General features: G+C 45.0%; 1 protein-coding gene across 1 annotated transcript; it reads left to right on the forward strand.

Annotated features, from left to right (window-relative positions):
* The first annotated feature begins 26,368 nt into the window (after nucleotides 1–26,368).
* On the forward strand, nucleotides 26,369–57,619 carry LOC120909759 (vomeronasal type-2 receptor 26-like). Its single transcript, XM_040321872.1, has 5 exons — nucleotides 26,369–26,397; nucleotides 39,875–40,018; nucleotides 40,070–40,151; nucleotides 53,149–53,272; nucleotides 56,452–57,619. The coding sequence occupies exons 1-5, from the start codon at nucleotides 26,369–26,371 to the stop codon at nucleotides 57,342–57,344; spliced, it is 1,272 nt and encodes a 423-aa protein (XP_040177806.1). The 3' UTR covers nucleotides 57,345–57,619.
* Nucleotides 57,620–72,089: the final 14,470 nt, after the last annotated feature.

Raw genomic sequence — 72,089 nt, forward strand, 5'->3', positions numbered from 1 at the left:
AATAGGGAGATGGGCCTGAAGTTTTGGGGGTGAGAAGGGTCTTTACCTGGTTTTGGGAGTGTATCTATCACTGCTTGTAGCATTTTTTTTGGGAAGAAGCCTTTGGAAGCTGCAGCATTAAAGATTTCTACTAGTTTGGGGGAGAGAATAGATGAGAATGCCTTGTAGTATTTGGCGGAGAATCCGTCTGCCTTAGGGGACTTGTGCATGGGGAGGGATTTTATGACGGTCTCAACCTCTACAATGGTGAATGGGGCATTCAGTTTGTGGAGTGTCGTGGAATCTATTGATGGAAGTCTGATCCCTTCTAAGAATTGATTGATCTCTGTTTCTGTCAGTTGGTGAGTGAGTGGATCTTTGTTCGGGTTGTAAAGGGACTCGTAGTAATCCCTGAAGGCATTAGCTATATCTTTAGGGTTGAGGATGGTGGTGTTGGTTCGGTTGTGTCTAATGTGCGTGAGTTGAAAGGCTAATAGTTTGCCTGCTCTGTTGTTTTGTGAGTAGGACAGTTTTATCCTTTTAAAGTAAGTATTCTAGTCCGCTCTAAGTTCCTGCCGCAATTCTTCTCGGCAGGAAATCAGACGGTCCAGTATTTGGGTGGAGGCCGTAGTGGGGGTTTTTGTGTTGAGCTTCTAAATCTGCAATGGATTTATGAAGATTCGATATACGTTGTATTTACTTTTTTCTTTCCCTAGCTGCTATTTGGATGAGGGTACCTCTAGCGAATGCCGTATGCGCACACCATGTTATCAGAGGGGAGCACTCTACATTGTCATTGAATTGGAAATATTCTTTAAGTTTCCCTGCTACCTCATCCCTAATTTTGGGGTGTGATAATAGGAAGGTGTTGTTGCACCACAACAGTTTGTGAGATGTTATGCACAACATCGGTGGGTGGTCTGACCATGTGATGTTGTGGATACCAGCCTTTATGATTGTCTGTAGGGTATACAAATCTGTCCAAAAAAAATCAATTCTGGAATAACTACTGTACACCGAGGAGTAAAACGTGTAGCCCCTCTTGGTGGTCCTTAGGCAGCACCAAGGATCAAAGAGTCTTTCCTCATGGCACAAGGGGCCTAGAGTTGGCCTCTGCCTCTGGTCCACTGAGGAGGAGTCAAGCTCCCCATTCAAGACCGTATTGAAATCCCCACAAATGATCAGATTACCCTTTTGCATTTTCTTAGCTAGTTGGATAACTTTATGTATAAATTTCAATGGTTTAACATTTGGAGCATATAAGTTCCAGCATGGAGGTGGTCCGATCCAGCTTCACTACCAAGATGATGAAGCGTAATTGCGGGTCAATGTTAATATGGTCCTGTAAAGAGAAAAAGATAGAGTGTCCCGAACAGCAATCAAGACTCCATTTTTTTTGTCATTAGCTGTGAAGATGTGCAGGAATTTAAAATGGGAACATTTTGGGGGTTTGATGCTGGAAAAATGCATCTCCTGTGCACATAAAACATTGCATCTCAGGTCCAGCGTAGTTTTCCATAATGCTCTACGCTTGTAGGGACTGTTCAGGCCTCTCACATTGTAAGACATTAGTTTAAGGTTAATTTACATGGTAGGTAGTGCTTTGTTGCCATCTAGTGATAGAAAAGTGTGATAGGAGGTTTACGAACCCCTTGTGGGACAGTTGTGTAACCAGAGAGAAGATGATTGGTAAGGCTTCCAGAAAGCCAACAGTAACTTGAAAGAGCAAAACAGTTCTTGCAAAAAGCAAAAGGTTTACGGGAAACATCACGTCAATGAAGTTGGGGAAAAAACAGTACTAAAATAGCCGAACAGCGGGTGATAGACATTCCATCACAGAGGCATTTTGAAAGTCTGGAAGGCACAGAGGATATTGTGGCACTTAAATCATCTGCAAAACGTATATCAGAGTGCTTCTTCTGACTTTATTGAATAAATAAATAGCTGTGATAATCATCTGACAAGCCACAGATCATAACAATTCATTCACAAAGTGACCCTTCCCTTCTCTACTGTTACCACCACCACCTGCCCAGACCCGTCGCTCTACTAGACAAGGAGCTAACAAAAGTTCAAAGAATGAACAGTAAAAAAAGCTCTAAAAGGAGCCAAGTACAGTTAATACTGTTGCAAAGACCTGGAAGGATAGAGAAAGGTAATACATCTACTCTAAGCCAGGAAAAAATGTATGGTAAGAGCCATCAGTGACCGCCTCGATTATGATTCTTGGAAGACCACTTGTGAGATACCAGTTGCCACTCAGGCGATATCATGGATGGAGGTGCATGCACAAGGGAGCCTGACAGCGACACTGGGAGGATATTCCATTGACTAAGAAGAATAAACCCTTCCTCAAGATTTGTGATGGGAGTAGTTGTCCTGTTGTAGGTAATAACCAGTGTGGCTGGATACTTTCATGTGTGTACAATCTTGTGATTCCTGAGTGCTTTCTTTATGGTCTCAAGGTTGCAACATCGTTGCACGGTGTGCTGTGAGAGATATGGAAGAATTAGTAAATCTGAAAATTGCTCAGGAAGGTGGTCATGTTTGTGGACAGAGTTTATTATTTTTTCTTTTACGTGGTAAAAGTGAACCTGTAGTGAGACATCACATGGAATGTCTCAAGGCAAGAATGCAGGTTGGGGTACTCAATGGACACTGTCTATGATGAGATCAGCAGGGGAGCGTAAAGAAAAAATCCTGCACATACTGTGGTAGTTGGGATGACAAAACAGATCCTGATACACTACAGATATTAAGGCTGTGTCGGCACGGTCCCCACGCCCTCCACCTGATGTTTTGATGTATAGTATTTAGCCTTCAGAGCCTAAGAATGATAACCTCTAACAATGAAATACAACCACACCCCAAATGATCCCAGCAAAGAGTCCACAACAGCCTGAGACAACACACAATATATACATATATACAACATTCCAGTGTGGCTGTACAGCGAGTCTGACTAGCACAGATCACAGTGGGGTTCTCAGTTACCCTGTGCCCCTAATGGACACATTTTTTCCAATGCTAAATACCTGCTCAAGCTCTTGGAAATTGTTGCCTGTTCACACTTGTTCAGATTTTTAAGTTGAAATGCAAACCTGTATGCTATTTCCATTGTCAATGTTCCAAACATATATTCTTTTTCTCTGAGGTTAAATGTCCCAGATAATACTGTAAAGAGCTGTCTAAATTAAGCAAAGTTGGCATGTTTAACCACTTGCTTACTGGGCACATATACCCCCTTCCTGCCAAAATTTCAGCTTCCGGCACTGCGTCGCTTTAACTGACAATTGCGCGGTTGTGCGACGTGGCTCCCAAACAAAATTGACGTCTTTTTTTCCCCACAAATAGAGCTTTCTTTTGGTGGTCCTCTCAGAACAACAGAGCTATTGTGCAGCCTTCAATTGACGGCAGCCGGTAGTAAGGTGGGTAATGAATACTATTCATATAACATTTTTATGTTTGTATTACATGTTGTCTTGAAATCCCCTTAAATCTCAATCATTATTGTTCTCTGTAAAACAAATTTGTATAAGTTCTGAGAGGACCAATGGGCTGCGCCCAAACTGTAATCTCAGAAGTAACCATTTTATGTAGTTTGAAAACCTCTCAATTTCCTGCAGAGCTGACCTTGAAGAGTACAGATGCATCTTGATGATGATGTTTGCTGTCAATGAGATTAACAGGGACTCCAATCTTCTGCCCAATATTACTCTGGGCTATCATATTTTTAGTACTTGTAATGATCCACGGAAAACTTTGGGATATGTCGTAAATATATTGTCTGGGGAAACGGAAGCTCCCAACTATTACTGTAAGGGACATGGAGAAGTGGCCGGTTTTATTGGTGACACTACTTTCCAATCAAGTCATGCGCTGGCTCAGGTACTTAGTCTGTATCAGTATACACAGGTAAGTGATCACTTCAATATATTAAGTATGTAATATGGTGTGTTCAATAGATGACTTAGTACAGACTAGGTAGAATTTTCATAGATTTTTTCTCTTGTTAAAAAAAAAAAAAATGTATAGCTTTATTAATCTTTAAGGGGCGCAGATCAAAATGAACAGAAATTTGTACATTTAGGGCACTCAGAACATAAGGGAAATATCTAATGATCATTATATACAGTCAGGTCCATAAATATTGGGACATCGACACAATTCTAATCTTTTTGGCTCTATACACCACCACAAGGGATTTGAAATTAAATTAATAAGATGTGCTTTAACGTACTGCAGACTTTCGGATTTAATTTGAGGGTATTTACATCCAAATCAGGTGAACGGTGTAGGAATTACAACAGTTTGTATATGTTCCTCCCACTTTTTAAGGTACCAAAAGTAATGGGACAGATTAACAATCATAAATCAAACTTTCACTTTTTAATACTTGGTTGCAAATCCTTTGCAGTCAATTACAGCCTGAAGTCTGGAACGCGATGACATCACCAGACGCTGGGTTTCATCCCTGGTGATGCTCTGCCAGGCCTCTACTGCAACTGTCTTCAGTTCCTGCTTGTTCTTGGGACATTTTCCCTTCAGTTTTGTCTTCAGCAAGTGAAATGCATGCTCAATCGGATTCAGGTCAGATGAATGACTTGGCCATTGCATAACATTCCACTTCTTTCCCATAAAAAAACTGTTTGGTTGCTTTCACAGTATGCTTCGGGTCATTGTCCATCTGCACTGTGAAGTGCCGTCCAATGAAGCATTTGGCTGAATATGAGCCGATAATAATATTGACCAAAACACTTCAGAATTCATCCTGCTGCTTTTGTCAGCAGTCACATCATCCATAAAAACAAGAGAACCAGTTCCATTGGCAGCCATACATGCCCACGCCATGACACTACCACCACCATGCTTCACCGATGAGGTGGTATGCTTTGGATCATGAGCAGTTCCTTTCCTTCTCCATACTCTTCTCTTCCCATCACTCTGGTACAAGTTGATCTTGGTCTCATCTGTCCATAGGATGTTGTTCCAGAACTGTGAAGGCTTTTTTAGATGTTGTTTGGCAAACTCTAATCTGGCCTTCCTGTTTTTGAGGCTTACCAATGGTTTCCATCTTGTGGTGAACCCTCTGTATTCACTCTGGTGAAGTCTTCTCTTGATTGTTGACGTTGACACACATACACCTACCTCCTGGAGAGTGTTCTTCATCTGGCCAACTGTTGTGAAGGGTGTTTCCTTCACCAGGGAAAGAATTCTTCGGTCATCCACCACAGTTGTTTTCCGTGGTCTTCCGGGTCTTTTGGTGTTTCTGAGCTCACCGGTGCTTTCTTTCTTTTTAAGGATGTTCCAAACAGTTGATTTGGCCACACCTAATGTTTTTGCCATCTCTCTGATGGGTTTGTTTTGTTTTTTTAGCCTAATGATGGCTTGCTTCACTAGTGACAGCTTTTTGGATCATATATTGAGAGTTGACAGCAACATATTCCAAATGCAAATAGTACACTTGAAATGAACTCTGGACCTTTTATCTGCTCCTTGTAAATGGGATAATGAGGGAATAACACACACCTGGCCATTGAACAGCTGAGCAGCCAATTATCCCATTACTTTTGGTCCCTTAAAAAGTGGGGGGCACATATACAAACTGTTGTAATTCCTACACCGTTCACCTGATTTGGATGTAAATACCCTCAAATGAAATCTGAAAGTCTGCAGTTAAAGCACATCTTGTTTGTTTCATTTCAAATCCATTTTGGTGGTGTATAGAGCCTAAAAGATTAGAATTGTGTTGATGCCCCAATATTTATGGACCTGGCTGTACACATCCCACTGGGTCCCACCATAATACTAACCACGTTCAATGCTTGAATAAGAGATCACCCCAGATGGCTCAATCCAACCATGTCCCCTTGGTAGGTTTTAGAGTTGTCTTCTGGCATTTTGCATCTAGTGTTCATATTATAAGCTCTGCAATCAGAAGGTGTAGGAAAACAAGTGTACATAGATTTGTTCTGAAGGAAGGCCTTGTTTGTGGTAAGCACTCATTTTCCCTTTTGTGAGCACATGGCTAGTTGCTCTTATTTGGCTGGATTAGTGATGTATGTATATGTATGTTTTTTTTTTATTGCACACAAGGAGCCCTTACCTATGGATCCATCTGATGTGACTCACACTGTGAAAGGATTGTAGAGCTATCAGTCAGATTTTGGGCATTTTACTATATCCAGGTCAGCCTATTTTTGGTTTACTCCCATATAAAATGTCTTTGATACAATTTGATGTAGCTGACAGCTGGTAGACGCTCTACCATCACTTCTACTGCTCCTGCACTAAGTATATTTTCTTTGCTTCCTTTTCCCTAAGATGTGAGTGGACACACATGCAGATTTTTTATTCTAGTGGGGTCTCTCTATATGTCTGATACCAGCAAGATGGTTTATCTTTGTTCTCCCCCTTAGCCTCAACACACTGGATAATACAGCTAGAGGTACGCATATATGTGTATGCTATATCATCAAGGATCCACCACGTAACTCCCAGTTTCCCCATTTGTACTTCTTTGACTATATAGGGCTGGTGCTCTTTGATATTCTAAGCCATGATAGCCTTGGGCCTTTACTATATACCTTTATACTCTAGATGTACAAAGAACCTGCAAGTATAAGAAGATAGGAAGAAAACATGACAAACAAAAAAGGAACACTATCCACACTACATACCAGAAAAAAACAAGACCACCAGCAATGTGACAAAAAATGAGCAATTGATAATTGATGAGTATCTGTCCTGGCCTCGCCCCCCATACTCCCGGAGTCTATGGGTGACTATACAGGCAGATGACCCTTTTTTGCACACAAAATAATAGACTGACATTTCTTGTCTGTGTCTTTATATTGGCACGTTACAGATTTTAATATATGTGTGAATGACACATGTGATATGTGGTAAAACTGAAAACAACAAGAATAATATAACATTACAATACAATAGTAAATATCACATAAAATAATAACTGAAATGTCTAATTCCTTTTCCTAATAGTCTGTGGAGGAGGAAAGGGAAGATTGCTTACCTCTGATGCCATGGATAGGGAGAGATAGCATCTAGGCTGCTGCCATGAGATTGAACATGCTGATCCCTTTGGCTGTTTCACTTCCTGACTCAAGAGGATGTGATGCTTTTTACATTGCATCCTTAAGTGGCTGGATGGCTTTGTTATAAACTATATTAATGTTTGGCCAGTAGGTGGCGCAAGCGTAACAGCTAACCTGGAACAAACATCATTTTTAGCTTAATAATGCAACAACACAATATACAAATTAAATGACAAGGTGAATTCTCTTTTCTGAACCTCAGGAGAGGGAAAGGTATCCTGGAGACATAACACTCCCCGTCTGGCGTTAACCAACGCCACTAACAGCGTCATTGGACACTAGTAAAATCAAGTCTGATATGGTTCTGAGAAATGACTTTACTTCACCCTGTTTGGAAGTCTTAACTTCGATCTTCCTGACATGTCCATCTTTGCTTGGTAATGTCTGCATTCAAGAACTTTGCTTACTCTGAAACAAAGTCTACAAAAACGTTGAATGGTGGAAATGGTACCTGGAATATTTTCTTATGTTTAGAACCATATGTGACCCACCTTTGTTGTAGGTCATAAGGAAGCTTCAGAATTATGACCTACAGAATTTAATCCCTCTGACTGCATCCAGGGAGGCAAGACCCGGCTGGTCTCCCTCTTCTTTAGCAAGAAGTAGTTCCTCTAGCAAGTCGGCTAATTCTCGTAGTTTGTGATAACCCTTGCTTGGTATTCTGGGAAAGTCCTTAATCATTTTAAACAGTGCATGCTCTATAGTCTCTGTTGAGCCATAGCACTCTACTAATCTGCTCCAAATCTGTGTAAGATCAGTCTCTGGTTGTTTTATGTTAATGTTCCTGATTCTACTGGCATGTTCGGCAGAGTCTTTCCCAAGCCATTGGACTAGGAGGTCTATTTCCTCTGCGTGAGCCAGGTATAGACCCTTTATGGTATTTTGAAAGGACGACTGCCAGGCTTTGTAATTTTCTGGCTGATCATTAAACTTTACAAGTCCTTTTGTGATTGGATCACGTCTGGCGAAAAACTTGGAAATGTCTGTTATAACTTGGTTGGTGTTAGAGCATGTTGGCGATTCACTATTGTAGTGGGAGTGTGGTGTGCGACCATACCTTTCAGAAGTTTCTGCTTTAGGCCCCCTTGTCTCGTACCATTGTGTAGTAGAAGGGTTATTCTGACGCTGGTTTGGAGGTTGAGGGTCATGGCGTGCATAGACATAGGCTTGATCTGTAATGTGCTGGCAAGAGTTCTGCTGCTTTCAGCTCTGAGGAGTTTGGTTGCTCTAATGCTCTGTTACCTGCAGTGTTTGGTTTGTTTCTCCTAGGACACCATCTATTCCCTGTAGAGGAGAAGTATTGTAGGATAATTTGAACTGTTGGTGCAAGTACTCTGAAGTGCATTGCGAGGGATTCGGCTCTCCTTGTTTGGAGCCAAGCACATTGTTGTGTTCAACACTGAGGCCTACGGCTGCTTCCAGGGCTTCAGCTTCAGCTATGGCAGTTGCAGCTTCACTTCTTGTAGTGAGCTTCTCCAGCGTGACATTTAGACATGTTTGTTCAAGCTTTATAGAGGCTTTCCAGGCTTCCAGTGAGGCCCTTTCTTGTGCTTTCTTGGCTTCTAGCGAGGCCTTTTCTAACTTCAACTGCATTTCTTGTCCAGCAAAGGTAACTTGAGCCTTTGAATAATGGGGGGAACTAATGCGCAAAAAAAACACACTAACTAGAGCAATAGGTATTAATGACTAATAAAAGCTAAATAAAATTACACTAAGCAGCAGCCACGACAATATAGTGCTCACACACTGATATAAATTGATAGATAAGAGGGGTAATGGCGCTTGCTAATGAGCAAAAAATATAATAAATAAATATAATCTAAAATACTGCTTCAATCCTAATCCAAGTCCAAATGAGACGAGCCAAGTAGGCCAAAAAAAGGGGGTGTATCACTCCTAATCAATCCAAACCCACCACCAATCAACGGGATGATGAGGGGGGTGCACTGAGTGATGTTTTAATAATTATGAACCAATTGGTGGTATGTAAGAGTACCACCACCTGGCTACTACGAATAACGATAATCCAAGTATGTGTAAAAATAAATAACAATTACAAAATTAATATAAATATATAAAGCATAAAGTGGCAAACAAGAGCCAATAATGATTCAGGTGCAAAAAATTGTAGGTGACAACACGTGCAAATAAATATACATATAAATATAAAAATATAAAAAAAAATTAAAGGAAGATGCACACTCCACACTCCAAGATATGTGCTTAGAATATGATAATAATCACGTGTGTCCAAAATAGATCACAGTAAGGTGCTTCAATCAACAGTATTTTTCCAAGTGCATAAGTGCTCCAATAAAGTGCTTGACTCCACACAAGGTTCCACGGTGCATAACGTGCAGAACAAGTGCTTCGTTTCCCCAAGCCTCTCACCTCAGAAAGGCTTAAAAAAAGCCTATAGATCTCCAATACTGCTGGCTTAATAGCACAGCAGATTTTGTTTGTGATAGTAGACTCCAATCCCACTGGTTAGTGATCCCCAGGTCCCAGCAACCAGCTCTCAGGGTAGATGGCTCTCAATAAACAAATAGAAGCTCCATAGCGTGAAACTGATTAAATAAATGTAATAAATAAAAGCAAATGCACTTACAGCAGGCTTGTAAACAAATAGCATGTAGTGTGTAGTTAAGATGTCTCCGCTCTCGGCCGCGAGCAGAGATGGCGTCACCACCGGCTCTCCTCCTTTTGCGTTACGTGGCTGCACACGCCTCTTACTCATAGGATCGTAACGCGTAAGGAGATGAGCCGGTGGTGACATCATCTCTGCTCGCGGCCGAGAGCGGAGACATCTTAACTAGACCCTTAAAAATATACCAACCTCATTGTGTGTGAACATTCAAGAAAGTGGATACAAGATTAGGACGCGGTGGTATAGGACACCAGATGTAGTGCACAAGTTTTCCCCCTCCGTACCGGATAGGTGCTGGAGGTGTGGAAAGGCCCTGGGCACCTTCCTTCACATTTGGTGGGAATGTCCTCTGATCCAGCCGTATTGGCAAACGGTGCATGATGTGACGACAACGGTCTCTACACTCCCCCTGGAGTTTTCATCAGCACAGTATCTTCTTCATCTTTCGAAAATTGCCAAACAACGGTATCGCAACTCTGTAGCGATTCATATGATTAATGCGGCCAGACTATGTGTTCCTGTTCACTGGAGAGCCACAGAGCCTCCCACTGTCAAAGAATGGATGGCACGCATCGACCGTATTGCAGCGATGGAGGAGCTGATAAGTACTGCATATGATAGAATCTCTAGCTTCACTTCTGTCTGGAACGAGTGGTTTGAATTTCGGAACTCAGCAGAGTACCAAGCCCTTATACAGCATACAGGCTAAATAAGATCCTGAAGGAAATAGCTGAATGAAGTCTGGTTTATGACACTATTACTATATGCCGCTTTTTACTGTGATGTGGACGGCGGGGGTAAGGGGCCTTCCCACTTACCTCTTCTACCCTCCCCCTTCTCCCCTGTGTTGAATACCCCCCCTTCTCCCCCCCCCCCCTCCCCCATCCCCTTTTTTTTTTTTTTTTTTTTTTTCTTCTTCTCTCTCTCTCTCTCCCTCTCTTTCTCTTTCTCTCCCTCTCTTTCTCTCTATCTTTCTTCTTTCTTTTCTTTTCCACTCTTCTCTCCTCATCTCTCTTTCTCTTCTCTATAACAGGTATATCAGGGCTGGGTGTCGGAGGTGGACGGGGTATCCCGGGTCGACCCCTCACCCATCCCACTTGTACAAAGAGGATCCAAAGGGTGAATTTGGGACTTTGTAAAAGTAGTCAGGGGATCTAGGTAGACGGTTAGCTCTAGAAGGACATAAGGGGCATCTTACGTAATAACCAGTGCATATACTGCTTCTGGAGCGTCTGACTACGCATCCCCCTTGTGAGACATGTAAGGTTAAGATGACTTACACGGTGTATGTATCTGCTTTATAATAACTGTCTTCCATGCTTAATTCATGCTTTTCTTCCCTCATGTATACATTTTGTTGTATATCCTCTTGTGAGGACTTGCATTATCTGTTGATATTACGGTTATATTTGTATAATTGTCCATACCGGTTTGCTTTCAATAAAATCTTTATGGATTAAAAAAAAAAAATATACCAACCTTCACTAGCTATAGCTCTGGTTTTGCCTTGCAGGGATCTAAACTCGCTGGGGTACTAAAGCTTGATGGATATTCAGAGTAGACCCAGCAATTGGTCCTGTTCGCTTTCTTAGCTAGTTGGAGAATACACAAAGCTAAAAATATAAATAAACTAAGATACTCCTCATCCTTTGGTATAGTTGAGCAGTTTCTTGCAGTGGCTGGCGTGGATCCAGTTGTCTCATCCATCAAGCTTTTTTACAATGACCCAGTCACCTGAGAGACATAAATTGCCGCTCCAGGCAGGTCCTGCTTGGTTGTAATCTTCCTCTCAGGAACCAAGGGTGCTGGGAATGCACATGACAATTAAGAACAAAAGATGAATAGGAAAGCCACACTCCAATGCAACATAGCTTTATTGTAAAAAACTGGAAACAGGCACTACAAGTCACAGCAACGAAACCTAGGACAGCTGACGCATTTCACACTAACTTAGTGTTTACTCATAGCTGGTTGGAAAGAATGTAAACCGGTTATTGTGTCAGGGTCCAGGAGGGACTCATGTACCCTGTGGTGGACCTTTTGAAGTTCATGTTACAGTGACTGCACCTACCCCATCAGCTGAGAATGTTGACAGCTTCTGAGGGAAGTACAACCCTGTTTTTGGTTGACCTCCAAACAAACCTCTTATGGTGAATGACTGTAGTCATTGCATAACCTGTGCGTGGCTTACCATCTGGAGTGTAATACCTGGAACCATTGGCAAAAAGGTTCTCAGCATCTGGGATGGGAGCCTCCTTCACCAGACTGCTAGTTGCTGATTCAAATTCCATCAAAGAAAGACAGTCGTGGAACCTGTCCATCCCTCCAACAGCAATACGTCAGCCTTCCTCCTCTAGCCCGACGTTTGTCCACTAATGTGTGTCATCACGCCCCGATGAGAAACGTCGGGCTAGAGGAGGAAGGCTGATGTATTGCTGTTGGAGGGACAGACGAGCGCCATCTGATGGGTAGGAAGCACTGTTCGCTTTCTTGTTACATGCTTGCAATCTTCTTTTAATATGCGAGTGCATCCTTATCTCGACAATAAATCTTTTTAATCTGATAAGATGTTTGCGCAATGAGTTTCTCTCTAATTTTTTACACGGAATATCATTTAGTTTGCTATTGGAGTTGCTCTGGTTAACCCCTTGCTGATATCCAACCCTATTCAAATTTGATTGGTCCGTGGAGTGAGTACTGGTGGAAGATCTTTCTGGGAGAGGGATCATTTGGTGAAATGAGTGTTTCCAGGTTCCTTGATTTGGGATATCTTATATGTGCATTACCCTTGTACTGACGGTAAGGGTCAGTGTGTTTGGGTGCTGGTGGCGGCTCTCCTATTCCCTTTACACTTGATCTTCTTCTTTTTCCCTGGATCTTGTGGTTTGGATCTATGCCTCAATTGCAATATATTGGAGTGATTCAGTGGAACTTTTTTGTATTATTTTAGCGCTACACCTCATTTTCCATTCCTGTACATTGGTAAATTGTCAATGACATTCCTCAAAACCAACAACAACGAAACAACAATGAAACCCTCTAACTCTTACTTTCACGTTCCTACAAAAATACATCAGCCGAGACGCATAGGAGGGTCCCCAAAGTAAGTTCTAACATATTAATATTACTACATGCAAACAATCAGAAGAAATAAACATGAGACAAACATTTAGATACAAATGTGAGGGAGATACAGACGGAATGCTGCCTTCACTCTTTTAACAATAGAAAAAAATACAATGGAAACAAAATCACGAGAGCAGCTTGAAAACCTTGCATGGACCAGCCATACAAAGTTCAAAAACAGGCATGAGATTGTTAAACCACAAAAGCGTGTACTACACATCCATCAACCCACTCATCATTACAGATTTCTGAAGCCACAGTCGAGCTACATCTAAGGTCTTTGCTGCTCAGAGCCTGGGATTGAACTCAGTTATGAATTTCTCCCACCTCCAGAGTGATACCCCAAATAATGTGATTTTTAAGGCCCTGACGAAGCAGGGCAACCCATGAAACGCGTAGGCCATACTTATGATACATCTGACCAGGTTCTACACACCCTGGACCAATGGGACCCTGACACCTTGCTCTGTTGACTCTGCTGAGCCCCCCCCCACCATCCTCCTTTACTACTTCCTACCTTTACCCCTTCTTCTTATTTACTTCCTAGAAACCTAGGGTGTCACTTTTATTTATTTTTTTTTCCTTATTTTTCTCAATTACACAGAAAACGTTTCTCGGTATGCACTGATCCTAGGTGAGTGGTGGTGAGTCAATAAGGGCACACAGGAGATGCCTCCTCTCTCCAGCCACCCCCTATATCACCAATAGATAGATTAATGCATTGCATGAATCTATTCATAGACATCAAGAGCATGGAGGAGCATGGAGGACACCGTTCGCAGCCTGCAGCCCGCAGAATTTTCTGAATTTTTCAGTTTGTTTGCGCCCCCCAAAAAAGTTTTGAGCATCAGCTGCCACTGGGTGCCCTTACTGTAAATATGGGACTAAGAGCCACATATACTGTAGCAATACGTTCACTTCTCGTTCCCCTCTTTATAGTGGCTTGGTACCTGCTAGTTATTTTTTTTCCTGTCTTTTTTGTTTTTCTTTAATGGTATGTTCATAATTGCTAAATTTGTAAGTTGGTCTTCCACCACACTACAGGCTATGTCACAGGTAGAGATGAGCTTCGAGTTTGAGTCAAACTCAAGTTTGACTTGAACATTGCCTGTTTGGCGAACAGCGAACAATTTGAGGTGTTCGCGGCAAATTCAAAAAGCCGCAGAACACCCTGTAAAAATCTATAGGAGAAATAAAAAATGCTAATTTTAAAGGCTAATATGCAAGTTATTGTCCTAAAAAGTGTTTGGCATCCTGCCCCAGGGGACATGTATCAATTAAGGTGAACTCCGCCATCAAATAAAAAAAAATGACATGGGGTTCCCCCCAAATATCCATTCCAGACCCTTCAGGTCTGGTGTGGATTTTAAGGGGCACTCCACCCCAACTTTTAAAAAAATGGTGTGGAGTTCCCCAAAAAATCCACACCAGACCCCTTATCCGAGCACGTAACCTGGCAGGCCGCAGGAAAAGAGGGGGTGACAAGAGAGCGCCCCCCTCCTGAACCGTACCAGGCCAGATGCCCTCAACATTGGGAGGATGCTTTGGAGGTCTGTGACCCCTCAAAGCACCATGTCCCCATGTTGATAGGGACAAGGGCCTCATCCCCACAACCCTTGCCCGGTGGTTGTGGGGGTCTGCAGGGGGGGGGCTTATCGGAATCTGGAAGACCCCTTTAACAAAGGGGACCCCCAGATCCCGCCCCCCATGTGAATTAGTAATGGGGTACATTGTACCTCTACCATTTCACCAAGGAAGTGTAAAGAATTGTAAAAAAAAACACACACACACACCGTGGAGAAAAGTCCTTTATTAAAAAAAAAAAAAAAAAAACAGCGGTGGTAATCCACTCTCGGTCTCTGCTCCAAGGTTGTCGGTATCCTGCGATGGGTGATCTCCTCTCCGCCGGGGTCCAGCGATGAGAATATCTCTTCATCCAGGTCCGGGATCCAGCGCACGCATCGCCGCCTGTCTCCACCGGAGACAGCCCGGCGAATGATGTAGCTTCAGCCAGTGACAGCTCTTATGTAGGTGAGGGCGGGGCCGCCCGTCACGTGACCCCGCCCCCCTCTTTTTTCCTTCAGAAATGACACTTTGTGCAGGGACAGTTCTAAGCACGGGAAACAAGAGCTACTTCCCAGGCATACTATACACCCCCCTAGGTACGAAATTTAAAGGAATATTTCACTTTAATTGTTTCACTTTAAGCATTATTAAATTCACTGCTCCCAAAAAAACTGTTGTTTTTAAAACTTTTTGTTGCATTGATACATGTCCCCTGGGGCAGGACCCGGGTCACCAAACACTCTTTATGACAGTAAAGACCCAGGAGTTTCTGGGTCTCACCGTGCTGCCGGCCTGGCTGAAAGATTCTTGGCACCATGAGTTGTGTACTTTATTGGAACTGTACAAAGTGTGCGAGTGGTTACACGATCTTGTGGCAGAAGATCATGGGACAGCCTGACAACACATATCAAGTCTGTGGCAGAGACTTTGACGAGCTTTGCTCCAGCTGCTAGGCCAGTGAGAGTAGGCCTATCTGGTGGTTGCTGACATCCAGTGTGGAACTGAATTAATCCTCTGGATCTAAGTTGTACCGGTGATCCGCAAAGCAAAGATACTTGAGTCTCTCCCCATCCCTCTATCCCTCTATTGGAGAATTTTGTTCAATAAAAACCTTGAAAGAGACTTTGTGTTTGGTGCAGACATTTCTGTGGACAACTCTTCAAGGAGAACCCCTGAAATGAGCGTATGGAACAGTAAGGTAATGGCAGGCCCAAATCTAAATATGCCCCTGTTTGTGTGCCATTTATATATTCCATTCTACAATTAATGTATTCAATAATAACATCCCACTTATGTATTTCCCAACATATTATCCAGATCAGTTATCGGTCCACTGACCCTCACCTGAGTGATGGAAAAATGTATCCAACCTTCTTCCGTATGACACCAGACGATCGGGTCCGTTTTGTAGCTATTATAAAATTTTTGCAGCATTTTGGGTGGAATTGGGTTGGAATAATAACAACAGAGGACGGCAGTGGTGATGAGGAGGCAAAAGAACTGAGTAAGATGATGAGAGAACACGGGATCTGCACAGAGTTTATCATTACACTCATTGCTAAAGAAGCAGAAATGATTCAGACAACGAGAATCATTAATGAATCATCAGCTAAAATAATCATAGTGTGTGGAACTTTCACAATGTTCCTAGTTAATATTCTTCGTGATATACTCTCTATTACAGAATCATTCACATTTATTTTGCCACCTACATGGAATAAGATATCTTGTATGAATTTCCATGAGGACGCATTATTCAACTACAGCTTCATTTTTATTTGGCCACAACAAAAAGAAATAAACACCAGTAATTATAAAAATGGTGTCAACTTCTCCAGCTGCTTAAATGACCCCATAATGCAAGATCTTGGGTTTTTCTTCTTTCGCTGCCTTTCCCCAAGCAAAATCAAAAATGACATTTTACAATTTCTCTATACATTTTCTGTAGAACTTTGTACAGAAGTAAATGATGTTTCACCATTTTTTGATGGTTATAGAGATATGACCGCCTATGCATACAAGGCTGTGTATGTTCTGGCCAACGCTCTACATGGGATGGACATGAAGAAAGATAAATTTGAACCAAAAGAATTACAGCACAGAGTAAGTTGTACAATAAGTGTTTATATTACTATGACTCTATTCTATATTATATAATAAATATGTGAAAGGGAAATTCAGGGAGTGAGATGGACGACTATCTTCACCCTCTCTCTCATTTTCTGGGCAATCAGGAAAACTGCAATCACCAACATGTTTCATTTCTCTACACACATTTCAAATATAAATAAACATGTAGCACCCCTTTACTTTCAGAAAGGACGCTATGTCAAATTTAGTGGGGAGTGAGAGAGTTATGTTGCTCTCACTCTGGAAATTGTCAAATTTGGCTGTCGCCAAATCTGGATTGTTCTGTGATTCAGTCTGTACCTCAGAGATGTGGTCTCATCTCTGGGCGGCAGGTGGCGCTAGAGAGATCAAGGCGGAGCCGCTTCTACCCAGCAGCCAATAGGAGGAGTGTTTCCCTCGCGGGGCATGCTGGGGGGGAGTATTTCTGTGGCGGAGGCCATGGTTCTGGGTTCTTCGCGGGTTCCAGGTGCGGCACCCACCTTTAGGGTGTGCGCACATCACGGGCCCCGGCGTTATGGCCTACCAGGCCGGGGTCGTGTGCCACGCGGAGTTCTATACTCTGGGCCCTCCTGGCCTGGAGCGACTGATGCTGCTAAGGGGCCCCAGTGACTTACTGGGTCCCCACTTCTACTAAGAAGATCCCAGGCTGTATTCTGTTCGGTGGGGGATCGGCTTGAGGAGAAACCCGGAGGCAGGTGATCCAAAAGGGCTTGAACGAACCACCGGGGGTCTGGTGACCGGACACTGACAGGTACGCTACGCTGTCAACCGGTGACCTTAACCTAATTTACTGGGAGGATTCGCTCTTCTGTTCACATTGTCAGCATTGGGCCTGTGGCAGAGGTTTCATCTGGCATCTTAATCTAATCAGAGCCAAGTCTGTGGCAGAGACTTGTTCCCCCCCAGAAACCTCAAGTGACACTCTGGCTGCCAGGTCTGTGGCAGAGGCCTGTCCAGGGGTACTTCACCCACTCTGGCTAGAGTGGTGACGTATTGATTCAACTACAGAGGGCAGAGTTGCTTTCTTCATCCAAAGCCTGATACTGCAAGGTTACTCTATTTTCATCAACCTATCCTGTCTACCTCAAGTTGATGTGTTGGTCGTGTTTAGATCAAGGAAATAAAGCATTCAGAAAACCTTATCTACAGATTGGACATTCGGTTACTGCTCTACACACTACCTTCACCCCTAGACATCACATAGAGGTAACTTAATACGCCGATCCCAAATCAATCAGCAGCTCCTTTGGGGGTAGCGCTACATGTGGGGGCTCGTCCGGGATTCGGCTGTTACCTCTGGCAACGGAAATCGCGAGTAAAGATTTATTAAGAGCAAAGAGTGTCATACTTTGAACTCTCCGGTAACGAGGGAGTTAATCCTCACACAGCTAAGCTTGGGCGTACGTGCAGAAGAACATGCGCCTGAAACGTGTCTGGACAAGTTCTTCAAGTGGGAGGAGTCACCCACCCTTGCGTGAGACGTATAACAGAGTCTTTGCGCCAATTCTACAGATCACCGCCCACCAGCGAGAGAGAAGGAGAGACCACGTGCGTGATGTCTGCTGCTGCACTGCCGTGTGCTCTTTCCTAGCGATTGAGACCCCTGCTACTTCACCGGGAGTCTCCAGCATGTTTTCCTTGCCTGGGGTGCCTGTGACGGACACGGGTATCCGAATGTCCACCGAAGGACAATTTGTGCTCTTGTCGAGCAAAGGATCGGAGATCTTGGGACTATTCTGCCCTCGCTGGCAGGAACTGTCCATACTGATCCAGCCGTTCGCCCGGTGCCAGAAGTGCCGGGCCTACCTATTTGTCGCCAAGTCACTCGCCAAAGCTCCTCTGGAGTACAGGGTGAATTATGTCACAGGAGTCATCACCACGGGGGAGGAAGCCACATGGCCAGAGCCATTCACGTCGGTGGCAATAGTGGAAGCGGAGGTTCGGGACATTGAGATTATTTTGGTTTCATCCACCTTGACCCTGCAATCGACTGCCTCGCCTTCTTGCTCACCGGAGGTAAGCCCTGTGGACAAACCGGACCAAGACGATGACCCGACAGGTGTGACAAGTACACAGGCCAAGACCACATCGGAGACCACCACTTCTACAGCAATCTCTGTGTGGTGTGCCTCTATATGAGCAGGGCCTGTTCCAGCCTCCCGCAGCCACGGTCGAGGCCTACCTACTCAGCGTTCCTTGCCGGACTGGCCAAGGGACCCTACAGCCAAACCCTGCGGTTACTTGCCAGCGGAGGAACTGAACTCGTTGGACTTTGATTCTCTTTCCGACGATGGTGACCTCCATGATGACATGTTTGAGCCGAGGTTTCCAGAGACCCAGGGGTTTGGAGGATTCCGTGCCCCCTACGCTACTCGGAGGAAGAAACTCTCCGGCCGGAGCGCATTGCGTGGGTCTCAAGTTCCGTCAGTGGACATCCCGCAAGTGACCTGGGGAGTTGGTGAGTCAAATCCTGTTCCTTCCCTCACTGCTCCCATGCCCCATTGCCGTGCCCGCTCTGAAAAGGGCACCGGACGCTATAGTGCTGCCGGGACGCGGAGACCCACGTACCTTGCCTAGATTGGCCAGGCTACAGTGCCTGGTAGTTCAAAAGGTTGCTGCCAGCCATGGGTATGAGTACCCCTACGTGCCACCTTCCCTTTTGAAGAAAGTAGACGAAAAACGGGAAGCATGGTGTCAGGAAGCCATCTGGACACATTTAAAAGTGCCCCGCATTCTTGAGGGTACGAATTTGGGCCTGTCCTATTTAAACCCCAGGTTTGAGCGTTGCCACCGAGAGTGGAGCTGGGGTCATCAAATTTACAGCGACCGGGTCGTGCTTAAGTGCCCTGGGAGAGAAGACCAGGTATTTTCGTTCACCACGACCACTGCAGAAGGTGACATTATCATTCTTCCTGACCTGCGGTTTTAAAAATAGGTCATATGCCTGTTCCTCTTGACCTATTTGCTTTCAAGAAGTTCTGGACAAGGGTTCTTACCCCCACTCAAGTTGTTTTTTCCCCTTTTCGCCCTGGCCTCTCCGGATCCACATCACGGCTTATGTGAAGAACTTCAGGGGGGTTGGGTTCCGTCAGTTAGTGGGGGTCCTTGCAAACTTCTCCACAGCATTGAAGGAAGATTCAGCGAATAGAGTTGAGCGGACACCTGGATGTCTGGGTTCGGACCCGAACCCGGACTTTGAAAAGAAAGTTCGGGTTCGGGACCGAACCCGGACTTTGACCCGAACCCCATTGAAGTCAATGGGGACCCGGACTTTTGACTACAAAAATGTCTCTAAAAAACTAAGGGAAAGGGCTGGAGGGCTGCAAATGGCAGCAAACTGTCGGGAAGAGCATGGCAAGTACTCTGAAAATAAATGTGGATAGGGAAATAACTCAAAATGGCATAAAAAAATTGCAAAATGTCGGGAAGAGCATGGCAAGTACTCCTAAAATAAATGTGGATAGGGAAATAACTCAAAATAATGTATTAGGAGGTTGAGGTGGATGTGGCGGTGTAGATGGAAGCGGCGGTGGAGGAGGAGGAGGTAGCCAACACAGCAGGTTTTGGTTTTTAATATATGTATTTTTTGAGAGTGAGAAAGATCTAGGGTTGCTACCTCATCCCTTTACTTCCAATAATTTTTATTGTTATTAATAACTGCATAATACAGCCGATCGTACATACATTCGTGAGAAAACACTTCTCATCATTAAACCATAAGTTGTAAGTCATACAAGTGCACAACAAGGTATAGCATTTTTCAGACATATCAATTTCCTTCTTAAATATAGCTGTCTTGTTAACAATATGAAAAGGGTAAATTCTAAAATTAAACGGTGTCTAACATATGGGTCACACATAATCTGTTGACATGTAGGTGAAACTTACACCATTTGTGTACTTATGAGCCTGGTCTCAACCGAACCGAAGCCCGTCAAAACGAGACGGGTCCAAGCTCAAGTTGTGCCCCCCTCACCGTCAGCGCCCCCATCGGGAACCAAACTGCGCCGACAGCTGGGGGACATCGCCTATCCATTCTTGTCTAGTGGCCGCCAGTAGTGTGTCCCAATAATCAGTAGATATCTATATCTGCGGAATCAGTTTTGTATCTAACTGTTGTGTATGTATGTGGAGTATGCAGAAGATGTTATTTTAAGTAGTATAAGAAAGAGGAAAAGGAAAAAAGTAGAGGATATGAGGAGTGAGGAGGGGGAAGTGGGGAAGGGGAAGAAAAAAAAAAAGGAAAAGAAAGCAAAGGAAAAAAGGGGAGAGGAGCCTATAAAGCTTAGAAAATTTAGAGACACTGGATATGTTTCTTGATGTATATTTGAGAGATGGTAAGGTATTAGATATAAAAGGGAGAAAATTCCATTAGATCTAAAATCTATTTTTGTTGGCATCGTACCAATCAACCCAGGGTTTCCAGATCTGGTCCCCCACCCTAGAGCTTCGTTGAGACTTCTCAAACAGTATTTCGTGACTAATGTGAAGGTTGGTGGATCTAACTACTCCCCTCAAAGTAGGGGTCTTGGTACTCTTCCACTTTCTGGTTATTTCAAGTCTGGCGCTCAGGAGGATATGTGTAACTATTAGCCTGTGGGGCATAGGGAATTAATCTATTCCTAGGGACAGGATAGCCAAGTCTCTTTTGAAGGGACATGCGTGATTCGTGATTGAACTGATAAGGGCGAACACTTCATTCCAATATTTCCTCAACCTAGGGCACTCTCCTAATATATGTAGTAGTGATCCTCTGTGGCCACATAATCTCCAGCACGCAGGGGAAGACTGAGTATAGAAGCTTGCCAATCGTGAAGGGGTTAAATACCATCGTAGTAAGATCTTCTGGTATAATTCCCAGAGGTTGGCGCATTTAGTGGCTTTGTACACCGAGGTAATTGCACTTTTCCATTGGGATATGTCATATTTGTCTCTGAGGTCCCATTCCCAAGATCTCATAGAAGGTGTTTTAGTTAACAGGGTCTTTTGTCCTAATATGTTGTAAAATAGGGATATTCCTTTTATAGAGGTAGTTAAGTTAGTGAGGTAGAGGAATACTCTCCATGGGACTACAGCTGATAGTTCTGGAGTGTTTTCTAGAAGGTGTGTTATTCTCATAGTCGTGTATTGGTCCTTAGTAGGTAGGCCATATTCTATTTGTAGTGCCCTGAAAGTCTTGGTTGCAGGTCCAATTCGGATATCTGCAACAGTTTGGATACCTCTGTCCCCCCAGTGTTTGATGTTGAGATCAGGGATTAACAATTGCAGGCCTGTTATAGGGAATGGAATGGTTCAGGGGTTAGGGTCGGTTACAGGTTCCCCCATAAATCTCCCCCATGCTTTAAGAGCTGCTTTTATAGTTGGAGAGACGAGTGGGGGAATCCTTGCCATATGTGGGCTAGCTAGCAGTAGATTAGATATGTTAAGGTTTGGGCTCTGTGAGATTTCTAGTGGCAGCCACCTCGATCGGCTTCCGCTCCGAAACCAAGATCTCAGCTGTGCCAATATTGCAGCCCAGTAGTAGTCCTTGAGGTGTACGTGTCCCACCCCTCCTGCCGATTTAGCTTTGACCAACTTGTAGAAGGCGCATCTGGCCTTCTTTCCCTGCCACAGAAACCTATTTATCTGAGATTGAGCAGAAGAGAAAAAACTATCGGGGACTAATATGGGTAAGTTTCTAAACAGGTAAAGAAATTGCGGTAGGAGTATCATCTTAAATGCCGCTAGGCGCCCTGTCCAAGAGGATTCAGTCCAAGAAAGCTCCTTGAGTTTAGAGGGTAGAGACAGTAAGAAAGAGTGGTAGTTGGCTTCCGCTAGGTGATCTGTGTCATCTGTCAATGTAATACCTAGGTATTTGATACCCTTGGTGTTCCAAGTGTACGGGTAATGTTGCTTAATCTTGGTGGACAAACCCTCACTTAGACCCAAACCTAAAATATACGATTTGTTTTCGTTAATTTTATAGTATGAAACCTTGTTAAAGAGGCCCAGTAAATCTTGCGTTGCTGCTAACGATGTTTCTACATTTGTCATAATCATTATTACATCATCTGCAAAAAGACTGATTGAATGTTGCTCCTTGTTGACTTCAAACCCAGTTATTTCTGGATGAGATCTTACCGATTTGGCCAATGGTTCCATTAATAAATTAAAAATCAATGGAGACAGGGGGCACCCCTGTCTCGTACCATTGGTTATAATGAATGGAGCCGATAATATACCTGACATGTACACCTTGGCCGATGGTTTAGAATATAAGGCCTGTATTGCTGTAAGAATGTTACCACTGAACCCGAATGACTCCAGAGTCCTAGATAGGTACAACCAATGAATCCTATCAAAGGCCTTCTCCGCGTCCAAAGATAGGAGCAGAGAAGGCCTTTGCTGCACCTTTGCCATGTGGATTATATTGACCATTCGTCTCGTGGCGTCAGACGTTTGCCTATTTTTTGTAAAGCCCGATTGATCGGGGTGGATCAATTTGGGCATAATGTCCACTAATCGAGTGGCAAGTAGTTTGGCGTAAATTTTGAGATCTATATTGAGAAGCGAAATTGGCCTAAAGTTTGCTGGCGAAGTGGGATCCTTACCTGGTTTTGGCAAGGCTACTATGAGGGCTTCTAACATTTCGGGAGGAAAAGAGGCAGAGGCAGCCGCCGACTGGAACATCTGTACTAAACATGGTGTCAATAGAGATTTGAATTCTTTGTAGTAGTCGCTACTAAAGCCGTCCGGGCCAGGTGATTTGTTAATGGGAAGTGAGTCGATAGTTTTAGAAATTTCGCTGTCGGTGAAGGGGAGATTAAGAAAATCAAGCTGGTCTTTGGATAGCTGGGGGATGTTTATGTTCCCTAAAAATTTGTCTATAATCTCAGGTGTTGGCTGAAAAGTGGATGAATCATCTTTAAGGTTGTACAATTTCCCATAATAGCAGCTAAAGGCGTCGGCAATTTTTTGGGGGTGGGTCACCTTTTGATTTGAATCTGGATGAATAATAAATGGGACCTTTGTTTTGTACCTGTGTCCTTTAAGGGCTCTAGATAACAACTTGCCAGCCTTATTACCCGAAGCGTAGTAGGTCATCCTCAAGCGTTTTGAAGTTCGTTCAAAATTTTCCAGTAGGTGAAGTCTAAGGTTATACCTAAGTTTGGCAAGTTGGTCAGATATTATGCTAGTTGGGTTCTGTTTATTCTTGGCGTCTAATTCTGAAATTTGATTTGTCAGTTCCGTAAAACGTTTCTGCCTCTGTCTCTTATGTCTAGCCCCTATTTGGATGAATATGCCTCTCATGAATGCCTTGTGGGCATTCCAAACTGTGAAAGGGCTTTGCACAGTACCTAAATTGGTCTCAAGAAATTCTTTTAAGTGGGTCCGTAGGCGGTCTCTAGTCTCCCCGTCTTGCAGCAGGAAGGTGTTGAGTCGCCAAACCGGAGCACGGCTACAGGGAGCAGAGTCAGCAAGCGATAGTACTACAGATGCATGGTCACTCCAGGATATATCATTAATTTTAACTGACTGAACCTGAAATAAAACCCTCTGCTCGACTAAAAATAAATCAATTCTCGTATAGACACAGTGTGGGGTAGAAAAAAACGTAAAGTCCCTTTCATTGTCGTGCAGACAGCGCCAAGCGTCGTAGAGATTGTTTTTGGTGATTGATAGCGATAGTGCTGGAAGGTGGCGTGTGGAAGAAGTAGTAGAGTCCATATTCGGATCTGGAACCATGTTAAAGTCCCCGCATAGGATGAGCAGCCCTCGATGGACTTTTTGGATTGTCCTCATCAATTTGTTGAAGAAATGCACCTGGCGTTTGTTGGGTGAGTAAACGTTGACTAGGGTGTAAGTTGTAGAGTCTATTTCACATATCAAAATCAAAAATCTTCCCATGGGATCTCTGATGATGTCATGTAGCTTGAAAGCAATAGTATCTCTGATGGCCGTCATCACCCCCTTGGTTTTTGAGTCTGCATTGGCCATAAACACATGTGGGAAGCTCCGGTGGGAGCATTTTGGAGGAGATTTTGCACAAAAGTGCGTTTCTTGGGCACAAATAATGTCGCAGTGGTGTGTAAGGCCTTCATTCCAAAGGGACTTCCGTTTAACTGGGTGATTAAGCCCTTTAGTGTTCATGGATAGTATATTAAGTGGCATGGTGGTCAGGGGGGGTAGGTGCTATGAGACTGCATAGAGTAATAGTATTCGGTCTTGTGGAGGTCAGCATTATCGCACCTGGGCGGGTGATGTGGTTGTAGTTCAATGGATGGAATGGTAACAAGGGGGTACTCACATGGCCAGCTGTGTTGAGTAGGATTGGTTGGCAGTAGATCCTGGGATCACGTTCTGTAGCGACCCTTGCCAAAATTCCATGAAGCTCCGTTCGGCATCCAGTGTAGAAGAGAGAAGGAGATCTAGGCAGTGATTCAAAAGGTTTTTAAAAAAAAGAGAGAAAACAGAAAAAACAAAACTTTGTTAACCATAACATTGGTGCTGCAATCCTGGTTGCAGCCACACAAAAGGATAGTTCCTTTCCGCAGCAGATTGCTGCAACTTGCAATTCGCAACGGGGGGGAAAAGTTCAGGACAAACTGAGTCGGTTCCGGGTGTAGGGAACCTAGGTGTAGTTAGGGCCCATAGACCATATCAAATGTGCGACTTGGCATTCCTGGCTGTAACCTGCCTCCATTCAGGTTCCACTCGGCGGGGGCTACGGTCTGGGGGAGAGCCTTCAGCAGTGTCAGGTAGAATGCCCCAGTCTCTGAGCAGATCCAGGCCTTTTTCTAAGGATGTAATTACAAAGGTGCGGTTGTCTTTGGTAACAGAGAGCTTAGTTGGGTATCCCCAGCGGTATATGATCTTATGGTTGCGGAGCACTTTGGTTACTGTATTCAGGTTCCGCCGTTTCATAAGTGTGTATTGGGATAAGTCTGCATAAAATTGCAAATCCTGGTACTGCTGGGGGATAGAATCATGTCGTCTCATCACTTGCATAAGTTGTTCCTTAATATGGAAAAAATGCAGTCTTAGAAGTACATCTCTGGGGACTAGCTCAGGGAGATGGGAAGGTTTTGGCAGACGATGGATTCTGTCAATAGTTACATCCAAATCTACCAGTTCCGGCATAAGAGCCTTGAACATGGTGGAGGTGTATTTACATAGATCAGTCTGTAGCACCGATTCTGGTATACCCCTAATCTTCAGGTTGTTCCTCCTGGATCTGTCCTCTAAATCCGCTAATTTCGCTTTAATCCAGTCAGAATCTGCATCCTTGCCTTCATTCGCATCCACTAAATCATTTATTGTTGTGGCATACTCCTCCATCTTTGTCTCTATGTGATCCACCCTCCTGCCCATTTCTTGTATGTCTTTACCCATGCGGTGCATGCAAGACGCCATATCTGACTGTAAAGTGCTCCTCAACGATATTAACATGTCCTTCAGGACAGTATCGATGACAGGCTGGTTCTGTGTGGGGAAGGAGACTATGGAATCGGGTAGATCCCTCGTGTCCTCCCCAGAGTCTGAGGCCTGGCTCCCATCCAGGCTTGCGGCCTTTCCGTATCCCCCATCATCTAGCCTGGGTTTAGATTTAGCTGGGCTGCGGGTGGTCGGGGTTGAGGGAGTAGAGAGTGCTACATCTGGGGATAGCAGTATTTGATTTCGGGTACCTGCTTTAGATGTCTTCCTCTGTGAGGATGTGTGTGCAGGCGAGCAGGCCCCGGCGCCATCTTGGATTCCGGCTCTTCCATGCGGAACGAAGAAGTCCGTTAGCCGTTGCGGTCTCCGGACCGTGTGTCGCTTCCCCGTCATGGCTGCTAGTCACTCCAGGCTCTCCAGGTAGGTGGGAGAGGAATTGGGGTCTCTCTTGGGCTGCTATGTGCCGCTTAGGGTCCCGATGTTCCGGAGCTCCGGTCTCACGCGTCCATCCGGCTTGCGAGTCAAGCCACGCCCTACCTCATCCCTTTAAACCAGAACACAGAGTAATTACACAGGTTCTGGGGCTAATTTACTGTCGATAAGGCACCAAGTGAGTTTAATTAGCAGCAACTTAATCAGCCAGAGAACCTGTGTAATTAATATGTTTTTGCTTTTAAAGGGATGAGATGGCAACCCTAGAAAGATCAGAAAAAAAACAATGGCTGGGTAAGGCCGGCCCAGTGTCTATTCTGCACAAGGTACGGACAAGTCCTCTGGGATCCATGCCTGGTTCATTTTAATGAACGTGAGCTTGTCCACATTGGCTCTGGACAGGCGGCTGTGCTTGTCTGTGATAACGCCCCCTGTCGTGCTAAATACACGTTCACACAATACTCTGGCCGCAGGGCAGGCCAGCACCTCCAAGGCGTAAAGGGCAAGCTCAGGCCATGTGCCCAATTTGGAGACCCAGAAGTTTAAGGGAGCATAGCCGTCATTGAGTACGTGTAGGCGTGTGCACACATACTGCTCCACCATGTTGCTGAAATGCTGCCTCCTGCTAAAACGTTCCATATCAGCTGGTGGTGCTGTTTGTTGTGGCGTGCTGACAAAGCTTTTCCACATTTTGGCCATGCTAACCCTGCCTTCTGAGGTGCTGGCGGTGCCCCTGCTGCGTTGGCGACCTCTTCCTCCTCCTCTGCCTTTGCCTTCTGCTTCCACTGTGCCCCCGCTGCCAGGTGGGAATTGCACCAGCAGCGCATCTACCAGCGTGCGCTTGTACTCGCGCATCTTGCGTTTGCGCTCCAGTGAGGGGATTAAGGACAGTACATTGTCCTTGTAACGGGGATCCAGCAGCGTGGCCACCCAGTAATCAGCACCTGTTATAATGTGCGAAACACGCCGGTCGTTGCGGAGACACTGCAGCATGTAATTGCTCATGTGTGCCAGGCTGCCCAGAGGCAACGAACAGCTGTCCTCTGTGGGAAGTGTATCATCTGTGTCCTCTGTATCCCCCCAGCCACGCACCAGTAATGGCCATGAGCTGGTCTGTATGCCATCCTGCTGTGAACATGGTTCCTCCTCCTCCTCCATGTCTTCCTCCTCCTCATCCTCCACCGCGTCATCCTCCAGAACTGTGCCCTTGCTGGACAATTGTGTACCTGGCCTTTGTTGGTGCACGAACCCACCCTCGGAGCCACTTGTGAATGACTGCCCTGAAAGCCTTGGAAATTATTCCTCCTCCTCCTCCTCCTGTGCCACATCCTCTTCCATCATAGCCCGTAGCATTTTTTCAAGGAGGCATAGAACTGGGATAGTCACGCTGAGAGCGGCGTCATCGGCACTGGCCATGTTGGTGGAGTACTCAAAACAGCGCAACAAGGCACACAGGTCTCGCATGGAGGCCCAGTTATTGGTGGTAAAGTGGTTCTGTTCCGCAGAGCGACTCACGCGTGCGTGCTGCAGCTGGAACTCCACTATCGCCTGCTGCTTCTCGCACAGTCTGGCCAGCATTTGCAAGGTAGAGTTCCACCTTGTGGGCACATCACATATGAGGCGGTGAGCGGGAAGTCCGAAGTTACGCTGCAGCGCTGCCAGGCGAGCAGCAGCAGGGTGAGAACGCCGAAAGTGCGCACAGACGGCCCGCACTTTCTGCAGCAGCTGTGGCATATAGGGGTAAGTTTTCAGGAAACTCTGCACCACCAAATTCAGCACATGAGCCAGGCAAGGGATGTGTGTCAAACCAGCTAGGCCCAGAGCTGCTACGAGATTTCGCCCGTTATCGCACAACACCAGGCTGGCTTGAGGCTCACTGACGCCAACCACTCATCGGTCTGTTGTTCCATGTCCCTCCACAACTCCTGCGCGGTGTGTGGTTTTTCCCCCAAACAGGAAAGTTTTAAAACTGCCTGCTGGCGTTTACCCATGGCTGTGCTGAAGTTGGTGGTGAATTTGTTACAATGACTGGATGAGGAGGCGGTAGAGGATGAGGAAGCGGAGTAGAAGGAGTTAGGAACAGGAGGCAAACTGAAGCGCCCTGCTATCCTCGGTGGTGGAAGGACATGCGCCAAACTGCTATCCGCCTCAGGCCCAGCCGCCACTACATTTACCCAGTGCGCTGTTAGGGAGATATAACGTCCCTGACCGTGCTTACTGGTCCACGTATCCATAGTTAGATGGACCTTGGCACAGATGGCGTTGCGCAGTGCACACCTGATTTTGTCCCCCACTTGGTTGTGCAGGGAAGGGATGGCATGCCTGGAAAAGTAGTGGCGGCTGGGCACGACGTACTGTGGGACAGCCAATGCCATCAGGCTTTTAAAACTCTGCGTTTCCACCAGACGAAATTACAGCATTTCAAAGGCCAGTAATTTTGAAATGCTGGCATTCAGGGCCAGGGATCGCGTGTGGGTAGAGGGGTACTTCCTATTACGCTCCAGTGTTTGGGAGATGGAGAGCTGAATGCTTCCATGGAACATTGTGGAGATGTTTGGTGACCCAGGTGGTAGTGTTGCTTGCCGGTCCTCTAATTGAGGGGTGGCAGGTGGCACTGTCACTACGGAGGTGGATGAAGAGGCAGAGAGGCCCGAGACTGATGCAGAAGAGGAAGCAGGAGGAGCCAGAGACCTTTCTTGGTTTTTGAGGTGTCTACTCCACTGCAGCTTGTGCTTTGCACTTAGATGCCTGGTCATGCAGGTTGTGCTCAGGTTGAGAACCTTTATGCCTCGCCTCAGGCTCTGATTGCACAACGTGCAAACCACGCATGTCTTGTCATCAGCACATTGTGTGAAGAACTGCCACGCTAGGGAACTCCTTGGACCTGGCTTTGGTGTGCTCGGTCCCTTGCTGCATTGGGCAGTAACAGGCGTACTGTCTAGGGGACGGACGCTCTGCTTTGGCACCCTGCTCCCTCTTCTGCTGTGTTGGTGGCTCTGTGCGACCACCGCCTCTTCCTCCGAACTACATTGGTCACCTGCATGAGGTGGATTCCATGTCGGGTCGAGGACCTCATCGTCCTCCACATCATCTTCCACCCACCACTGCCCTCCTTGTCGGTCTGCACAATTGCAAAAGCAATCCAAGATGTGCTGTGATGGTCCCCCCATGTACTCATCTTGAAATATAAGTGGTTGGGCATCGGTGCACTCAATCTCTTCCCCTTCTAGGGCTGGGCTAGGTGGATGGCCCTGGGAACACATGCTAACAGACTCATCAAAAAGAAGAAGAGACTGCTGCATGCTTTGGGGCTCAGACTGATTGGCTGATTTGCAAGGGGGTGAGGTGAAAGACTGATGGTGGACATCGGCTGCAGGCGCCAATTCTGAACTTTCAGCACAAGACTGGTTGGAAAACAATGTGAAGGAACTGGAGGCACTGTCAGCAACCCAATCTACTACCACCTGTTCTGCTCCTGGCCTCAACATTCGTAGAGCTGGATTAGGCCCGACCAAATACCGCTGCAGGCTCTGTCGGCTACTCGCACCTGAGAAAGGTGTTTCACTTGTGCGTGTAGCTGGCACAGATCGACCACGTCCTCTCCCTGTAACAGGAGCTCCACCAGCAGCACCACGACCGTGGCCACGTCCCTTATTTGACGTTTTCCTCATATTTCTCAAATTTAGGGTCTTGCCCTAATTTTGAGAAATTTTTAATACAAAAATAGTGTAAGCTGGTGAAATAGGCAGAAATTCACCTATATATTTCTCTACCTGTAGCAAGAAGCAGGAACCTACCCCTAAAAAAATGTACTGCACAGACAGTATATCACAGGGGACAGGTAGAGTGCTGGTGAACTAGGCAGAGATTCACCTATATATTTCTCTACCTATAGCAAGAAGCAGGAACCTACCTCTAAACAATGTAATGCACAGACAGTATATCATAGGGGACAGGTGCAGTGCTGTTGAAATATACAGAGTCACCTATAGATTGCTGACCCTATAGGAAATATCTGGAACCTGTCCCTGAACTATGTACTGGACACACACACACAGTATATCACAGGTGCAGTGCTGTTGAAATATACAGAGTCACCTATAGATTGCTGACCCTATAGGAAATATCTGGAACCTGTCCCTGAACTACGTACTGGACACACACACAGTATATCACAGGTGCACAGGTGGTGGCAGGTGCAGTTGAAATAAACAGAGTCACCTATAGATTGCTGTCCCTATAGGAAAATTTCTGGAACCTGTCCCTGAACTATGTACTGGACACAAACACATTATATCACAGGTGGTGGCAGGTGCAGTGCTGTTGAAATATACAGAGTCACCTATACATTGCTGACTGTCCCTATAGGAAAATTTCTGGAACCTGTCCCTGAACTATGTACTGGACACGACACAGTATATCACAGGTGCACAGGTGGTGGCAGGTGCAGTGCTGTTGAAATATACAGTCTTCTATAGATTGCTGACTGTCCCTATAGGAACATTTCTGGTACCTGTCCCTGAACTATGTACTGGACACAAACACAGTATATCACAGGTGCACAGGTGGTGGCAGGTGCAGTGCTGTTGAAATATACAGAGTCACCTATAAATTGCTGACTGTCCCTATAGGAACATTTCTGGAACCTGTCCCTGAACTATGTACTGGACAAAAACACAGTATATCATAGGTGCACATGTGGTGGCAGGTGCAGTGCTGTTGAAATATACAGAGTCACCTATAGATTGCTGACTGTGCCTATAGGAAAATGTCTGGAACCTGTCCCTGAACTATGTACTGGACACAAACACAGTATATCACAGGTGCACAGGTGGTGGCAGGTGCAGTGCTTTTGAAATATACAGAGTCACCTATAGATTGCTGACTGTCCCTATGGCTGAACAAAATTCCTAAACTATATGAAGCACAGCAGATGTCACAGGAATAAAGTGTGCTTGTTTAGATTTCTGAAGCAGGAAGGATACAACTCTCTGACACTGTCCCTAAGCAGCAGCAGAAGCCTCTCCCTATCATAACTAAAGCACAGTGACAACGAGCCAGAAACCATAAGATCATGCAGATATCAAAGAAATAAAGTGAGCTTGTTGAGATTTCTGGTGCAGGATACAACTCTCTGACACTGTCCCTAAGCAGCAGCAGCCTCTCCCTATCATAACTAAAGCAGAGTGACGATCTGTGCTGTTAGCCTCTATCTAATATAGAGGCTGGTCACATGCTGGGTCACATGCTGCACTGGCCAATCACAGCCATGCCATAAGTAGGCATGGCTGTGATCAGTTCCCAGTCACAGTTGAATGAATGAATGAATGAATGACTTGTATAGCGCAACGCATGCGAACTGAATCGCCTCTGGGCACTTTTTCCAGCCAGTATCTGCTTGGTTGGTGCGGTCATTTTTACCCCGTAGGATCATGACACGCTAGGGACACACAGTCATACACACATATATACATATATACTGGGCCAATTTGGATGAGATCCAATTTACCTACCCGCATGTCTTTGGAGTGTGGGAGGAAACCGGAGTACCCGGAGGAAACCCACGCAGACACAGGGAGAACATGCAAACTCCAGGCAGATGGTGTCGTGGTCGGGATTCGAACCAGCGAACCTTTTGCTGCTAGGCGAAAGTGCTACTCACTGCACCACTGTGCTGCCCCTTTTGTAAAACAAATGGCGATTGGCTGCCGTGCAGTGCGCCAAAACATACCCGAACTCCGAACCCGAACCCAAACTTTTTCCAATTATTCGGGTTCGGGAGCAAAAAAAAAACAAAGTCCGTACCGAACCAGAACTTTACAGTTCGGGTTCGCTCAACCCTATCAGCGAAATAAATGTTTTATCGTTTTACTTCCCTTTTGCTGCTATTTCTTTGCTACTGAACTTGAACTGTCGTAGTACCAGCGCACTGACCGCTAGGGGCAGTGTTCTGCAACGTTCTTGCAGAACTGAAATGTATAAATTTTTTTTTTTTCTCTATTTTATTTATTGCAACAAGGTAAAGAGATTATGCTCAGCACTTAGATAGCTCCCTAGGAGGAAGGGAAATTTCGCTCTCTGAGGAGAGGGTGCAGTTTCAATTTCAACTTTGGAGATTTGTACATAGGAAAAATGTTATAATATATCAGGATGTATATTTTTGTGTATGTTCTCTTTTATATTTTTTATGCAGGTTATTGGACCCACCTACTATCAATACTGCGGAGAATGGGCAGCATAGATAGATAGGGTTGTGTATGTTGTGTAATGTCATATTGTTATTATAATGTTCCAAAAGCACTACGATTTGTAATCCAATGTTTACAATTATGTTTCTCTCTTTTCCTACTTTCCTTTACTGTTTAGCAGGTATCAGGCTGGCATTCAGGCTTGAATGCCTTAGGACACTGGGGACAGTGTCATTTCAAGTGGGGGGAGTGTGTAGCGCCCCTTTACTTTCAGAAAGGACGCTATGTCAAATTTAATGGGGAGTGAGAGAGTTATGTTGCTCTCACTCTGGAATTTGTCAAATTTGGCTCTCGCCAAATCTGGATTGTTCTGCTAGGAGGAGTGTTTCCTCGCGGGGCATGCTGGTGGGAAGTATTTCTGTGGCGGAAGCCGTGGTTCTGGGTTCTTTGCGGGTTCCAGGTTCCAGGTGCGGCACCCTCTTTAGGATGTGCGCACATCACAGGCCCCGGCGATATGGCCTACCAGGCCGGGGTCGTGTGCCACGCGGAGTTCCAGACTCTGGGCCCTCCTGGCCTGGAGTGACTGATGCTGCCAAGGGGCCCCAGTGCCTTACTGTGTCCCCACTTCTACTAAGAAGATCCCAGGCTGTATTCTGTTCGGTGGGGGATCGGCTTGAACAAACCACCGGGGATCTGGTGACCGGACACTGACAGGTACGCTACGCTGTCAACCGGTGACCTTAACCTAATTTACTGGGAGGATTCGCTCTTCTGTTCACATTGTCAGCATTGGGCCTGTGGCAGACGTTTCATCTGACATCTTAATCTAATCAGAGCCAGGTCTGTGGCAGAGACTTGTTCCCCCCCCCCAGAAACCTCAAGTGACGCTCTGGCTGCCAGGTTTGTGGCAGAAGCCTGTCCAGGGGCACTTCACCCACTCTGGCTAGAGTGGTGACGTATTGATTCAACTACAGAGGGCAGAGTTGCTTTCTTCATCCAAAGCCTGATACTGCACGGTTACTCTATTTTCATCAACCTATACTGTCTACCTCAAGTTGATGTGTTGGTTAGACATGTGCACAGAATTTTTTTTCGGTTTTTTTTGTTCCGTTTCGTATCGTTCCGTAGGTTCGTTCCCGTTCGTTTTTCGTAAGACGCCCGTTTTCCTGTTCGTTCCCGTTCGTTTTTCGTACGACGCGATTTTTTCGTATTCCGATCGTTTCGTATTTTGGTTACCGTTTTATTTTCGTACATGCGAGATGGTTCGTTATTCTGTTTAATTCATGTTCGTTACTTGTTAGACAATAATTTTTGTGAATTGTCGTCATTTTGTACTTTCGTAAATATATCGCGGGATTCGCGGCACTTTCAACACGCGGCTCATCCATATTAACTATTGTTAAGCCCCATACACTTGGTCAGACTTTTTTAACAACAAACATAAAAACGATCGTTTTACCGAACGTTCGTTCGTTTTTAAACTCCATCAGAAAACCATTTTTGAGTTCCAGGTTCAAAAGTCTGGCCAACTGATCTCTCCCTTCAGACGAAAATCCACAGAAAAGTTTATTTGGCTTTACTGTACTACTGTACTCAGCACAAGAGAGAAGCTGCTTCACTAACTAACTACACTCACTGACCATTTAAAAAAAACGAAAATGACATCTTATAACAAAAGATTAGCATTCTGTATTTTGAAACCAAATTACGAACAGAAAAAAGGAATTCAGAATACAGAATACAAATCTTTTGTTATAAGATGTCATATGAACATACAAACAGAAAAAGGATTCAAACAAAATACAGAATGCAAGTCTTTTGTTATAGATGTCATATTCGTTCTTTTGCCGTTTTCGTTTTGTCGTATTTTCGTTGGATCGTTCGTTCGTATTTGCGGTTGTTCGTTATGCGACTCATTCGTAATCCCATCGTTTTCGTATTTTGGTGCTTAATTTTTTTCGTATGTACACATTATTTTGCGGGTACGAAAATTTACATTTTCGTTTGAAAATAACATTCGTACAACGGGAATGCACATATCTAGTGTTGGTAGTGTTTGGACCAAGGAAATAAAGCATTCATAAAACCTTATCTACAGATTGGACATTCGGTTACTGCTCTACTCACTACCTTCACCCCTAGACATCACATAGAGGTAACTTAATTTGCCAATCCCAAATCAATCAGCGGCTCCTTTGGGGGTAGCGCTACAAACACATATTTAACAAATTTTAAATGTACCACTCAAACCTAAGACACGATAATTTTTCGGCATTAAATAAACAAAGTTCCATGCGGATGACGCCACCCTTGGGGCTGCTTTAGCTGATTTCCTGTTAGTAAAAGACGATTTGCGCTTTTCTGTCTGTTACAGCGTGATGAATGTGCTTACTCCATTATGAACGGTAGTTTTACCAGAACGAGCGCTCCCGTCTCATAACTTGCTTCTGAGCATGCGCAGGTTTTTAATGTCGTTTTTGCCCACACACGATCATTTTTTACAACCCGAAAAACGACATTGTTTAAAACGTCGTTAAAAAATGCAGCATGTTCGAAAAAAAAATATTTGGCGTTTTTCATAACCTGAAAAATGATGTGAAGCCCACACACGATCGTTTTAAATGACATTTTTTAAAAACGTGTTTTTTTTCATGACGAAAAGTTATCGTGTGTACGCAGCATCAGGATCAAAGACACCAACATTCCAGGAAAGAACATTTTTTGAAACAGCGAGGGAAGGTACTTTAATAGGTGCCATAAACACATATATCATAAAACTATCCATTTGTATTACATTTCAACATTAAAAATTTGTAAATACAGACAAATATTAAAATCAAGCAAAGAATATTGTATTCAGATTTATTTGTTGTTGACATATGCTCTTCAGTGGCGTCTCCAGCTTTCATATTTAGGGGGGCACATGGGGGGACAGGGACAAAAGTAGGGGGGCCAACTATAAAATGCAATTATATATATATATACAGGTGGTTCTCAAAAAATTAGCATATTGTGATAAAGTTAATTATTTTCTGTAATGTACTGATAAACATTAGACTTTCGTATATTTTAGATTCATTACACACAACTGAAGTAGTTCAAAACTTTTTATTATTTTAATATTGATGATTTTGGCATACAGCTCATGAAAATCCAAAATTCCTATCTCAAAAAATTAGCATATTTCATCCGACCAATAAAAGAAAAGTGTCAAATAATTATGTTCAGTTATGCACTCAATACTTGGTCGGGAATCCTTTTGCAGAAATGACTGCTTCAATGCGGCGTGGCATGGAGGCAATCAGCCTGTGGCACTGCTGAGGTGTTATGGAGGCCCAGGATGCTTCGGTAGCGGCCTTAAGCTCATCCAGAGTGTTGGGTCTTGCGTCTCTCAACTTTCTCTTCCCAATATCCCACAGATTCTCTATGGGGTTCAGGTCAGGAGAGTTGGCAGGCTAATTGAGCACAGTAATACCATGGTCAGTAAACAATTTACCAGTGGTTTTGGCACTGTGAGCAGGTGCCAGGTCGTGCTGAAAAATGAAATCTTCATCTCCATAAAGCTTTTCAGCAGATGGAAGCATGAAATGCTCCAAAATCTCCTGATAGCTAGCTGCATTCACCCTGCCCTTGATAAAACACAGTGGACCAACACCAGCAGCTGACATGGCACCCCAGACCATCACTGACTGTGGGTACTTGACACTGGACTTCAGGCATTTTGGCATTTCCCTCTCCCCAGTCTTCCTCCAGACTCTGGCACCTTGATTACCGAATGACATGCACAATTTGCTTTCATCCGAAAAAAGTACTTTGGACCACTGAGCAACAGTCCAGTGTTGCTTCTCTGTAGCCCAGGTCAGGCACTTCTGCCTCTGTTTCTGGTTCAAAAGTGGCTTGACCTGGGGAATGCGGCACCTGTAGCCCATTTCCTGCACACGCCTGTACACGGTGGCTCTGGATGTTTCTACTCCAGACTCAGTCCACTGCTTCCGCAGGTCCCCCAAGGTCTGGAATCGGTCCTTCTCCACAATCTTCCTCAGGGTCCGGTCACCTCTTCTCGTTGTGCAGCGTTTTCTGCCACACTTTTTCCTTCCCACAGACTTCCCACTGAGGTGCCTTGATACAGCACTCTGGGAACAGCCTATTCGTTCAGAAATTTCTTTCTGTGTCTTACCCTCTTGCTTGATGGTGTCAATGATGGCCTTCTGGACAGCAGTCAGGTCGGCAGTCTTACCCATTATTGCGGTTTGGAGTAATGAACCAGGCTGGGAGTTTTTAAAAGCCTCAGGAATCTTTTGCAGGTGTTTAGAGTTAATTAGTTGATTCAGATGATTAGGTTAAGAGCTCGTTTAGAGAACCTTTTCATGATATGCTAATTTTTTGAGATAGGAATTTTGGGTTTTCATGAGTTGTATGCCTAAATCATCAATATTAAAACAATAAAAAGGCTTGAACTACTTCAGTTGTGTGTAATGAATCTAAAATATATGAAAGTCTAATGTTTATCAGTACATTACAGAAAATAATGAACTTTATCACAATATGCTAATTTTTTGAGAACCACCTGTATATATATATATATATATATATATATATATATATATATATATATATATATATATATATATATATATATATATATATATATATATCCTGGGGCCCTTTACTACGATCCCACTATGGGCCCTTTCACATGTTCGCAGTGAGCTCCCTTCCTACTATACTGGGGCCCCCCAGGGTGGCAGAAAACAAGAGATATATGTCACCAGAACACCAAGAAAATATAAGGGTCCAAAGCAGTGGGAGAACTATCATTGTTGCAAAGGTTGTCTTGCCACCGGGCCCTGGTGTTCTGCCACAGTGGGGATCCCCAGCTGTCCTGTCCCTGCTATTGACAGTGCTGGTCTGGCATCTGTCTCCTTGGCAGCGGCGGCAGTCTATTAGGACCTAGTGCTGGTGACATTATGGGTGCATGCAGGGGAAGGCTGGCACTATTGGTTATAGAGAGCCGAGCCCCCAGCTGGTCACCTAGCAGCAGTAATGCTATATAACCTTCTCTGTTGACATGCTGATGGCATGTGATCCAGGTGATGCTCCCAGTCAGATCTAATAAACACAGTAATTATTAGCATCAAGAGTAAAACCACATAAATATAATCAACCGTATGATCAGCAGCCATGTGGGCTCTATGCCTGTAAAGTGTGGGCTTTGATCAATAAAATCATTGATATTTATGACTAGGATTTGACTAAGAGCATCACCTGGATTGCATCCCGATCAGCTCGTCAGAGAAGGGTCCACTGCTGCTAAGCAACCTGCAGGGAGCTCAACTGTCTACAACCAATAGAGATGGGCTCCGGTGTGTTTGAAATCCCACATCCCCGATTACGCCAGGAAGCCGACACTCCACAGTGCTAATCAATGTATGGGCTGCCTAAGAGCTAAGACCAGCCATAGACAGTTTAAATCTCAGCTGGTTCAGCAGAAACTGGCTGAGATTTGAACCATTAATGAGCAGATTCTCTTATAATTATCACTAGTGGTTGCTATATAGCCACTAGTGATAATCACTGTTTGTCGGGAGAATACAATTGCTGGGCAGGATGGATATTCCCCTGTCAGCACTGTCTGTTGATGGGGGAATCATGCAAGTTTCTTTCCTGCAATCTGTGAATGCAGGAAAGAAATTTGCACCGTATATTATCTGCCTAACTGAAAGTGAAAGTAAATTGTGAATGTTTTGAAAGAACAGGAGAGGGGGAGGGAGACAGATGGGGGGGAGAAGGGATGGAGATAATGTAGTTCAGTGATTACAGTGTACTGCAGTCTGCAGTGCACACACTTAAACACGTTCCAGGCTAGAATATCTGGTTGTGTGAGCGCTCGCATTATGCAGTGTCGGCGAGCAGAGGGAGGGGAGGAATCCCCCGCAGAGCTGAATGGGGACGCTCTCCCTCTCGGGGAGCAAAATACAAAAATTGCAAAAAAAAAAAATTTTTTTTTTGGGGGGGGGCACATGGTGGGGCACAGCATGATGTTGGGGGGGTCAGGGCCCCCTCTGCCCCCCCTAGGGACGCCTCTGCCTGTCATGGCTCTATACATGTATATAGAGGACCTGTCGAGACTCTTTACATGTAAAGGAATATAAAGAGGACCTGCCATGGCTCTATAAATGTATATAGGAGTATAAGGAGGACCTGTCATGGCTCTATATGTGTATAAAGGAGTATAACGAGGGCCTGTCATGGCTCTATAGATGTATAAAGAGGGCCTGTCATGGCTCTATACATGCATATAGGTGTATAAAAGGACCTGCCATGGCTCTATACATGTATCCAGGAGTATAAAGGGACCTGTGAATTGCCGGCGGCCACAATGCCTTTTGCGCAAACTAATCAATGTACGCTAATTGTTTATTTATTTTTTTGGTACCAAAAATATGTAGAAGAATACATATTGGCCTAAACTGAAGAAAATTGTTTATTTTTCTAAATTTTGGGGATATTTATTATAGCAAAAAGTAAAAAAATATATATATTTATAGCACAAATAATAAAAACCGCAGAGGTGATCAAATATCACCAAAAGAAAGCTCTATTTGTGGGAAAAAAAGGACATCAATTTTATTTGGGTAGCGGAGCTGGCGGAACAGGCTGGCGGGCATCAGTATGCTGCCCCCCTAAAAGTGCTGCCTGGTACCCATGGTACCACCCGGTCCCATCATAGGGCTGGCCCTGGCAGGAAGCAGTAATCGGGACTGCAGTGTACTCGTCTCTTCCTGCTCCGCCCACCTGTAGTGGAGCTCTTACTGTGACTCAGCCAGTCACACTAACAGGAGCTCAAAAAGGGGCGTGACTGCTGCCTTAAAGAGGAGTTCAGCAATCAGGAAGGGCACTTCCTCCACTCTCTTTTGATGCAGGCTGGAGTGGCAACATGAAGCATAGGGATACTCTTCTGCCTGCTAACAACCCGCCCCTCCCACACTCCGCCCTGGACACCCGCCCTTTCCGCCCACCCATAGTACCGGCCCTGGGTCCCCCGGACAACAAACTTTGCACACTTGTACCGGCCGGCCGGTACCGGGTCCCCAAAGTCCGGGAGATCAGGCGCAAAAAGGTAACTCAAGTATAAGCCGAGGGGGGCATTTTCATCACAAAAAAATGTGCTTATACTCGAGTATATACGGTAAGTAATTGTCCTGATTTATTCATTCCTATTCTAGTGTCTTGAATGTAACCTGTCCCTTTTTTTAATATTTTTTATTTAATTCCAGAACTCTTATTACTGTACATGGTAATGTGTCTATTTCTGTCTTCTTTGAAAAGCTGCACAAATATGTGAGAAATCTTAATTACACCGACCCAACCGGAGGCAAGATCTACTTTAATGAGAGAAGAGAAGTTCCAACTGATCTCAGGTTACATATGTGGCTTTTTTTAAAAGATTATTTTTGTGCCCATCGTTTCAGAATTTGCAAGATTCTAAGCCCAGACTTTGTGCCTCAAACATTTCCCAATATGAGTGATCCCTTCTACTGGAAAAAAGGCAAAGTAAGAGATCACTTGATTGTTTTTCTTTTTATACCATTTTTCTCAGGAAATTCATAACTATGATTTATAGAACATTTTTAGCCTTATTTTAAAGTAGCACTACCCACACAGGAGCTGCAGGTGACCGGCTCCCCTATTCCTGCACAGCTAGGCAACATGCATTCTCTGCTTGCAACCGGAGAAAAGAAGTCAGTCCTTTGGCTTTGTTTTTATGTTTTATTAGGGGTAACAACTTGGTTGGGTGAAGGGATATGTGGGATACCCAACTTGAATTAAAGAACAAAAAACAGGGACAACTTCCTCCGTATGTACAAGGTCTTGAACTGTCCTCCTTTCTGGGCACAGACATCTTAAATTTCATGTTTATCTAAATCTAACCACTAGACATCGTTTAAGCACAATCCGTTTTTTTTTTATCCGATTCCTTACCTTTGTAATGCCGCATTTAGTGTTGTGTCAGTCATCCATTCCCCGCGGGAGTGGGTGTGTATTATCTTTTCCCCGACAAGCGCTATGTCTCCTGGGAGTGAGTGATAAGAATCCCAGGAGACGTGCTGTACTGTAATCCCGCGATATCTCGCGGGTCACATGATTCGGCAACTGTGCAGTCAAAACTGCACATTCGCAGGATAGAGCGGTGAATGCTGGGACGTCAGCATTCACCGTATCCTGGAAGGACATCCTGGTGGGCTTCAGAGTGCCCACAATCAAGTTGGAAACGTCCATCTATGAAATTTATAAAGTATCGTTTGCGGGACAAAAACAATGCTGGCGGCTACACGATTGGGACACACGAGTTGCCGATTGCCAAAGGTAAGAGTGCCAGAAAGATCCAAAAAAAAAAAAGAAAACCCGCGGAACCCCCGCTTTAAGATGAAAAATGCAAAAGCCTCTTAAGGACTAGGAACGCTCAGTCCCTTACAAAATAGTACTTTGAGTAGTAATAAACATCCAGGAGTATCTCCAACTCCTCTATAGACACGGATCCAAGTTCTACTGCCTGTAGGAACTACCAGTCCACCTGGCTGCTTCTTTACCAGCCCACCTGGCTTCACAGAAGATCTCCCAGGGCAAGGGAAAGAAACGATTTAAGCACAAGGCTGTCCTCCATAAAGGCTTGCTACATGTGGCAATCTTTCCCCTTGTGAGTCCTTGAACATGCTGGCGTACTCACACTGTCATCCTTGCTTCCGCTGCTTTTTAAGTAAGATTCCTTTCAAACTGCACTGCTGTCAGGATTCTCCCAAGCCAGCCCAAGCTCCAGCCCGAGGCAGAGCCCCCCCCTTCTAGGGCCACCATAGGCGTGCGCAGCCTATTGCATTAGGGTGTGCACACCAAAGCTCAAACACACATGCATGTGTAATATACCGTATATGGCAGTGGGCAAGTCAGTAGGGCTTTGTCAGCAGGGCAGAGATTGTTGTCAGTGTCTTTATTTGTATTACTATTATTATTTTTTTACAATTTTATTTTTATTATTTTTTTTTATTTTTTTAAATATATATATATATATATATATATATATATATATATATATATATATATATATATATATATATATATATATTAGGAGCCCTGTTGGGGGGCTTTGGTGAAATATCAGTGGTCCAAACAGACCCCTGATGTCTAACTTTTGAGACAGAGAAAGGGACTGAGGACAGAGATTCCCCAGTCCCTTTCTCTGCAGCCAGGCAGCAGGGGGAATCTGCACAGTACAGGGTGATTAGGGTGTGCCCAGGCACACCTTACACCCTATGTGCGCACGCCTATGAGGGCCACCGACAGTTTCCTTAGCACTCCATCTCCATCTTCCACCCAACTCTCCAGACAGCATGCTTTATCTATACCTAAGGGATGGCATAGCCCCATGCCAGGACAACTTCCTGGAGATTGGCTAAGCTCCCCTAAGTTAGAAGATCAATTCTTCTGACCTCAACCCTCCAGCTTCTAGAAACTTATCCAAACTCCCAGAACCAGGGGGAGGCACCAGACACCTCCCTGTATGAGGAATCCAACCATTTTTGTGACGAAACGTTGGGTAAGCAACGTTCTGACGTCACCGTGCTCAGCTGTACCTGAAGACACGGGCAGGTGGATTGAGGAGCCGGCCGGCTCGATCATTTACATGCACACAGCATTTGACTCATTGTAAGTGCACATTTTATATTTTTAAATACATTTACCTTGGATTTTATGCTATGCAAGCTCCTTTTTTTTTCTTTTTATGGCGCATCTTGCAACATACATTGAATGAGGCTGTAACACATTGACGCTTTCCATGGTGGTCATTTAACCAGTTTAGATGTGATTTTTGATCTCCTGTGATAAGAGATCAATTCCAGCTGGTAAGTGTGTCATTAAGGTGGAGGTGTCTCTCTATCGTCACATTTCGGGTTGCAGTAATTTCCTTCACTAATTGGAGACTGAAGTTTGAAATATTTCTTTGGATTTTATGGGACTTCATTCACCTATGATATTTTATTTCTATGGACTTTAATTGGTTCATCACATCTTTACGGATTTTTCATTCTCTAAACAATTATTGAGAGTGTCTGAACATTATGTTTACATTCACGATTTTCATTCACATGTTTCTGGCACAGTTTATATATGTCACAGATTTATTTATTTAACCTTAATAGCGCAGCTTGTTTTTCTTGTGACCTGAAATAAACTCTTTACCCAGATTAAAGACTAATTTGCTTGCACCATTCTACTAGCACATTAGAAGGTGCTACACTAAGATATACTAGCAAATGCTCATGAATGGGATCATTTTTGAGTTGGCGAAGGTTGTTGATTGCGGTAATTTTGTGCACGTGAAAAGTTTCTTATAAGCAGAGCTCCTAGAAGTGTCTCCTGGATAAATGGTGTCTGATCTAATGTGACCAAACAGGAACACATCAGCCAGTTGGTGACAGATTATGTATATTGACATTTGTGACAGTTGTGAGATTTTATTAGGTGCTACAGTTGTGGGATATTATTAGGTGTGACAGTTGTGAGATATTATTAGGTGTGACGGTTGTGGGATATTATAAGGTGTGACAGTTGTGGGATATTATTAGGTGTGACTGTTGTGAGATATTATTAGGTGTGACAGTTGTGGGATATTATAAGGTGTGATGGTTGTGGGATATTATAAGGTGTTAGGAGAATACCTGTAATGAGTGGAGACCAATGGCCGACAACGTCAGGCAAGCTAGTTCTCAGGTCTGCCAAAGATAGGAAAGTCTGAATTGCTAGACCAATGATCAGTGTTGGGGTCACAAGCTGAGATCTGTTCAGGACAGAGTTTCGTAGTTGAGGTCACAAGCCAAGGTTGAAGCAGGAGGAAAGTTTTGTAGTCGGGGCACAAGCCAAAGCCGTTTCCATACAGCAATAGACATAGCTCAAGTAGTATGCAAGAACAGACCACAATAATCTGGCAACAGGAAGTGCAAAGGCAAGGCTTTTATAGAAAGTTCATGGGAGGAGCAAGGAGATCAAGGTTCAACAGCAATCAAGACACAAGACAGGGTTATCCAACAGAGCAGGCAGTATTGTCCAATAGATCAGGCTGGGCGCTGTCCAGTTTTCCAGATAGCTCAGTGAGAAGAATCAATGCCAGACACAGAAGAGTTCCCAGGTTTGAGCCCAAGTCCTGACCACCCCCCCCTTCTCCTCCCAGGACAGCTTCTGGAAGTCTTAGGGACAGGTTTTTGAGGAAATCTCTTGTGAAATGCTCTTAATCTTAAATATGCTCCTCAGGCTCCCAAGAATCCTCTTGTGGGTCATAGCCTTTGCATCTTAATAGGTATTGTAGTTTATCCCAATGAATACGAGAGTCAAGAATTGTAATCAATAATAATTTTTCCTCCCATTGCACTTTGAGAGGGTCTAGTGGGGAATGTGTATGACCAGAAAAAGGATTACTCACTTCTTTCACAGGGGTACGTTTCTGAAGATACAAGATCCTGCGGCACGGTCTAACACTAAATCCTTCCTTGGCCCTACAGGCAAATAAAACACTTTCTGGACATCCCAGCGAAAGTAGTCGAATACACAAGAAACCCAACGGTGTTCGAATCCCTATGTTCCAGCTCATCACCCCAGTCTCACATGATTTTGGCTCTGTATGCCTCCAGGTTCAGGGAACCGTACTCTTCTATGAGTGCGGATCATGCATTCTGGGAATCGGCCTTGGACAGGGAGATAGGGGATGCCAGTTGAGATCATGTTGTTTGGATAGTCTCTGAGAGTGTTAGTAAGTTAATTTGAGCCGAGACACATGATCAAAGAGAGAAACCACTACACGCTCGGACCTTACATACAACTTGTAATGTTGTAGAGCTCCATATAGTTCTAACCTAACCTCTAGACAATTTTGATGTTAGCAACCTGTTAGCTACTGTTGAGTAAGGATGAGCCGAACACCCCCCTGTTCGGTTCGCATCAGAACTTGCGAACACACCAAATGTTCGTGTAAACTTTAGAACCCCGTTAAAGTCTATGGGACTCGAACATTTGAAATCTAAAGTGTTCATTTTAAAGGCTAATATGCAAGTTATTGTCCTAAAAAGTGTTTGGGGACCTGGGTCCTGTCCCAGGGGACATGTATCAATGCAATTTTTTTTTTTAAATGGCCGTTTTTTCAGGAGCAGTGAATTTAATAATGCTAAAAGTGAAACAATAAAAGTGTAATATTACTTTAAATTTCGTACCTGGGGGGGGGGGGTGTAAAGTCAGCATGTGAAATAGCGCATGTTTCCCGTACATAGAACTGTCCCTGCACAAAGTGTCATTTCTGAAAGAAAAAAAGGCATTTAAAACCGGCTTTGCGGCTCTAATGAATTGTCGGCTCTGGCAATTACAGAGATGATTCATTCATAAAATAAATAAAAATGAAAAAGCTGGGGGTCCCCCGAAATTCCATTAACAGGCCCTTCAGGTCTGATATGGATATTAAGGGGAACCCCGCTGTCAATTAAAAAAAAAAATGATGTGGGGTTCCCCGCAAATATCCATACCAGACCCTTCAGGTCTGGTGTGGATTTTAAGGGGAACTCCACCCCAAATTTAAAAAAAAATGGCGTGGAGTTCCCCTAAAAATCCACACCAGACCCTTATCCGAGCATGTTAACCTGGCCGGCCGCAGAAAAGAGGGGGGGACAGAGTGCGCCCCCCCCTCTCCTGAACCGCACCAGGCCATATGCCCTCAACATGGGGAGGATGTCCTCATGTTGATGGGGACAAGGGCCTCATCCCCACAACCCTTGCCCGGTGGTTGTGGGGGTCTGTGGGCGGGAGTTTATCAGAATCTGGAAGACCCCTTTAACAAAGGGGACCCCCAGATCCTGCCCCCCCTATGTGAATTGGTAATGGGGTACACTGTACCTCTACCATTTCACGAAGGAAGTGTAAATAGTTAAAAAAAAAACACACAGACACCGTAGAAAAAAATCCTTTATTAATAAAAAATAAATAAAAATCCAGCGATGTGAATCCACTCTCGGCCCGGCCCCCCGCTCCAACGTGGTCTTCTATCCTGCGACGGATGATCTCTCCAGCGATGGATGGGTGATCAGCGGTCCGGTCCAGCGATGAGAAGATCCATCTGTCTAGAGCGCAGCAGGCTAGCTCCACTCTCCGCTGGACACAGCCCAGCGGAATGACGCACTGGAGCTGTGACATTTCTTATATAGGGGAAACGGCCACCAGTCACGTGACCCCGCCCCCTCTGACGCACCCTCGTACGTCACTGGGAAAGACCACGTATTAGCCTTTAAAATTAACACTTTAGATTTCTCCCATAGACTTTAACAGGGTGTTCCGCGGCTTTTCGAATTTGCCGCGAACACCCCTAATTGTTCGTTGTTCGCCGAACAGGCGAACTGGCAATGTTCGAGTCGAACATGAGTTCGACTCGAACTCGAAGCTCATCCCTACTGTTGAGCTTACTGTGTATGGAACCTGTACCCCAGTGTGATGTATTTCTCTGTATATTTCATGGAAAACTCTAATAAAATATTTTTGGAAGAAAAAGGATTACTTCTGAAAGGCTTTAAAATAGCTGTATGGAAAACAGGATGGATCTCCATAGAAGGTGGTAGTTTAAGGTTGTAGGCCACAGGAATAAGTTGTGCAATTGCATAAAAGGGTCCAATAAACGTAGGACCAAGTTTCTGAGAAGGAAGTTTAAAGTCTCGTACACACAATCAGTCCATCCGTTGAGAATGGTCTGATAGACCGTTGTCGTCGGTTAACCGATGAAACTGACTGATGGTCCATCGCGCCCACACACCATCGGTTAAATAACCGATCGTGTCAGAACGCGGTGACGTAAAACACAACGATGTGCTGAAAAAATGTCAATGCTTCCAAGTATGCGTCGACTTGATTCTGAGCATACATGGATTTTTAATCGATGGTCATGCCTACTAACGATCGTTTTTTTTCCTATCGGTTAGGTATCCATTGGTTAAATTTAAAACAAGATTGCTTTTTTCAACCTATGGATAAATAACCGATGGGGCCCACACACGATCAGTTTGGTCTGATTAAAACGGTCCATCTGACCATTTTCCTCTGGTTAACCTATTGTGTGTACGAGGCCTAAGTTGTAAGTGTTTAGTGGATAGCCAGACCTTATCACTAGTGTTGCTCACGAATATTCGCATTGCGAATATTCGACTCGAATATAGCATATTCGAGAAATCGCGCTATATTTCGAATTTCGCGGTGAATATTCGCAATTCCGAATATTCGCATTTTTTCAATTTGATTTTTAAAACAGATCACATCCTATTGACGTCTAAAAGCATTGCTGGTATGATTAGAGACCCTGGGCCGAGTAGCTAAGCTGAGGCGATCCTTTTATGTTGCCAAATTGAAAAAAAAAAAATTGCGATTTTTCGCTATTGCGAATGCGAAAATGATTGCGAATTTTCGATAACTGTGGTAGGAGAACTCTGATTGTCTCTGATGCAAAAGGGGGGGGCTTTGTGTATGTTTCTGTTATGAATATTTGTATGTTTGATATTATTATTTTTTGTAAGAAGGAAAAAATTGCGCATACCTTAAAAAAGGGGAGAATACAGCAGCAACTCAAAAATGTTATACAACATAAATTAATACAAGACAGAAAATGGAGTCGCTCTACAAGAATAAAAAATATGTCTAGTGACAAGACATGTGGGCAAATTATAAAATAAGCAAGCGCAAATAACTTGTGAAATACACAGTGAAACAAATATATAAAGAAATATAGTCCCAATAATAGAAAAATAATCTTTCATAAAAATGTCTTTGATATGTGAAGTGAAAAAAAGTCCAAAGCATGCAGCATGAACGTGTTCAATCTTCAAGGTGTTTGATTGACAAACGCCTGTGACAGATGGATAGAGTAAAGAATCACCACCAATGCAAAACACTTTTTATTTTGTATTGTAAAATATCACGAATATTCTGAGCCAATCAGAGTGCTCCTTCCGCATTTGCCGAATATTCGCAATTATTTTGTATTGTAAAATATCACGAATATTCTGAGCCAATCAGAGTGCTCCTTCTGCATTTGCCGAATATTCGCAATTATTTTGTATTGTAAAATATCAAGAATATTCTGAGCCAATCAGAGTGCTCCTTCCGCATTTGCCGAATATTCGCAATTATTTTGTATTGTAAAATATCACGAATATTCTGAGCCAATCAGAGTGCTCCTACAGCATTTGTCGAAATTGCGCAATAAATATCGCATTCGCATGTTGCGATATTTCGATAAAATATCACGAATATTCTGAGCCAATCAGAGCGCTCCTCCAGCATTTCTCGAAATTGCGCAATAAATATCGCATTCGCATGTTGCGATATTTCGATAAAATATCACGAATATTCTGAGCCAATCAGAGTGCTCCTACCGCAGTTATCAAAAAATCACAATTATTTTCGCATTCGCAATAGCGAAAAATCGCAATCATTTAATTTCGATAAAATATCACGAATATTCGAATTTAGCGAATATATCTCGAATATTCGAATATATATTCGAGATATATCGCGAAATCGAATATGGCATATTCTGCTCAACACTACTTATCACCTAATGCATAGGGAGGAATGGTTCGTCTCTGTCTATTTTCAATCTCCTTATAGGATTCTTGAACTTCACGTAAGGTCTTCTTTAGTAATTTCTGATTATTTTGTAAAGCATACACCCTTGGATTTACAGTTGGGGGAGATGTGTGGACATTACTAGGGAAGATGTGTGGACATTACTGGGGGAGATGTGTGGACATTACAGGGAAGATGTGTGGGCATTACGGGGGAGATGTGTGGACATTACAGGGGAGATGTGTGGACATTATGGGGGAGATGTGTGGACATTACGGGGGAGATGTGTGGACATTATTGGGTGAGATGTGTGGACATTACGGGGGAGATGTGTGAACATTACGGGCGAGATGTGTGGACATTACGGGGGAGATGTGTGGGCATTATGGGGAGGATGTGTGGACATTACGGGGGAGATGTGTGGACATTACGGGGGAGATGTGTGGACATTACGGGGGAGATGTGTGGACATTACGGGGGAGATGTGTGGGCATTACTGGGGGAGATGTGTGGACATTATTGGGGGATATGTGGACATTATATCGGAGATGTGTGGACATTACTGGGGGAGATGTGGACATTACGGGGGAAATGTGTGGACATTACGGGGGAAATGTGTGGACATTACCGGGGAAATGTGTGGACATTACTGGGGGAGATGTGTGGGCATTACGGGGGAGATGTGTGGACATTACGGGGGAGATGTGTGGACATTACTGGGGAGATGTGTGGACATTAATGGGTGAGATGTGTGGACATTACTGGGGGAGATGTGTGGACATTACAGGGGAGATGTGTGGGCATTACTGGGGGAGATGTGTGGACATTACTGGGGAGATGTGTGGGCATTACAGGGGAGATGTGTGGGCATTACTGGGGGAGATGTGTGGACATTACTGGGGGAGATGTGTGGGCATTACGGGGGAGATGTGTGGACATTACGGGGGAGATGTGTGGACATTACAGGGGAAATGTGTGGACATTACAGGGGAGACGTACAGTAGGTGTTTGTGATATTGTGTTTTTAGCATGACAGCATCGCGCTGATTCTCGGCGACATGGAGCCGAGATCTCGCCGACATCTCGCACTCACTGGAATAGTGACAGCACATTCCAACGTGCGCGTCATAGAAGCGACAGGAGATCCGACTTGGATTCCCGCCAATTCTACACGTGTGCGGCGTTTGTTATGAATCCTGAGGGGGAAGTCCCCGCCGGATTTTAAATAAAAATTCGGCATGGGTTCCCCCCTCAGGAGCATACCGGGCCCTTAGGTCTGTTATGGGTTGTAAGGAGAGCCCCCCTACGCCGAAAAAACGGTGTAGGGGGTCCCCCTACAATCCATACCAGACCCGTATCCAAAGCACGCTACCCGGCCGGTCAGGAAAGGAGTGGGGACGAGCGAGCGCCCCCCCCCCTCCTGAGCCGTACCAGGCTGCATGCCCTCAACATGGGGGGGTTGGGTGCTCTGGGGCAGGGGGGCGCACTGCAGCCCCCCCACCCCAGAGCACCCTGTCCCCATGTTGATGAGGACAGGGCCCCTTCCCGACAACCCTGGCCGTTGGTTGTCGGGGTATGCGGGCGGGAGGCTTATCGGAATCTGGGAGCCCCCTTTAATAAGGGGGCCCCCAGATACCGGCCCCCCACCCTAAGTGAATGGATATGGGGTACATCGTACCCCTACCCATTCACCTGGAGGAAAAGTGGTAAAAACACAAATAAAAAACACAGGGTATTAAAATATTTTATTAGTCTGCTCCGGAGGCTCCCCCTGTCTTCTTTAGCTCTTTTACCAGGGGAAGCTTCTTCTTCCGATTTCCGGGGGTCTTCTCCTGCTCTCCGGGGTCTTCACCGCTCTTCTGTGACGTCTTCTCCGCTCCGGGGGGTCTTCTTCTATGTTCGCCGCTCTCCGCTCTTGACTCGGCGCACCCCGGTTCTTCCTCCCGCTGTCCGGTGCCTTCTCCTTCTTCCGCTGTTCTGTGACGTCTTCTCCTCTTCTTACGCTGTTCTGTGACAACTTCTACTTCTCCCTTCAGGCCGCTGTGCTGTGGCGTCTTCTCTTCTTCTCTTCTCCCGATGTTGACACGCCGGCTCTTCTCGCTGAAATGGCAGGTGCGCTGCTTTCATCGGACCTATATAGGCCTCACAGTCCCATCATGATCTGTACCTACCCATGTGATACCTACCCACGTGGGTAGGTATCACATGGGTAGGTACAGAGCATGATGGGACTGTGAGGCCTATATAGGTCCGATGAAAGCAGCGCACCTGCCATTTCAGCAAGAAGAGCCGGCCTGTCAACATCTGGAGAAGTGAAGAAGATGACGTCACAGCCCGGAAGAAGAAGAATACGTCACAGCACGGAAGAAGAAGATAGATGTTCAGCGCTGAAGGAGAAGGCACCGGACAGCTGGAGGAAGAACCGGGGTGCGCCGAGTCAACAGCGGAGAGCGGCGAACATAGAAGGAGACCCCCGGAGAGTTGAGAAGACCCCCCGGATAGCGGAGAAGACCCGTCGGGATAGCGGAAGAAGAAGCCCCCCCGCCGAAGACGCCGGAGGAAACCCGCCGGGGGTGGGGGCTTTTTTAAAAGCGACCCCCCCCCCGGCGGTGGAAGAGAACCAGACGGCGGCCCCCACCCACCCGAAGATGTCAAAGAAGAAGCTCCCCCTGGTAGACGAGCTAATAAAGAAGACAGGGGGAGCCTCCAGAGCAGAAAAATAAATTATTTTAAAAACCCTTGTGTGGTGTGTTTATTAACTTTGACATTTTTCCTACAGGTGAATGGTTAGGGGTACGATGTACCCCATATCCATTCACTTAGGGTGGGGGGCCGGTATCTGGGGGCCCCCTTATTAAAGGGGGCTCCCAGATTCCGATAAGCCTCCCGCCCGCATACCCCGACAACCAACGTCCAGGGTTGTCGGGAAGGGGCCCTGTCCTCATCAACATGGGGACAGGGTGCTCTGAGGTGGGGGGGGCCGCAGTGCGCCCCCCTGCCCCAGACCACCCAACCCCTGCATGTTGAGGGCATGCAGCCTGGTACGGCTCAGGAGGGGGGGGGGCGCTCGCTCGTCCCCACTCCTTTCCTGGCCGGCCGGGTAGCGTGCTTTGGATACGGGTCTGGTATGGATTGTAGGGGGACCCCCTACGCCGTTTTTTCGGCGTAGGGGGGGCTCTCCTTACAACCCATAACAGACCTAAGGGCCCGGTATGCTCCTGAGGGGGGAACCCATGCCGGATTTTTATTTAAAATCCGGCAGGGACTTCCCCCTCAGGATTCATAACAAACGCCGCACACGTGTAGAATTGGCGGGAATCCAAGTCGGATCTCCCGTCGCTTCTATGACGGCTTTGTCTCTATCGCGGCAAGCCAGCTCGGTGCTGGCTCCCGCGATGGGGCTCGTAGGTGCTCAATCTCGCCGAGAAAGGGAGCGAGATTGACACAATATCGCGTGCACCTACTGTATGGACATTACTGGGGGAGATGTGTGGACAATCATTACTGGGGGAGATGTGTGGGCATTACGGGGGAGATGTGTGGACATTACGGGGGAGATGTGTGGGCATTACTGGGGGAGATGTGTGGACATTACTGGGGGAGATGTGGACATTATAGGGGAGATGTGTGGACATTACTGGGGGAGATGTGTGGACATTACAGGGGAGATGTGTGGACATTACGGGGGAGATGTGTGGACATTACTGGGGGAGATGTGTGGACATTACTGGGGGAGATGTGTGGACATTACGGGGGAGATGTGTGGACATTACTGGGGGAGATGTGTGGACATTACTGGGGGAGATGTGTGGACATTACTGGGGGAGATGTGTGGACATTACAGGGGAGATGTGTGGGCATTACGGGGGAGATGGGTGGACATTACGGGGGAGATGTGTGGACATTACGGGGGAGATGGGTGGACATTACTGGGGGAGATGTGTGGACATTACTGGGGGAGATGTGTGGGCATTACGGGGGAGATGTGTGGGCATTACGGGGGAGATGTGTGGGCATTACGGGGGAGATGTGTGGACATTACGGGGGAGATGTGTGGGCATTACTGGGGGAGATGTGTGGACATTACTGAGGGAGATGTGGACATTATAGGGGAGATGTGTGGACATTACTGGGGGAGATGTGTGGACATTACTGGGGGAGATGTGGACATTACAGGGGGAGATGTGTGGACATTACTAGGGGAGATGTGTGGACATTACTGGGGGAGATGTGTGGGCATTACAGGGGAGGTGTGTGGGCATTACGGGGGAGATGTGAGGACATTACGGGGGAGATGTGTGGGCATTACGGGGGAGATGTGTGGGCATTACTGGGAGAGATGTGTGGGCATTACTGGGGGAGATGTGGACATTATAGGGGAGATGTGTGGACATTACTGGGGGAGATGTGTGGACATTACTGGGGGAGATGTGTGGACATTACTGGGGGAGATGTGTGGACATTATAGGGGAGATGTGTGGACATTACTGGGGGAGATGTGTGGACATTACTGGGGGAGATGTGTGGACATTACTGGGGGAGATGTGGACATTACAGGGCAGATGTGTGGACATTACAGGGGAGATGTGTGGACATTACGGGGGAGATGTGTGGACATTACTGGGGGAGATGTGGACATTACAGGGCAGATGTGTGGACATTACAGGGGAGATGTGTGGACATTACGGGGGAGATGTGTGGACATTACGGGGGAAATGTGTGGACATTACGGGGGAGATGTGGACATTACAGGGGAGATGTGTGGACATTACGGTTATAATTAATCAAAATTAGTCTTTTAATCGATAAAAAAAAAACGATTAATAGAACACAAAAATTGTAATCAGTAACAGCCCAAAATAATAATAATAATAATAATAATAATAATAATAATAATATGTGATTTCAGCCTCCGGTATCTCGATGCTCAGATCCCTGTATACCCGGCAGCAGAAAAAAGTTTGGATCTTCAATTCACAAATGCTGCTATGATTGTGTCTCATGTCCAGAAGGAGAGATCTCCAACATTTCCGGTAGAGTTTGTATTTGTTAGTAAATTATTGTTGGACTGGATAGAAGGTATCTCTGTGTGTCATATGAAGTACATCTCTGTGATGTGTGCGCATTTCTCCAAGTTTTATCACTTTAACCAGTCGAGCTCCAGAAGATTTAAACCCCTTCATGACCAGGCTGTTTTTTGCTATTCAGCACTGCGCTACTTTAACTGCAAATTGCACACTGTACTCAAACAGAATGTCTTTCTTTTGGTGGTATTTTATCACCACAGTTTTTTATTTTTTTATGTATTGCGCTGCTATAAGCAAAAATAGAGAATATATTTTGAAAAATATATATATTTTTTACTTTCTCCTAAAAAACATATCCAATAAAACATTTTAAAAAACAAATTCATTCATACATTTAGGCCAAAATGTGATCTGCTACATGTCCTTGGTAAAAAAAATCCCAATAAGCGTATATTGTTTGGTTTGCATAAAAGTTATAGACTACAATCTGTTTGTACTGGAATTTATTTATTATTATTTTTATTTTTTTATACTAGTAATGGCGGCCAACATTGGGGCTGTCAATACACAAAGATCCTGCGCTCATGGAAAACACATAGCAGACTGTCTCTGGATGGTTTAGAGAAGAAATAAGTAAGTTATTCAATCATAAAATACTCGTGTATAAGCCGACCTGAATATAAGCCGAGGCACCTAATTTTACCACAAAAAAATGGGAAAATGTATTGGCTCGAGTATAAGCCTAGGGTGTCCATCTGCATTCCTTACTGTGCCTCATTTTCCCTCACTGTGCCGATGCCTCACTGTGCTGATGCCTCACTGTGTCCACACCTCACTGTGCCCACACCTCACTGTGCCCACACCTCACTGTGCCCACGCCTCACTGTGTCCACGCCTCACTGTGTCCATGCCTCACTGTGCCCATGCCTCACTGTGTCCATGCCTCACTGTGCCCATGCCTCAATGTGCCCATGCCTCACTGTGCCCATGCCTTACTGTGCCCATGCCTCACTGTGTCCATGCCTCACTGTGCCCATGTCTCACTGTGTCCATGCCTCACTGTGTCCATGCCTCACTGTGTCCATGACTAGACTTACGTTTAAAATGGGAGTATATAGAAGTGGTGCCCGGCTTTGAAAATTTGGTGCTTCCTGACCGTAGGTTCCCCAGACAGCAAACTTTGCACACTTGTAGAGGAGAACTGGGACCTACGGACGGCCGGTACCGGGTCCCCAAAGTTACCAGAGAAATTACCGTTTAACATGGGAGTCTATGGAAGGGGTGCCCGAATTTTAAAAAATCGGTGCTCCCCGGTCGTAAGTCTCCCGAACAACAAACTTTGCACACTTGTAGAGGAAGATGTGTGCCACGTTTGGACCGATACCGGGTCGCCAAAGTCTAGAAGATCAGGCTCAAAAAGGTGACTCGAGTATAAGCCGAGGGGGGCATTTTCAGCACCAAAAAATGTGCTGAAAAACTCGGCTTATACTCGAGTATATACGGTAAGTAAAAATTAATAATGAATAAAAATAATGAAGCACTTGAAAAACCACCTATGATCCCTTGAGCAGAGGGAGGGGGCTAACAGGTCTCAAAATAAGATGATGAAAATTATGTGACCTGAATAGGAAAACGGGCTGGCCGCCGGTACCTTTAGCTAGGTGTCACTCAAAAGGCATGAGATCCAGCATGTGGGGGGCCCTCCAACATGCGGGGTGCAGATTCAAGAGCCGTGTCTATGGGAGAGGGGAAACAGGAAGCTCCGTGCCGTCCTCTGGGATGACGTTAGTCCCGCTGAGAGGCCAACCCAGGTCCTGGGGAAGCCGCAGGGAGATGAGATGAAAGCTCCGTGGAGAGCTCCTTCTCTCCAGGAAATGTTGCTCTCTGCTGGTCTCTAGTGGGGATAGCTGGAACTACCAGCAAGTATGTGATTCCCAATTACACGGTTCAGAAAAAGCCTCAGCCAAGGACACTTAAATAAAGTCAATGGCTACAACTGTGCTCCCATGTACAGATGGATCACGGTGGGGAATCAAGTGTATATTGAGGGGTGTATATTGGGGGGTGTATATTGGGGGTAGCCTTGACAACGCAATAATTCTATCCCTAGACCTCTTCTTTAACTCAAAACATGCAACCTGTAGAATTTTTTAAACGTCGGATACAGAGATTTTTAAGGGTAAAAGTTTGACGCCATTCCACGAGCGGATGCAATTTTGAAGCGTGACATGTTGGATATCAATTTTACTCGGCATAACATCATCTTTCACAATATAAACAAATTTGGGCTAACTTTACTGTCGTCCTATTTTTTTAGTAAAAAAAGTGTTTTTTTTTTTCCAAAAAAAGTGCGCTTGTAAGACCGCTGCGTAAAAAGTATTGCAATGACCGCCATTTTATTCTCTAGGGTGTTAGAAAAAAATGTATAATGTTTGGGGGTTATAAGTAATTTTCTAACAAAAAAACATGTTTTTAACTTGTAAAAACAGGCTTGGTCTTTAAGTGGTTAAAAAAAAACATGCAGGGACTATTATTGAGCCAACGGTTAAGTCCGCAGCTAGGTTTCCGCAAAGTATCAAAAGTGTCAGTTAACATCAGATTGTCTCCCACAATATTGTAGTCCCGCTGTAAGTCACTGATCACTTCCATTACTAGTATAAATAAGGAAGGCACCCATTGTTTACAATTGTCATGTGATCTACTGTGATTGGCCACAGCAATCACATGGTACTTACAGCCAGTGAAGGATAGTGCCGCTGTGTGGCCCCACGACTATGTGAGAGGCAGATTCTGGGAGGACATCATAAGACGTCCTCCCAGAACAACATGGCTTCTACCCGGCCGTCATTTTGCTATAGGTGGGGCGGGAAGATGTTAATGTTACCACTTGCCAATGGGAAGTCTCTACATATAGGAGTTCAACTGTGTGATATCATCTATCTATCGATCTTATATTATTGAACGTCTTTAACATTTAAATATTGTATATTTAGGTAATTTATTATTTATTATATTTTTTCACATTTTATTGTTATATTTAAATGTATTATTTATTTTATTTCATTTTTTCTCCCACAATGCACGGATGGAAATCCAATTGCTAGCAGTGAGACAACACAAGATAAGTTGTTTTCTCACAATCTCTGACCCCAATGCTCATTGTGTTTGTATTGTTCTTCCTGCAGACAGTGAAAATTGCATGAAATGTCCTGATGAAGAATGGCCAAATGAGAAGAAGGATCGGTGTGTTCCAAGAGTGGTGGAATTTCTCTCCTACACTGATGATCCCATTGTTGGAGTATTTTCAGCCGTCTCCATCCTCTGTTGTCTTCTGACTGGTTTAATATTGGGGATATTTATACATTACCAGGACACCCCCATTGTTAAAGCCAATAACCGGGACCTAAGCTATCTTCTACTGGTCTCCATCATGCTGAGCTTCCTCTGTGTCTTCTTGTTCCTCGGCCATCCAGTAGATGTGACCTGCATGCTGCGTGTCACCTCTTTTGGTGTCATCTTCTCAGTTGCCGTCTCTTCTCTACTTGCCAAAAGTATCATGGTGTGTATTGCTTTTAAAGCCACCAAACCTGGGAGTCCCTGGAGGAAATGGATGGGAACCAAACTGCCCAATTTTATCATTTGTGTCTTCTCATTGGTTCAATTCATAATCTGTGTCACTTGGTTGTCTCTTTCTCCCCCCTTCCAGGATCGGGACACTCACTCTTATCAGGGGAAGATCATCATTCAGTGTAATGAGGGTTCAGTTATCGGCTTCTACTCTGTCCTGGGATATATGGGGCTTCTGGCAGCTGTGAGCTTCATTATCGCTTTTTTAGCCAGGACATTACCGGACAGTTTTAATGAGGCCAAGTACATCACCTTCAGCATGCTGGTGTTCTGCAGTGTCTGGATTGCCATGATCCCAGCCTATCTGAGCACCAGAGGGAAATACATGGTGGCTGTGGAGGTTTTTGCTATAATGGCCTCAAGTTCTGGACTTATTGGCTGTATATTTTTCCCAAAATGTTACATAATTCTGTTCAGACCCGACCTGAATACAAAAGCAGCTATCCACTAATATGTATGGAAAATTACTGGGTTATCAGTAATTATATCATTATCTCTGTTATTGTTAAATTTAATATGTTGTTAGTGTATTGAGAATGAACACTGCTATACTGTATATGAATATTTAATACTTACCTCTCTGGTGGACAGTAAGTTTAATTTTTGCCCTAGACACCACTGGTATTAGACACTTTGGGTTTGTTGGAAACCTTGTCCCCTGCTGGGTGTAGTGGTTCCTTCCACCAGCCGGTCCATCAACACAGAACAAAGTAGTCACTTAGTGAGGAGGAACCAAAGTGACCAGATGAGGACAAAGTATCCAAATCATCCTAAAGTGTCCGATACCAGAGACACCCATCACTCTTCCAGAGAGGGAAGATTTCACTCACCACCTTCCCGGAAGATAAATATTAAACATGTTCTTTTATAAGCTGATTGTAATGTATTTTTTTATTATGTCACTTTTATTATTTTATATGTAGATGTATCCGGCTATATTAATAAATACATTTTGCTTGCTGTATTCTAAAATTGTTTTTAATTTTAGTTGAAGTTGAAGAGAATGCGCTCTTAGTAAGTTCACATTGTAAGTGATAAGTTGACTTAATTTTAAAAGAGACAACACTCCTACCCCACACCTCACCAGATCCTAATATGAAAATGTATGAAGACAATAACAGGTTCCAGGTGCTCATTGATCAATCATTGGTTGTCTTCTGAAGAAGACATTAAACATTAGAATTACATTGGCTTAATATGTTTTGAAATGAATGTTCTTACTCATAAGGGCCCCATAATAGGATATTTCTGCCATCTCCAAAATGTTCTAGTACGATGTGTTAAAGGAAAAGCTAAAAAGATTAAGAAGTAACAACCCCTCCGATCCCTTCCTATAAGTATTCTTATCATACACCCTAAGAACAACACTGAGTAAAAAGAAAAAATATATATAAATAAACCCCAAAAATATGATATATTATTAACCACTTGCTTACTGGGCACATATACCCCCCTCCTGCCCAGGTGAAATTTCAGCTTTCGGCACTGCATCGCTATAACTAACAATTGCGCGGTCGTGCGACGTGGCTCCCAAACAAAATTGACGTCCTTTTTTCCCCACAAGTAGAGCTTTCTTTTGGTGGTATTTGATCGCCTGTGCGGTTTTTATTTTTTGCGCTATAAACAAAAAAGTGAGACAATTTTGAAAAAAATACAATATTTTTTACTTCTTGCTATAATAAATATCCCAATTTAAAAAAAAAAAAAACATATTTTTTTCTCAGTTTAGGCCGATACGTATTCTTCTACATATTTTTGGTAAAAAAAAAAAAAAAATCGCAATAAGCGACTGGTTTGCGCAAAAGTTATAGCGCTTACAAAATAGGGGACAGAATTATTTTTTTTTAATTATTTTTTTTTAATAGAAATGGCGGCGATCTGTGATTTTTAATGGGACTGCGACGTTATGGCGGACACATCGGACACATTTTTGGCGCCATTCACATTTATACTGCGATCAGTGCTATAAATATGCACTAATTACAGTATAAATGTGACTGGCATTGAAGGGGTTAACACTAGGGGGTGAGGAAGGGGTTAAATGTATCCCTGCTTAGTGTTCTAACTGTGGGGGAGGGGGGGTGACTGGGGGGGTGACCGATCTGTGTCTCTATGTACAAGAGACACAGATCCGTCTCCTCTCCAGAGACAGCACCGCTGTCTCTGTGTAAAACGGCAATGAGAGATGATCTCATATGTTTACATATGAGATCCTCTCTCATTGGCCGCACAGATCGCCTCGCGAACGGCCACTCTGATTGGCCGTTCGCGGCGATCTGTAATTGGCTGTGTCCGAGGGACACGGCCAACACAGATTTTCCCCGCAGCGCGCTCTGGAGCGCGCGCGGGGACCGCCCTAAGGGGCGGCCGTCAATTGACGGCAGTTTGGAAATTGGGATCCGCACTGTAGCCGTCAATTGACGGCAGGCGGATCCCAAGTGGTTAATCAATATTCCTCAAATAAATATAATCCCTCTTACACAAAACATATTAAATATGCAAATGATAAAGTGCCAAACAGTGTAAGATGAATACATAGCTATCCAATGATTTAACATTCAAAAGCTCATACCACAAAAAAATGGCCAAAAATTTGCAATGCTGTATGATGAAATTCCCTTAAATCATGTACATGCAGGGGTGGACTGACCATTTGGGCACTGCCAGAGGGCCCCATGCCACTAGGGGGCCCCTTCAGGGTTGCCAGCCTCAGTAAAACCAGGGACAGTATGTAAAAATCTGTGTTTAAAAAAAAAATCCAAGATTATAGCTGCCCCACCTCTCCAATACCTTTCCAGTGTATGTATGTGTATTCTGTGTGTGTGTATATTGTGTGTCTGTGTGTGTATACTGTGTATGTATACTGTATGTGTGTGTGTGTATACTGTGTGGCCCCATAATATATTGCCGGGGGGCCCCATAATCTCCTATTGCCCGGGGGCCCCTTAATCTCCTTTTGCCCGGTGGCCCCATAATCTCCTATTGCCCGGGGGCCCCTTAATCTCCTTTTGCCCGGGGGCCCCATGAGTTGTCAGTCCGCCCCTGTGTACATGTGAAGATCAATTCCCCCACAATACTAAGTGCGATAAATCCCCTCCTCGGTGACATGGAAGGAGCTCCTTTGTGTTCTTCAATCTCTTCATGAACCCCCCAATCCGTCATCCACTCACCTTATAAGTCTGACCTCTTCAATGGATAAATTGGTCATAGAGCGCTTGTTGTGTATAAAAAAATCAGCCGGGGAACTCGGATCCACATAGACAAATGCAGTCAGTCACACAGGAAACAAAATCACACTTTTCTATAGAGATGTCTTGTTGCAAAAAAATCAGTTCAACATAAAAGAAAGGCCCTATCATCACCAAATAATCATCAATATACCGGAAAAGCCCCCCCCCCCCCCGAAACAAGAGTCAGAAGAAAGGGATACATGGCCTCACAGAGGTGATGACTACAAGGAATATCACCTAGATGAGAGTGGAGAGAGGGGTGTCTCTAATGGGTTACAAAGACCATTTCTGAAGGCTGGAGAGAACCAGATTTCCATGGATCAACTGAATAGTGGCCCCTCTGTGCCATCTGTACATTGGAGAGGGTGGGAGCCACAAAAGAAACTGAGGAACCGAGTCTAAGTACATACCCCAGATCTTCACCAGAGACCCCGCAACAGGCAGAAACCTCACTTTTGATAGTAGTGGGAGCCAAACACTAGTCCATACCTAGTTATTCTTCCACCCACCATTATGGTTTTGATATGGTTTTTATTATTTTTAACATTTTTAAGGAATATTTCTTATACTTTTCCATATATATATATATATATATATATATATATATATATATATATATATTTATGGTCGTTACCCTCTGACCGAGAGAGATGTGGATCACATAAACACGCGACAAGACTTACAACATAAATAGACCTGAAGTGTGCCTTGGTGGTCTGGTCAGTATGCCAAGAAAAGGGGGCATACCCAAGGTAAGTAATGGGTAGTTAATTGAAGAAGGACATGCTGATAAGTGCCCTGAAAAAGGGAAGGGCGGGATGGTGTCGAATGCGATTGAATGCGCAGACTCACGGACATGAGGTGAGCTGGGAAGAGTCGGCCCAGTGACGTGTAGTACTGCACACTGAACCGACAAAGAGCATGTGTGAGTGGGCAGCTTAAATACCCTCCGGGCTCCTCCCATAAACTCAGGCCACCATACTGGCCTTCTTATTTATGGTCGTTACCCTCTGACCGAGAGAGATGTGGATCACATAAACACGCGACAAGACTTACAACATAAATAGACCTGAAGTGTGCCTTGGTGGTCTGGTCAGTATGCCAAGAAAAGGGGGCAAAAGACTCAGATAGGGAAATAGTTTATATTGATTTCTTGTATTTATTGAGCCAGCTTGGTAAAGGCTTGTGCCATTCCTTCATGAGGATTTGGGATGTATGAGGCAAAACAAGGAGACTTCCATCAGCCTGGTATCTTGATTACATGGTCTGGTACTCCATGTTGGGAGGCAACTGAGACTGCTCCAATTCAGAAAGAATGTCCAGAGAACTGACTGGGGTTTGAAGCCCAAGTTACTTAGGAGGATTCTGACATGCTTGACACACTGGCTGACACTCAGGGAGCTGGTTTAGAAAGGGTAGCAATGAGCTACCATCAGATTGGCTGGGTAGATGGAGCAGTAGTGGGTCGAGCACCGTCACTGGGCGTCAGGCGTTGTCAGTCTGAAACAGGTTGATGTCAACCCCAGGGGCTGGTTTGTTGCGTTTGCAGACTGTGAGAGTGTAGTGGTTCGAAAGCGAGTCGGGTGGCGTCGGAGCAGTGTGTGACTGCCGGAGCCGCTGACTAAATTCACTAGGTTGTAGGGAACCGTAGAAGGCCTGGTAGATGGCTGTTGGGTGACTAGACTGGGCAAAGCGCTAAACAGGGAACGAGTAAGGATTTTAGACATGTCCCTAAAGAGGGGACTATTGAAAGGTAGGCGCTTGCCACTGACTACAGGTTGGTGCTTCTGTATGCCCTGTAGGAGGGACTTGACTGCATGGGCTCGAGAATACTGACGGTTTACTGGGGTCCTGCAGGGACAGGAAATGCTGGATGCCATCTAGATATGGCGTGATAGTATTGAGAAATGGTCAGCTGCATGTGGCAATACGATATGAAGGCTAGGATGTGTTCAACGTTGCCTATTGCTGCTCCGGGGCAAGGGGCCAAAAATTTGCGATTAGTGTTCCAAGCAGTGCGATAGGCCTTCAGTGTGTTGCGTGCCAAGGAGTGGTTAATAATTTGGATTGAGTTGGCAAGATGCGACTTCAGTCCATCGTCAGCAATGTCCATGGTGGGACAGGGATAGTTGTTGGGTCGGCTCCAGGCTCTTGCTGGAAAAAACATCCATTCCAAGGTTGGAATAGGAAAGCGCATCATCTGCTTTTTGCATTTGCCTGGAAAAGGTCTACATAAGATATTAACTGGTGACGGAGTGACAGCTGCGCGAGCCTGCGCAGGAAGTGATGGGGAGTGACTTAGATCTATCTTAATTGATGATGTCGGTTGTGGCCTGATTGTCTGTGGTGAAGAACAGTGTCTGTCCTGTTCAAGTGTGGTCCCAGACATGGGCAGCTGCCACGATGGGGTGCAGCACGAGGCGTGATGAAGACTGGGTGAAGCAAAAATTTAAGAGAATTTCTGGGGGCCAAGTTATGGAGAACCAGTGGCGGCCTAAAAAATGGCTGCAAATGCCTTTGGTGGCTCGGCTGACACTGCCGGGATGAAGATTGAAATGATGTTCTATCAGGTGGGGAAGTTGTCCCACATAGCTAAGTCTGCTACTGATGCTTGGTCTAGTTTGAGAACTTGGACTGGATCTTGCATTGGTGTGAGAAAATCAAGACAATACACAGGTGCTCAACAAGACGATATACATGCACTCGCAGGCCAACGTGCACTCGCAGGTGCTGGATGAAAACCTGAACTAACCGCAGGGAAAAAACTGAGAAAAGATGAGTGGCCCGTGTGCCACTGAAGATGAATGGCCAACTGGGTGCCACTGTGTGTTTGTGTGGCTGATTGTTTGTCACTGAGGTGTGTTTGCAAGTTTAGTTTGTATTCGGGTTTGCACGTAGGTGCGTGCCGCTAAGTGTTTTATACTACTGCAGACAATATTGTGCGGTTGCAAGGGTGTCAGTGAGTGTCAGGTTGCTGGGACGATATTCTGTGATGGCAGGGGCCTTGAGTATGAAGGTTTGATGGTATTGGTGGTTGCAAGGGTCTCAGTCGTTTGCTGAGACGATATTGCATGGTTGCAAAGGTGTCGATGATTATGAGGTTTGTTTTGAGATGGCATGGTGTGGTTGCACAGCTCTCGACAAGTGAGGGGTTGCTGAGAAGATGTTGCGTTTTGCAATGGTCTCAAATGAGTGTCGGCCGCTGAGACAACTTTGTATGGCTGCAAGGGTCTAAATGAGTGTCAGGTTGCTGAGACGATATTGCATTTGCAATGGTCTCAAATGAGTGTCAGGTTGCTAAGATGACTTTGTATGGCTGCAAAGGTCTGAACGGGTGTCAGGTTGCTGAGATGAGATTGTGTGGTTGCAATGGTCTAGAAGGGTGTGAGGTAGCTGAGATGATATTACATTTAGCAAGGGTCTCAAATGAGTGTCAAGTTGCTGAGACAATATTCCCCTTTATTTTAATTTTTTATGAAAACGACTGTGAATGAAACGCTGGTAAACATGAGTTACCGCATCTGGCAGTGTTTACAAGTTGTTACAGGCATTGGCGTTTCGAATGCTTTTAGAATGCCTCTGAACATCCGTCTGAACCCATTTTTTTTTTTTTTTTACCAACAGCAGTGTACATGAGGCCAAAGATGATTTGTCTGGCTGCAAGGGTCTCAATGAATGCCAGGTTGCTGGGGCGAGACTGTATGGTCACAAAGGTCTTTGACGAGTGGGAGGTTGCTCAAGACAGTATTGCGTGGTTGCAAGAGTCTTGATGAGTGTGGGGCTGCCGAGACGGTATTGTGTTTGCAAGGGTCTGAACTATGGTGTAAGGCTGCTGAGACGGTATTGCGTGGTTGCAAGGGTCTTGATGAGTGTGGGGCTGCTGAGACGGTATTGCGTTTGCGAGGGTCTCAACAATGGTGTGAGGCTGCTGAGACGGTATTGCGTGGTTGCAAGGGACTTAATGAGTGTAGGGCTGCTGAGATGGTATTGCGTTTGCATGGGTTTCAACAATGGTGTGAGGCTACTGAGATGGTATTGTGTGGTTGTAAGAGTCTTGATGAGTGTAGGGCTGCTGATACGATATTGCGTTTGCAAGGATCTCAACAATGGTGTGAGGCTGCTGAGACGATTTTGCATGGTTGCAATGGTCTCAACAGGTGTCAGGTTGCTGGGCCGAGATTGTGTGGTGACATTTTTTTTTTTTTTTGCGTTTTGTAAGGGTCATGTGTTGCAAGGGTCTTAACAAGGGTATCAGGCTGCTGAGACAATTTTGTGTGCTTGCAAGAGTCTCCATGAGTGTGGGGCTGCTGAGACGGTATTGCGTTTGCAAGGGTGTCAGGCTGCTGAGACAATTTTCTGTGCTTGCCAGAGTCTCCATGAGTGGGGGGCTGCTGAGACGGTATTGCGTTTGCAAGGGTCTCAACAAGGGTGTCAGGCTGCGGAGACGAATTTTGCGTCGTTGCAACGCTCTTAACAGGTGTCAGGTTGCGGGGCTGAGATTGTGTGGTGGCAATTATTTTTTTTCTGCACTTTTATATTTCTTTTTTCTTTTTGCGTTTTTTTTTATTTTTTTGCATTTTATTTTTTTGCGGTTTTTTTTGTTTTGTAAGGGTCATGTGTTGCAAGGGTCTTAACAAGGGTGTCAGACTGCTGAGACGATTTTGTGTGGTTGCAAGAGTCTCCATGAGTGTGGGGCTGCTGACACGGTATTGCGTTTGCAAGGGTCTCAACAAGGGTGTCAGGCTGCGGAGACAAATTTTGCGTGCTTGCAAGAGTCTCCATGAGTGTGGGGCTGCTGAGACGGTATTGCGTTTGCAAGGGTGTCAGGCTGCTGAGACAATTTTCTGTGCTTGCCAGAGTCTCCATGAGTGGGGGGCTGCTGAGACGGTATTGCGTTTGCAAGGGTCTCAACAAGGGTGTCAGGCTGCGAAGACGAATTTTGCGTCGTTGCAACGGTCTTAACAGGTGTCAGGTTGCGGGGCTGAGATTGTGTGGTGGCAATTATTTTTTCTCTGCACTTTTATATTTCTTTTTTCTTTTTGCGTTTTTTTTTTTTTTTTTGCGTTTTTTTTTTATTTTATTTTTTTGCGTTTTTTTTTTGTTTTGTAAGGGTCATGTGTTGCAAGGGTCTTAACAAGGGTGTCAGACTGCTGAGACGATTTAGTGTGGTTGCAAGAGTCTCGATGAGTGTGGGGCTGCTAAGACGGTATTGCGTTTGCAAGGGTCTTAACAAGGGTGTCAGGCTGTGGAGACGAATTTTGCATCGTTGCAACGGTCTCAACAGGTGTCAGGTTGCTGGGCTGAGATTAGGTGGTGGCAATAGTTTTTTTTTTTTTTTTTTTTTTTTTTTTTTGCATTTTGTAAGGGTCATGTGTTGCAAGGGTCTCAGCAAGGGTATCAGACTGCTGAGATGATTTGCATGGTTGTAAGGTCTCGATCTATAAGAATTGGGTTACTGAGAAAGGATAGGAACACCTGGTTTGTTTGTACCTTAAGCAAGCAGTATAAGGTAGAAGGACAACGCCTGTTTGAATCGTAGGTTCCATAGGGGCCACTAATGAACGATATGGGAGACAACGAATGGTAGCAAATTGATAGAACATAAAGAATGTAATAACAAATCTTACTTGCGACAGTGGGCCATGCGAGTGAGTTTGCGGCGGACTGTGGCTGGAGTGAAACATGTCGGGAACGTGTAGCGTGCTGCCGTGCATGGGGCAAAACAACGAGGTTTGGTGTAGAAAATAGAACACGAGAAGTGCGTATCAATGCTTTGTAAGCTCCACTGCGGGAACCAAACATATGGTACAGGTGACACCATGAGTGGCCACGAATTTGACATGACAAACAAGCTAACGAATCCTACCTGGGACAGTGAACGTGCGACTGGGTTTGCTTTGGACTGGAGTGGATGTGCAACACATCCCAAGAGTGTGGTGTGGCGCCATGCATGACGCACAGGCAATAACTTTGGTAAATAAATGAGAGAGAAGAGCCGTGTACAAGCAATTCGTAAGTTCCGCTGCGGGAACTAAAACACACGGCATGGGGGAAATGAATGACAACGGTAGAAAGTATGCAATGTATCTGATACAAAATGGTTGTAAAATGCATGAAATGAATCCGATACGAATTGATAGTAAGGAGTATTGAACGAATCTGATACGAATTGGTTGTAGAGTGTATGCTACCCCTTGCTTTGAAACCGAACACCTACCAACCACCCATCCCCCCAGGCTAATCAAGTGCAGACAAGGCACCATGTGAGTCCAATTACCACCTCAATCTGCCAAAGAACCCATACAAACACATGTCAATCTCCAAATGGATTTACAAATGAATCGTATGTTTGGCAGAAGGAAGTTACAAATGTACTATGCCTGAGCCGAATGATGTTGAAACATGAGCAAAAGTAACTCAGGCAGATTTTTTCCCAAAAGGGATGCAGGATAGGAAGCATAACGAATTGTAAGATTGCACAAGATTCGAAAAGGTTTGAATCCTACCTGCGACAGTAAGCGGGAACCGCCGGCGAAGACCATGAAGGGAGAAGCCGCAAAAGCGCTTGCGATGTCGAATGCGATTGAATGCGCAGACTCACGGACATGAGGTGAGCTGGGAAGAGTCGGCCCAGTGACGTGTAGTACTGCACACTGAACCGACAAAGAGCATGTGTGAGTGGGCAGCTTAAATACCCTCCGGGCTCCTCCCATAAACTCAGGCCACCATACTGGCCTTCTTATATATATATATATATATATTTTCTTACATTATTTTTCTTTTTTCCTTGTAAGGCTGTTTTGGCCAAGATCAAGCACACCATGGCAGGGAAGACAAGTGATCATATATGGATTAGAGGGTGTCAAGGATGTACCATGGGGCTGGAGGTGACTAGTATACACTTGAGGTATTAGAGTGCCCTGTTGTCAGGGCCGGATTAACATTAGCAGCTCCAGGCCCCTTCCGCAAGATAGGCCATTTTGCCCAAAAAGAAAAAAAAATCGACTTTGAGGATTGTACAGTAGGTGACCGCGATATTGTGTAAATCTCGCTCCCTTTCTCAGCGAGATTGACCACCTACAAGCCCTGTCGCGGGAGCCAGCACCGAGCCGGCTCGCCGCCATGGGGAAAAGCCGTCACAGAAGCGACAGGGATCCGACTTGGATTCCCGCCAATTTTTTTTTTTTTTTTGATTCCCGCCAATTCTAGCCACGGCGTTTGGTATGAATCATGAGGGGAAACTCCATGCCAATTAAAAAAAAAACTGGCATGGGTTCCCCCCAGGGGCATACCAGGCCCTTAGGTCTGGTGTGGATTGTAAGATGAACCCCCTAAGCGGAAAAAACGGTGTGATGGTTCCCCCACAATCCATACCAGACCCGTATCCAAGCATGCCGCCCGGCCGGTCAGGAAAGGAGTGGGGACGAGCGAGCGCCCCTCCCTCCTCCTGAGCCGTACCAGGCCGCATGACCTCAACATTGGGGGTTGGATGCTTTGGGGCAGGGTGCTTTGGGGCCTGTAGCCCCCACCCCAAAGCACCATGTCCCCATGTTGATAAGGACAGGGCCTCTTCCCGACAACCTTGGCTGTTGGTTGTCGGTAAGGATGAGCCGAACACCCCCCTGTTCAGTTCGCATCAGAACTTGCGAACACACCAAATGTTCGTGTGAACTTTAGAACCCCTTTAAAGTCTATGGGACTCGAACATTTGAAATCTAAAGCGTTAATTTTAAAGGCTAATATGCAAGTTATTGTCCTAAAAAGTGTTTGGGGACCTGGGTCCTGTCCCAGGAAACATGTATCAATGCAAATTTTTTTTAAAAAAATGGCCGTTTTTTCAGGAGCAGTGAATTTAATAATGCTAAAAGTGAAACAATAAAAGTGTAATATTACTTTAAATTTCGTACCTAGGGGGGGTGTAAAGTCAGCGTGTGAAAAAGCGCATGTTTCCCGTACATAAAACTGTCCCTGCACAAAGTGTCATTTCTGAAAGGAAAAAAGGCATTTAAAACCGGCTTTGCGGCTCTAATGAATTGTGGGTTCTGGAAATTACAGAGATGATTCATAAAAAATAAAAATAAAAAAGCTGGGGGTCCCCCCAAATTCCATTAACAGGCCCTTCAGGTCTGATATGGATATTAAGGGGAACCCCGCCGTCAATTAAAAAAAAAAATGATGTGGGGTTCCCCCCAAATATTCATACCAGACCCTTCAGGTCTGGTGTGGATTTTAAGGGGAACTCCACCCCAAATTTAAAAAAAATGGCGTGGAGTTCCCCCAAAAATCCACACCAGACCCTTATCCGAGCACGTTAACCTGGCTGGCCGCAGAAAAGAGGGGGGACAGAGTGCGGCCCCCCTCTCCTGAACCGCACCAGGCCACATGCCCTCAACATGGGGAGGATGTCCCCATGTTGATGGGGACAAGGGCCTCATCCACACAACCCTTGCCCGGTGGTTGTGGGGGTCTGCGGGCGGTGGGCTTATCAGAATCTGAAAGACCCCTTTAACAAAGGGAACCCCCAGATCCTGCCCCCCCTATGTGAATTGGTAATGGGGTACACTGTACCTCTACCATTTCATGAAGGAAGTGTAAATAGTTAAAAAAAAACCACACACTTAGATCCGCGTAATCTATGTGATTTACGATCCGCCGGTGCAATTTAGCGAGGCTAGTGCAGTATTCACAAAGCACTTACCTCGAAAATTGCACCGTTGGATCGTAACTCGGATCGCAACTCCCCCGGCGGAATTCAAATTCCGCGGCTAGGGTGAGTGTACAATTTAAATCAGGCGCGTTCCCGCACCGATTTAACTGCGCATGCGCCGCCGGCAAAATTCCCCAGTGCGCATGCTCCAAATGACGTCGCTAGGACGTCATTGTTTTCGGCAGCAAAGTCAATTGCGGCCATCCGTATTCCAGACCGACTTACGCAAACGACGTAAGAATTTGAAACTCGGCGCGGGAACGACGGCCATACTTAACATTAGCTACCCCTCATATAGCAGGGGTAACTATCCGTCGGAAAAAGCCGAACGCAAACGACGTAAAAAAACAACGAAAAAAAAAGCGACGGGCGGGCGTTTGTTTCTGAATCGGCGGTTTTCCTCATTTGCATATCCGACGCGTAAAAGACCGAGGCGACACCTAGCGGCCGGCGGGAGATTGCAGCCTAAGATCCGACGGTGTAAGTCACTTACACCAGTCGGATCTAAGGGAGATCTATGTGGAACTGATTCTTATGAATCAGTCGCATAGATCCGACCGGCTGGACTCAGAGATACGACGGCGGATCAGGAGATCCACCGTCGTATCTCTTTGTGAATCTGGCCCATGAAGATTTGACGAAGCAGCTAAAAACATACGAAGTCGGTGAGGAGAGGTGGGTGGATTGCTGCAGCTGGCTGGAGATCAGTGAGTATGAGCTGTTTTTTACAGCTTTTTATTCACTGATCACCAGTCTAGAGTCCCACACAGAGTGTAAAACACAGAAAGTAAACACACATATGTCCCCAAAACAGATACAGTATTTATTGGGGTATAGCGCGCTCCCACGTATAGCGTGCACCCCTAATGTTGCAGCGGATTCCTGTGGAAAAAAGTTTTTTGTACTTACAGTTTTGGTGTCTTGTGCGGTGTCCATCGGCGGCCTCGTCGGGTCCGGTGTCCGTCTGCGGCTTCGGGTGTCCTCTTCGTCGGGTCCGGCGTCCTTCTGCGGCGTCCTCGCGTCCTCCCCGCTCGTTTCCTGCGCCGAGTTTGAATATTGCGCCGACATATACAGAGCGCAGTACACTCGTGTATTGTCGGGCAGGCTCGGCAACTCTCGCGCTGACGTCCTGTACGTCCAGGACGTGAGCGCGGAAGGAGCCGAGACTGCCCGACTATACCCGAGTGTACTGCGCTCGGTATATGTCGGTGCAGTATTCAAACTCGGCGCGGGAGAGCGGGTATCGGTGTATACCGCGCACCCACGATTTTGCCCTGATTTTCAGGGCAAAAAAGAGCGCGGTATACGCCGATAAATACGGTATGTCCCCAAAACACATGTCCCCAACATATGTAGCAGTAAAATCCCAATGATCATTTGCACACATATGTCACACAAACCAATTATTATACACTTAACGGATTTTTATTTACCAAAAACATGTAGTAGAATACATCTTGGCTTAAATTTATGACAAAATTTGATTTTATTGGATTAAAAAAAAAAAAGAAAGACAAAAAATATTATTTTTTTCCAAATTTCCGCTCTTTTTTTGCTTATATCGCAAACAATTAAAAACGGATTTGTGAATAAATACCACCAAAAGAAAGCTTTATTTGTGTCAACAAAATGATAAAAATTTCATTTGGGTACAGTGTAGCATGACTGCGCAATTGTCATTGGAAGTGCGAGAGCGCTGAAAGCTGAAAATTGGTCTGGGAAGGAAGGGGGCGAAAGTGCCCGGTATTGATGTGGTTAACGAAGCAAAATAAATATTTCGGGAGTAACTAAATACATTTATTTTTCGGACGAAAAAGGAAATTCCGAAACATACATATTTCAGTGTGCACATGTCTATTGGACAAACCCTACTTAATACTTTACTGATTCTTATGTTTCCCTCCAATCACATTTGGAAGTTGGGTGCCCGTGTTCATAGGTACAGCCTTGCTTAAACAGTGGGCCAGATTCAGAAAGATCAGCGGATCTTTCTGCTGGCGTAACGTATGTCATTTACGTTACGCCGCCGCAAGTTTTTCAGGCAAGTGCTTTATTCACAAAGCACTTGCCTGTAAAGTTGAGGCGGCGTAGCGTAAATCACCCGTCGGAATTCAAATTCGGCGGGTAGGGGGCGTGTATCATTTAAATGAAGTGCGTCCCCGCGCCGAACGAACTGCGCATGCGCTGGCCGCGACTGAATCCCAGTGCGCATTCCCCAAATGACGTCGGCAAATCGTCATGCTTTCGACGTGAACGTAAATTACGTCCAGCCGTATTCGCGAACGACTTACGCAAACGACGTAAAAAATTCAAAACTCGGCGCGGGAACGACGGCCATACTTAACATTAGCTACGCCTCATATAGCAGGGGTAACTATACGCCGGAAAAAGCCAAACGCAAACGACGTAAAAAAAAAAGCGCCGGGCGGTCGTTCGTTTCTGAATCAACGTAAATACTAATTTGCATATTCCTTGCGTAAACAAACGGAAGCGCCACCTAGCGGCCAGCGTGAAATTGCAGCCTAAGATACGACGGTGTAAGACACTTACACCTGTCGAATCTTAGGGATATCTATGCGTAACCTGATTCTATGAATCAGGCGCATAGATACGACGGCCCGACTCAGAGATACGACGGTGAATAGGGCTGTGCGTAAGTTACGTTCACGTCGTAGGCAGTGTTCGATGTATCTTAGGCATTCTATCTGACGCAGGCGCACTGGGATTCTTTCACGAACGGCGCATGCGCCGTTCGTAAAAAACGTCAATCACGTCGGGTCACCAGTCATTAACCTAAAACACGCCCCCCTGTTCCACATTTGAATTAGGCGCTCTTAGGCTGGCCCATTTACGCTACGCCACCGTAACTTAGGAGGCAAATGCTTTGTGAATACGCCACTTGCCTCTCTGACTTACGGCGGAGTAGCGTATATGCGATACGCTCCGCAGCCTCAACATTAAGCCAGTCTCTCTGAATCCAGCTATTAGTCTGTAGGGTTCAATATTGAGTTAGCCCACCTGTTGCAGCTATCACAGTAGTGCAAACAATGTAAGGTGGTTATAAAGGCAAAAGTTCTCCATTCTATGCATTAAGATAAAAAAAATATTAATACAAATGCCATAAAACTATCCCCTATTTTGTAAATGCTATAAATGTTGCGCAAACCAATCAATAAACGCTTATTGAAAAATAGGTAGAAGAATACGTATCGGCCTAAACTGAGGAAAAAATATGTTTTTTTTTATATATATTTTTGGG

This window comes from Rana temporaria, chromosome 1 (assembly GCF_905171775.1).
Source record: "Rana temporaria chromosome 1, aRanTem1.1, whole genome shotgun sequence".
Taxonomy (NCBI): domain Eukaryota; kingdom Metazoa; phylum Chordata; class Amphibia; order Anura; family Ranidae; genus Rana; species Rana temporaria.

Excerpts from the sequence above, each read along its gene's own strand:
- LOC120909759 (XM_040321872.1), top strand. The coding sequence starts at position 26,369 with ATGGCTGCTAGTCACTCCAGGCTCTCCAG. Across the intron at positions 26,398-39,874 it reads AGTCACTCCAGGCTCTCCAG|AACTCTTATTACTGTACATG; the intron begins GTAGGTGGGAGA and ends ATTTAATTCCAG. Across the intron at positions 40,019-40,069 it reads GAAGTTCCAACTGATCTCAG|AATTTGCAAGATTCTAAGCC; the intron begins GTTACATATGTG and ends CCATCGTTTCAG.